Raw genomic sequence first — 72,089 nt, 5'->3', positions numbered from 1 at the left:
AATCGAAGAGTAAAAAATAATCATGTTTTCGAGCAGATGATGAACTCAAGATAATCATGTTTTCGACCAAAGATGAACTCAAGATAGAGTGGTTTATGATTTTTTATTTACAATTCAAATAGGACTCTTCGATGTCGTCCAATTTATCTCACATCACTTTCAGCGGCTCTTTGGATATGAATGCAGAAGAAATTTATTACATTTCGCTAACGTAATATTTTAAAAGTGTGACACAGTTCAAATGGCGCTAGAAGCAGTAGGAGATTGGTGCAAAAATCAAACGTGTTTATTTGCTTTGGATATTATGGTGTAACTATGGCATTTTTGTGACACTTTCCTATGTTTATCGAAGCTTATTGGCGAGTATTGTTTATTCCATATTAAAAGTGTAGATTTACGGTAAAGTGTTATAATATGCCCCCCCCTCTTAAGAAAACATTGAGATATTTCTAAATATACAAACATATTTTCTTCGAGAATGTATGTATTTCTTTGCAATACGTTCGAGGAACATAATTTCCAAGGATTTCGGTAGAAGTAATGAGAATTGATTGACACAAACACATTTTCCAAAACGACCACATTCTCATTTTTTTCGCTTGCCGTTGTCATAATGCCCTAGCAACCGTATAATATGCCCCACAACAATGATGCTATATGCCTCTTGAAATGTCGGTATGAAAGAAAAGCAGTTAATAAAGATATTCTTTGCATCAGAAATCAATTAATTAAAATAGGAAACCGAGGATACTGTTGAATTGAAGGTGGGGCATTATGTCCGTAGAGTGACTGTTATGAAAAAAATCGTATATCAAAGAAATGGCTTTGTTTCTCTCGATTTTTATACTGTAAATAGAGACGTTAGCACTGCTGAAAGTTAATTACTAAGCAGCACCCGACCATTAGACGTTTTACATGGTTCAAATGCTTGGTTAGTCGAAGCAAAACCTTACATAAAAAAGCTGGCTAATGATATTTTCAGTTTTTTCATATTTTCCTGCAAATGACAACTGCCAAACTTGCATAGCAGTTGAAGAAAGCGAAAAGTCCTACTGTTAATAGATCGTTAAAATTTTAGTTCCTTTCTATTTCTTTGGTTTGGATGCGGAAATGGGAAAGCGAGCGGGTAATAAGTAAAAACACTAAATTCCAGTATTTTTTTTGGTTTATATGGGAGCTGGTAATCTTGAGTTTATTTTTGCCACCACTGTGTATTATGGTTTACAACAAGTTTTTGCGTTCCATGGTTTAAATTTTTGGTGGTTGTTCAAAGTGAAAACTATGATTTTTCACGAAAAAATTCGCCATTTTGTAGCTGTTAAACCTTCCCAAAGTAACAAACAATGAAAAGGAAAACGTTGGGGTCTGGTTTTTTATATGTAGAAAGTGTGTGCAAAATTTGAAAAAAAAATTGGTGCAGTAGTTTTTAAATGACGATGGACACGGACTTTCAAAACCTGCTTTCGAGGAAAACGCGTTTAAAGGTTTTTGTCTATAAAATCAATGGAAACAATTAATTACTCCAGGGAGCCCGTAGGGTTTAACATTTTCAAAAAATCATATATTTTATTTTATAATATATTATAACGAAACATTTCAAGAATGTTTGTCAAGTTTTGAAGTCAATCGAAGTAGAAATCTTGGGCCTGTGAACCGAGCTCTTGCTTCTTCGTGGAAAGAGATAGCCATAGATAAAGATCCTTAACTTCCAGAATTTCGTTACAATAGGCTTGAAAATTTAACAGAAAATTCTTCAAATGGTTCACTATAAGAAAATATAATAATAAATGATTTTTCAAAAGTGTTAGACCCTACCGCCCCTTAAATGAGCCATGCCGGATTTTTGTTGTTGCGATGATATCCGTCTCTCTTTGATGGCACTGATTCAATCGTGTGAAGAGTTGCTGGTGAGCATTCTTTGATACGATAAAAGCCATCCTTGGTTGTAGCATTTATTCTCTAAACTTTTACTTTTCCACCAGACCCAAATAGGTTGTATTTACCTTCGTCTGTAAAAATGACGTTGTTTCAGTACGGCATGTCATCATTTCTATGGACCTTTGAGAAAGTCAGACGTTTCACTATATTACATTTATATATGAACGGTTTCTTCTGGAAATAGGGACCATGCACGAGGGCGTGGTTTAGTGGCCCGGTGGCGACAGCGCATGAGGCGGCGAGTGGCAAAAATAATCCTACCATAGTAAAACTTGTAATCTGAGTTTGAAAATATTTTCTAGCGTTTTTACTCTGCGTATTTTTTCCGGAGCCAGAAATTATTTGCATGCGGTGCGAACGATTGTTCAACATCGTGCAATAAAATTCTAATCTCAGACCTTTAGTAAAAATTGCTTCTGTATAATTACTTTTTAAACTTTTACTCAAAGAAAATACCCCAATAGAGAGTTCAAATACTTCGTTAAATGAAGTAAGTTGATCTCGAAGTTCTTCGTACTTTCGCTGTTTTGCCTTTCTCATATAGAAAGGTTGTGCAATCACTTGAAAATCGACTAGTAAAAATTGGCCAAGTGCCATATGCCATTCGAAAATGACTTAATCGATGTTGACCAACTTAGATTCAAGTGAAAGGTCTCGTGGTTCTACACGGTATTCCTGAATTTCATTCAGATCCGACTTTGAGTTCCGGAATGATAAGGTAAAGTGTGTTAAAATTTGTGTACTGTCACTTAAAAAGTTGAAACGAAAAGAGTAAAAAGTTTTCTAAATTGGTCTCGAAAGTATTCCAATCGGTAGCCATTATCAGTAGGCAGCCAAACAAACTGATTCCGGCTATCCTGGTTCCCGGTTTTCGAATAACGACGGCAGATAATAGTCATTCATGACAGTATATTTTAACTATATGTTCCAGGAAATAAACCCTACAAGATATATTCCTATCCGTGTCAGCCTCCTAAATGTCCCTGACTCAACTTTATTTTTCGACATATCCATGTAACGCGAAGTGCGTGAAATCCCGGATCGCCTACGCTCTATGGAAATCCCAAAAATATTTTCAAGTAAGTTCAGGCATATTGACTCTGAGAAAATGTTTTACACGGACGGATCGCGAATCGAAGAAGCGACAGGGTTTGGTATGTTCAACAATAATGTTTCGGCCTCATTCAGGCTTCAAGAACCTGCATCTGTTTATATAGCAGAGTTAGCAACCGTTTCATTTTGAGTTTGAGTGTAATCGTCACATTATCTCCAAACCATTATTTTCTTTTCACAGATAGCCTGAGTGCAATTGAAGCCTTTCGCTCAAACGCTGCTGGCAAAAATGAACCTTTTTTCTTGGGCAAAATAAAACAGTACCTGAACGACATATTGAACAATAATTATCAAATCACTATAGTCTGGGTCCCGGCTCATTGCTCCATTCCAGGCAATGAAAGAGCCGATATTTTAGCCAAGTGTGGTGCTATTGAGGGTGATATTTATGAGAGACCGATTGCTTTCAACGAATTCTATAGCTCGTCTCGCCAAAGAACACTTGTCAGCTGGCAAGCTTCTTGGGATAGAGATGATCTAGGTCGGTGCACAGTGATGCCTCTACATACAAAAGTTGGCAAAAACCATAAATACGTCGATAAACGTCAGCTGGATGATTTTTTATTAATAATTTGAGGTCTCTGAATTTATTTTATTGTAATCGCTGCAATGAAAAGTTCTGCCCCAGCCGCCATTTTTTATCAGACATTGTTCCATACGACTGCTATTTGCTCCAATCCATGGCGCATAACTTGTCAGGTAAGTTTCAAAAACTACAACACCACCAAAAATTGGATCGCTTCATTTGTTGAATCTGAGTTAAAGGAATTTTTTAAACATGGTATCCGAGTCTTACAAGAAAGATGAGAGAAAGTGGTACATAACGATGGACTACACTTTGGAAAACGGTACTGCAATGATACTCTCACTAAAAATCATGAAACTTAGAAGAAGAAAAAACCGCTACTAATTTATTCCAACGCCTGATATATTAGAAACAGATTTATATAACGATATTTATGTAGGTGTTTTATGTTATAAATATTCTGATTTCATTTAAATTTTACTTGCCCCGGCTTTATTTACAAAACTATAGCCCTTGTCTTTGTGATTTTTATTGTCGACCCCACAAATAATTAGAAATAACCTTTAAGGTGCAGATATGTGCAGCATCGCATAGTGGTTCTTGAAAAGTAGGGAAAAACGTAAAGAACAGTAAAGAACAGGGAAAAAATGCAATAAAATCAAATACTATTGAACAGTGACAGCCCGTTCATATCTATATAAAATCAGAATCAGAACAAATTGGCTCAAATGGCACGTTCAGAGGACTGGATGTGAGTAGGGTTTTCATTCATATGATGTCCAGACTCATGTCCAATCACTACATGTTAGACGCACATCTCCTTCGAATTGGACTCTCCGAGACTAATCATTGTGCTTGTGGTGAAGGTTATCGGAATATTGATCATGTCGTTTCGACATGCGTGGAGTATCGTGATGTCAGATCTCAACTAATAAATTCCTTGCGTACCCAAGGTAGATTATCCAATGTTCCAGTTCGAGACATTCTTGCTTGTCGTGACCTTCCATACATGAAACTTCTTTATCATTTCATAAAGACAATTGGAGTTTCAGTTTAATAAATGACCCTTTCAAGACTTAGTTCTGATTCCAGCTGCGTCCATGAGTTCAACCAATAGCTCGAAATAGTTTATGAAATTATCAACAAAATGTCTGAAAATAACAGCTTATTTTATAATATATAGAAGTTAATCGTTTGGTTCAAATAATAATATAGATTTCATAATTAATGACAAATTACCTAATATGTTATTTAAGTAATGAGAGGATATGTTTTAATTGATTTAAATCGTTGTGACTATTTTAGAATTATATTAGGATAAGAATTTTATGTAAAAGTGATGCTACGGTGAAGAAAAACTTATGTAAACTGCCTTAAGAAAAAAATAGTCATATTCTCAAAAAAGGATCTCACTTTCTTTTCTCGGAGATGGCAGTCCGGTATTCCAAAGATTCAAATGAAAGATCTTATGTTCCTACAGTAAGTTAAGCAAAAAATTGACCGTTATGGCCTATAAAGTTTAGTGTTTTTTTGTTTTTTTTTAATAATATTTCCTTCTTTGCCTGTTGCTCAGTGTTGCTAATATAATGAGAACCCAGTGCATGCAGCACATTCTCGAACGAGTGCAAGGCGTATTCCATCTTACTCGCTTTATTCTTGCCACCGGGCTGGGTTGAAAGCTTGTTTGTGTTCTCTCTAGTCGAGTTTTGTGCTCCTGTTACCTCTGTTTATGAAATTCAAGTTAAGTATGGATATTTTGGAAACTGCTGCATGAATCATGATTTGTTATTGTTTTCTTTATTGTAATTATAATTGCTTCTAATCACAGCATGATCGAGCTTGATCAGATTTCATTTTAATCCTCCGCGCATAGAAAAAAAAAACGGTATAAGAGTACAAGTGGGAGCAAAATTGTGAGTGGGAGCAAGAGTACGAGTATTTATGAGGAACAGCGTAAATAAGAGTGTGCACGCCGACGAGTTGGCCAACGAAAGAATGAGCGGTGGAATATGCACGATAGGAGTGCTCGGTGTTTCATCGTCACTCACAGAAGAGCACTGCAAAAACAAAATAAAGGATGGAAATAACCACGAGGAGCACACTCACACGGGAGTTTTAGATGTATTGATGACACAAATGTGAGAATTATACGCATAATATGAGCGAGCTTAGCAACACTGCTGTTGCTTTGTGGCTGCGGGAGTCATCCCAAGGGGGTCCGACCCCCTTGCGGATGGCCCAAACAGACTTTTTCAAGTCACTGTATACTTTATGTTTCGCACAAAAAAAAAGCAATACAATTGAACATTTTTCCAGAAACTCCAGCACCATTCCAATCGTTATGGCAAGAAAGGTAATTCCACATCGACGAAGCTTAGCCGTCTATAGTTCACCGTTGCATCAATTCAATAGATTGACGGATAAGGCGAAGAAAGCTCTTCGGATAATAACGAGTGACGCTGATCCCAGGAACATTCTTTCAGCAAATTGATCATTTTCTGATTACAGATGTTGGTGATGACTGGACAAATTGACCCAACTTTTGCCCCTATACTAGCCAGTTTCTTTAAGCGGTCGAAAGAATCTGGAGCGATGACTTTGGCAAATATTGCCCGCTCTATTTTGCCCCAGGTCATAATAATTAGAACACATCTGCTACCGGTGTTGGAGTCTGGAGCTTGCCGACGACCTTTTCTTTGTTTCGCAAATTGAGGGCCTGTCTAATTCGCTGACGTTGCTGGAATTGGTTCATTCGACTGTGGTGTAATCTATGACATAAGTAATTGAAGGTTAGAGTTGAAATTTTTCGAGGGCAGAAACTTAACGGTGATCCTGACCTGTGCGTGCATTTCGAGAGGAAGTTTGCGTAACCATCACAGGAATGTTATTAGTCAGAAAAACTTGGCAAAAAAAGTTGCATACAAATAGATTTCTTACCGAAATGACATTCACACCTTGTTCGATTTTCTTCTATAAATATAATTATTGAAGAAAACCGGGTGCTCATTGAGCATGTCATTGCACATAAATAGTAAGTAAAATGTGAGACTACAATGCATGTTTTTTTTTTTCTACAATATACCGATGCTGTCAGTCAATGACATTGGCAAGCCTTGACAGACTCGGTTGCAATAAACGAGAGGAGAAAATTTATTTAGCAGATTTTGCATGATTGTTACACCTTTGACAAACCAGCGTATCCAAGTGGGCCGTGCCGTGATAGGATGCTTCAACACGGTCTTGCCGTGATTGAGGGAGTGTTGCACGTGTTATTAATGGCCATGGAAGGGCAACACAATCCTTCTTTATCTTCACCTGACAGCCGTCAACCGCAACCGGTAAAGTTTAACAACACGAGAAGCAAATTGAATGAAATTGGTAAGAATAGGAGACAACTACCACTTTTCCGTCGCACAGCAGTTTTATAGTTTTTATTGTTCGATGTGACAATTGCCGGTCTTTCATGCGGGGAATTCACTTTCTACGCGATAATATTTTGCATAAGGTGTTGGGAATTTCGCGGTTGAAGTGAAACTATGATTGGTTTGAGTACAATAATCACTGAGGGGGAGTTTTGCTTTTTCTTTTTATTGCATTAGAGATTGCATTTCCTTTGATTACCCACTTCGATTGATTTGATGCCGATATACGGATATATTATATTACTTTAACATATTGTTAATAATGTAAATGAATATAATGTGTTGAAATCGGTGCTACAATATTTGAGAAATCGACGAGAGTTCCATATTCGGTTTGAACTCGACTTCCGGAACCAGAAGTCATGTCATCACAGTCATCATCCGAGAGTCAAATTGAAGTACTTTTCAATATCATTTGAGAGAACAGTGAGCAGGGCAGATAAAAGTCTGTGTTATGTACTCAAATAACTACAAGGATCAGCCCCATGGGATTGTTCGAGCCATTGATGTGGAACAAGACAACCAAAATTTCTAATGATCTACAATAAAAAAGTTCAATCAATCGTCACACATTTGAATCCGCAATTGCACGAGAGTCTGCTTAGATTGATCTTGATTAGGAACCAACACCGAACATCGTTTGTTTTATAACCGACGAAATTACACCAATATCCCAAGTATCCCAAATATCCAATATCTGTGAACATACTTGTGATTTCGATATTTAAGCTTCTCTTCGCCAAGCTTGTGTTCAAGTTTTGTATGCAAGCAGTTATTTTTATAGCGTTAAGGGCTGAGGCCAGTAGGTCGCGTATAACCACGTGGCTCGCTCTGCTTATTACGTTTTCCTCTCGATGTAGCCGAGTGGCCAAGAAAGTCTTGATATTTTCGGTAACAAGTTTGACTACATCACATAAGATCCAATAATGCTACCGCTTGTTTGGCAGCCTTGCTGAGCCGATTTTATTTCTCTCTCATGTTTCGTTACGTTACCAAGATACAAGAGCCGAAAAAAATGGTGCCGCCATAGAAATGGACTAACCTTTACAAAAATAACATTCACTTAATTTTTATCGCGACAACATATATGTTTTTATGCACTAATCGCATCTAAACTAAATTATCTAGACATTGTCAGTATTGATTTTTGAGCCATGCTTTTGAAGGCGAGATAACAGCTCGGCTGAAAAGTTCGTATCGTTTAATAGAAAGACACATTTTTTTTGCCAAAACTCGTTTTTATTATTCAACATAATTGCCATCAGAGGCGATACAGCGATTATAACGATCTTCCAACTTTTCGATACCATTTTTGTAGTACGATTTGTCCTTTGCCTCAAAATAGGCCTCAGTTTCAGCGATTACCTCTTCATTGCTTCTAAATGTTTTACCAGCGAGCATTCTCTTGAGGTATGAGAACAGGAAAAAGTCACTGGGGGCCAAATCTGGAGAATACGGTGTATGAGGGAGCAATTCGAAGCCCAATTCGTTCAATTTCAGCATGGTTTTCATCGACTTGTGACACGGTGCATTGTCTTGATGAAACAAAACTTTTTTCTTCTTCAAATGAGGCCGTTTTTTTGAAATTTCGTCCTTCAAACGCTCTAAGAACGCTATATAATAGTCACTGTTGATGGTTTTTACCTTTTCAAGGTAATCGATGAAAATTATACCATGCGAATCCCAAAATACAGACGCCATAACCTTACCGGCCGATTGTTGAGTCTTTCCACGCTTTGGGTTCGGTTCATCGCGTGCAGTCCACTCAGCTGACTGTCGATTGGACTCCGGAGTGAAGTGATGGAGCCATGTTTCGTCCATTGTTATATATCGACGAAAAAAATCGGTTTTATTTCTATATAACAGCTCCAAACACTGCTCAGAATCATCAATTCGTTGTTGTTTTTGATCGATTGTGAGCTCACGCGACACCCATTTTGCACAAAGCTTTCTCATATCCAAATATTCGTGAATAATATGTCCAACACGTTCCTTTGATATCTTTAGGGTGTCAGCTATCTCGATCAACTTCACCTTACGGTCATTGAAAATCATTTTGTGGATTTTTTTTTCACGTTTTCATCGGTAACAGCCTCTTTTGGACGTCCACTGCGTTCATCGTTTTCGGTGCTCATATGACCAGTACGAAATTTTGCAAATCACTTACGAATTGTTGCTTCGCCCGGTGCAGAGTCTGGATAACACTCATCAAGCCATTTTTTGGTATCGGCGGCACTTTTTTTCATCAAAAAGTAGTGTTTCATCAACACACGAAATTCCTTTTTTTCCATTTTTAATGTGGAACACATTTTTGTTTTCTATATAGCGGTGCAAACTAGAAACTCAAGAAAAATACACGTAGAAATGTGGTCAGGTTTTGAACAATTACAGCTCAGTCAATTTTATATAAGTTATTAATATTATATCACCATTTGATTGGAAATATTTCTACGTATTGATTTGAATGTTCATAGCCATGTATTATTAATTTTATATCATTGAAATCCTGATTAATAGCTAGCAGTGTCCTATTTTGGCTGCAAAAAATCTCCGGCATACCGGATTTCCCTGCCATAGTCGACGGTTTTGAAGGAGTAAGCGATATATCAAAGGGAAAGCAGCGCTCTGATTGGTCAATCGAAGCAAAAGCAAAGCTGTTGGAAGCAGTGATGTCAACCCTACGGATTTACCCGTAGATCTATGGATTGTTGTCTTTTCTACGGATCTACGGATGAATCATATGAAATCTACGGTTTGAGCATTATTTCACCAGGAATCTCCTGATCGAGCATTATTTCTCTTGATATGAAAGGAAAATAATTAAATATTCTTATATCGCCTGCATTTGTTTTTTTGCTTGTCCAATTGAAATTGTAATCATGCATCTATTAGCCATCGATCCGTCATTATTAAAAGCCTGCCTTTGTGGATTAGAGCTTAAAACTTGAGGTTTATGTAAATGTACTAATATAAGTACACTTGAAACCAAATCTACGGATTTAACTTCAACGAAAAGTGGCATCACTGGTTGGAAGCACGCGAATCTACAAATAGAAGCGAAATTATAGCTAACGTTTCAGTCTTACCCACTTAGAAAAAAACGTTCAACGGTGGTCCTTCATTGGTCCAATACGTTGGATCATTGGTCCAATGAAAGTCCAATCAATCGTTCAACGGGAGGCAAACACGGGACCTTCGTTTGCCGATTTTGAAACAGACCGTTGAACCGAATGCCATTTTTTCGTTCAACAAACCCGGCAGACAGAGGTCCATTGTTGAGCCATTTTTAACATGAGGAGTTGGAGCCCCGTTTGACTAGTTTTACTGTAGAATTTCTTAAGTTTTCTCCACTTATTTGTTTAAACTAACAATACATACCTGCACAATACTTCTACTTCACGTAGAATAACAACAAATTTTCTTTCTATGGAAAGGTAACACTTAATTTTCACACTATTTTTGCAAGAGAAAAAACAACAACAAACCGTTCCAGCAAATTGAACGAATATTTCGTGCAATATATCGTTCAACAAGCGCTCAAAAATCAACAAAATTGAACGGTCTGCTGAGAGGGTATGCGTAGCTTGTTAGAGCCCGGTGGATTTTGTCGACCCGCATCGGACCGATTGAGCACGATATGGGGCCGATCGTAGCGCTTCGATCGGCCCGTCATCGGACAATCCTGCACCATTTGCATCAATCGCGTTGACCTAAGAAAGCTTTATGTTTACATTACGTATCGCTATAGGAACAGAGCGAAGGAACATCAAACAAGGCATTTTCGAACCGACGTCTCCCCGATAGGGTTTGAAATACAATATTTTGTTTTGATCATAGAGGCTTTAACCTTTAGGTCATTCGCCTCTTAGGGCCTGAAAAACTCTGGCCCTATGTTCGGAGTTGGAAATCCAACCCCGACATATCCCATCCCCTCAGTATCAGACATCCGCTCTCTGTTTTGGTATTTCTTCACTCTTTTGTTCTACCGATACACTATGTAAGCTCGAAACGCAATCAAAAGCTTTCGTGCACGATGCGTCCGATGTTCGAATTTACTGGGTAGGAGGTAGGTTGTTGCTACACAGCAAGACAAAAAGTGCCATAAACGATTTGAAGCTTTTATTGGTATGCTCTGATCTTGTGTCATGCAAGATTGGATGAAATCCCATGTTATGTCGTTTCGCCTGAGAAATCGACAACTACCCCAGGGTAAATTTTGAGTGCATAAGACTAATTTATAATTTATATAAGATGAACTCGATTGATAATGAGATATATTTTATCGCTTCAACCGAAATCGCAAAATGGTAATAATGGTAGAGAAACGCTATAAAAATAATTGCTTGCATACCAAACTTGAACACAAGCTTGGTGAAGAGAAGCTTAAATATCGATATCCGTATCGCAAGCATGTACAAACATTTAATTGTATACATTTGGGCTATTGATGTAATTTCGTCGGCTACGAAACAAATACAAATAACGATAAATAGAGTCTATATTCTGGGTTCGCGTTTTCGGTGTTAATTCCTAATAAGGATCAATCTAAGCAGACTCTTGTGCATTTGCGGATTCAAAAGTGTGACGATTAATTGAAAATGTCAGTCATTGGAAATTTTGGTTTCCTTGTTCCACATCAACGGCTCGAACAACCCCATGGGGCTGATTCTTGTAGTTTTTTCACAATAACAAAAGTAGCTTCACTCAAAATGCAATATCTCACAAACTAATAATCAGACAGCTGTCAAATTTATACACGTATCTTTTGAAGGTTGGTACTAACTGAAAATGGTATGGATTTAATTCTAGTGGCGCCCTCTCATAGGAACGATACGAACTTTTCAGCCGATTGTTTTTCAATGAACAAGTTGAAAGAATCTTAAGCACAATCTGGGGTAGTTGTCAATTTCTCAGGCGAAACGACATAACATGGAATTTCATCCGAGCTTGCATGACACAAGATCAGAGCATACCAATTAAAGCTTCTAATCGTTTTATGGCACTTTTCAGGGTGGCAAGTAAATTGACGATTTCAATTTCCCGGTTTTTCCCCGGTTTTCCCGGTGCGCGAGACAAAAAATTCCCGGTTTTTAGAACAGGCTCAAATCGCCTATATGCAGTATATTTTTGAATATTTCTAGAAATCCCATATCCAAAAGAACATCGGGAGTTGAGAAATAAAGTATTTCTTGGGTATCTCGATTTAGAAATAGGAAATATTCATTATGCCAAGTGCACATAACAATGGGAAGAAGTCGTTTCTGGCTTTCTCATATAGATAAGTTATGCAATCACTGCGAAAACCGATTTCGAAACCAAAGCCCGGAGGGCTGAGTGTCATATACCATTCGAATCAGTTCGTAAAGATCAGAAATTGTGTATGTATGTAACGTTTTTGAGCGATCAATTTTCTCAGAGATGGCTGAACCGATTTTCTTGTGGTCCCATACGAATTTCATCCGGATCCGACTTCCGGTTGTGAAAAGGGTGAACAGGTGGAGATCTGCAGAGTGAAAATATAAGCTCTAATCTTGATTAGACACTAATTTCTTCGGTTCGACAGCCTCCTTGTATCGATTATATGATTTTGAGTGCTGTTTTGTTAATTACGCTCCCAGCATTCAATATAGCATTATCAACGAAACGCTGAGCCACAAGACTTTCAAAACATTTTTGTTTAAGTATGAGTATTTGCCTAATAGGAGATTTAAAATTTGAACAATCCTTGGAACGACGTTCAAAAACCTTATCCACAATTTGTCCAAATATTTATCTTTAGAACCAACAGTACCACCCACCTCAATGTATTCCATCTTTATTTCGTCTGTTACTTTGCTACTAATGTTATTCGTATGTACTAGCTCTTCAAGATAAAAACTGAATCTTTTTGACTATTTCAAATTAATTCAGGGTAACAGTATGATTAAAACAAGAAACATAGCTGGCCAGCAGATATGATAAAAGTGATATATGTTCAACACATTTTATTCAGGCTTCATGCTCTCTTCAATAATTCTATTTAGTGCAGCTTTTACCCCAAATTCGATTACCCCAAATTATTCTACCGAAAGAATTAGTTCTATTGAACCGTTCATCATTTTTTTTGCATAAATATCTGTTTATTAATCTTATTTTTGTGTATTACATCAACAATTTACAGTACAAGTGTTTTGACCTTTTGGCCTTTCATCTTTGTTGTTCATACGATTCGTTATTAATATTAGGTGTTTTAGTTACTCTTGTTTTACATACTAATGTTTAATCATAATATTTATTTTAATTATTTATAAAATATCTACCTACTTATAACTATCCCTAACCTAATACGTACAAATTTTGAATTATTTGTATTTCAGAGATAGAGCACCTCTCTTCAAATTTCGTGCAGTATTGTTCGAATTTTTGTTCTAGTATATCCAGCGAGGCCATTTCATGTACTTCACTAGTCCTTGTCCAAGGGGGTAGATTTAGAATCATCTTTAAGATCTTACTTTGAATGCGCTGAAGCCTAAGTTTGTGTGTTCGTGCACAGCCCCGCCAAACAGGGACTGCGTATTCAATATTGAACCGTTCTTTCGTTCTTCTTTTTTATATATCATTTATTTTATCCCTTTTTTAACCTTTTTGGTTTCGTTCTTCTGAGACTTTGTATGTTTCTTCGCAAATAATATGAGAGCCACAGATTACAGATTCAAAAATAGTGAGTACTTTTGGCATGTATTTCTACCAACAAGCATTCTCTTTCTGTACGCTATCAAAGGTCACGAATGTGTGTAACTTCTACCAGATTCCTCAAATCAGAAAACATTCCGAAAAACGCAACTAGCTTGTATACATCCTCTAAATATTCGATTTTTTTTTCATTTCTATATAAAGAACTATCATTCTTGAATAAAGAACTCAAATTCACTCACTCTTCGAGGAGAAATAACTTGTTGAACTGTTCGTGAACGGATTGCTCATCTCTAGTGTGTTCCAATACTATATTAGCTTAGTATAGTCTAAAAAAGTATACCAAAGGTTAAAAATGAACAAGAAACAATTCTCCTTCCGATTTCATCTAACAACATATACGATATTCTTTCAAAGTTGAATTTTGGTGAAACAGAAAAAAAACCTTCTAAAATTCTTAAAATGGACTCTTGTCGCTCTGGAAAAACAACAACAATCTATGCCTCTAGTGACTGAGATGACCTAAGTTTGATTCTTCGTCGACATCAACACCCGCGTTCTTGTGAATATTACTATGAAATCCATAGGTAATGATGTTTAATATAAATTAAACATTAAACATTCACTGAACAAATCAAACCACCTTCTAAACCTTTCAAAGGTTTTTCACAAACTCTCAGTTCGTAAAGATCAGAAATTGTGTATGTATGTAACGTTTTTGAGCGATCAATTTTCTCAGAGATGGCTGAACCGATTTTCTTGTGGTCCCATACGAATTTCATCCGGATCCGACTTCCGGTTGTGAAAAGGGTGAACAGGTGGAGATCTGCAGAGTGAAAATATAAGCTCTAATCTTGATTAGAAACTGTTTCTTCGGTTCGACAGCCTCCTTGTATCGATTATATGATTTTGAGTGCTGTTTTGTTAATACGCTCCCAGCATTCAATATAGCATTATCAACGAAACGCTGAGCCACAAGACTTTCAAAACATTTTTGTTTAAGTATGAGTATTTGCCTAATAGGAGATTTAAAATTTGAACAATCCTTGGAACGACGTTCAAAAACCTTATCCACAATTTGTCCAAATATTTATCTTTAGAACCAACAGTACCACCCACCTCAATGTATTCCATCTTTATTTCGTCTGTTACTTTGCTACTAATGTTATTCGTATGTACTAGCTCTTCAAGATAAAAACTGAATCTTTTTGACTATTTCAAATTAATTCAGGGTAACAGTATGATTAAAACAAGAAACATAGCTGGCCAGCAGATATGATAAAAGTGATATATGTTCAACACATTTTATTAAGGCTTCATGCTCTCTTCAATAATTCTATTTAGTGCAGCTTTTACCCCAAATTCGATTACCCCAAATTATTCTACCGAAAGAATTAGTTCTATTGAACCGTTCATCATTTTTTTTGCATAAATATCTGTTTATTAATCTTATTTTTGTGTATTACATCAACAATTTACAGTACAAGTGTTTTGACCTTTTGGCCTTTCATCTTTGTTGTTCATACGATTCGTTATTAATATTAGGTGTTTTAGTTACTCTTGTTTTACATACTAATGTTTAATCATAATATTTATTTTAATTATTTATAAAATATCTACCTACTTATAACTATCCCTAACCTAATACGTACAAATTTTGAATTATTTGTATTTCAGAGATAGAGCACCTCTCTTCAAATTTCGTGCAGTATTGTTCGAATTTTTGTTCTAGTATATCCAGCGAGGCCATTTCATGTACTTCACTAGTCCTTGTCCAAGGGGGTAGATTTAGAATCATCTTTAAGATCTTACTTTGAATGCGCTGAAGCCTAAGTTTGTGTGTTCGTGCACAGCCCCGCCAAACAGGGACTGCGTATTCAATATTGAACCGTTCTTTCGTTCTTCTTTTTTATATATCATTTATTTTATCCCTTTTTTAACCTTTTTGGTTTCGTTCTTCTGAGACTTTGTATGTTTCTTCGCAAATAATATGAGAGCCACAGATTACAGATTCAAAAATAGTGAGTACTTTTGGCATGTATTTCTACCAACAAGCATTCTCTTTCTGTACGCTATCAAAGGTCACGAATGTGTGTAACTTCTACCAGATTCCTCAAATCAGAAAACATTCCGAAAAACGCAACTAGCTTGTATACATCCTCTAAATATTCGATTTTTTTTTCATTTCTATATAAAGAACTATCATTCTTGAATAAAGAACTCAAATTCACTCACTCTTCGAGGAGAAATAACTTGTTGAACTGTTCGTGAACGGATTGCTCATCTCTAGTGTGTTCCAATACTATATTAGCTTAGTATAGTCTAAAAAAGTATACCAAAGGTTAAAAATGAACAAGAAACAATTCTCCTTCCGATTTCATCTAACAACATATACGATATTCTTTCAAAGTTGAATTTTGGTGAAACAGAAAAAAAACCTTCTAAAATTCTTAAAATGGACTCTTGTCGCTCTGGAAAAACAACAACAATCTATGCCTCTAGTGACTGAGATGACCTAAGTTTGATTCTTCGTCGACATCAACACCCGCGTTCTTGTGAATATTACTATGAAATCCATAGGTAATGATGTTTAATATAAATTAAACATTAAACATTCACTGAACAAATCAAACCACCTTCTAAACCTTTCAAAGGTTTTTCACAAACTCTCAGAAACCGATTTCAGATCTCATAGAATGAAATCAAATACGCATTGCAAACGGTGGACAAGGTCAAAGTCGACAGCTTTTCAAATTTTGTGAGTCCTATTGAAATCAATACCAAGATTACAACACAAGTATTGTGTCAAAATGACATTACTGAGGCAAATTATGATGAAATTAGGACAATCATTAGCCCACTCAAAAACATGAAGGCTCCTAAGAATTTTTCATAATTTTATTAAACATGTTACCTGATATTTCTTTTGCAACCATATTATGCAAACTTAATCTGAAATTTAATAGAAATCTAGCAAAAGCATCTGTTCGATGTGCTGTTGTTGATAACAATTAAGAAATGCTTTCTGATTTAAAAATTGCGGCAAACCCCTTAGAATTGTTGAACGAAACATGGGATGTTGGTTCCATCTCCAATGGATTGTGTAAAATAAAACCTGTGTGGGACAATACGATGTTTCAAAAGTTTTACTTAACTTCTCACTTAAACACAAAATGAAGTATTGCCTCCTATTTTTCATTTGTTTAATCAGGAAAATCATGATGTACTACGATTAGGGCTAGTAAATTTTTTCCCGGTTTTACACTAAAATTCCCGACTTTTTCCCGGGTTTTCCCGGTGAAACAAAATTCCCGACTTTTTCCCGGTTTTCCCGTTTTTCCCGGTCGCTTGCCACCCTGACTTTTTGTCTTGCTGTCTAGCAACAACCTACCTCTAGCATGCTACGCGTAGGACTGAAACGTGAAATTTTTTGTCAACATTTATATACAGTGGCTACAATATTTTAGTGATACAGTTTATAACTTTACATCTATGGTATTATCTGCTTAGTCTATATTTAATTTTTTTATTTCTTATTGTTTCAGTCCCAAATTGTTAGTGACTTTTATTTCATGTTCGGATTTATATCCTTAAAATTGTATATTTTTATCTACTTAACCTAAACTAACCTAAACTAACTCTAGCTGTAAACGGTCTAATAATATCATGTTCAGAAGTTGAACATTCAGTTTTGAGTTTATTGTGTGTGTTTTCAAATTTCTGCTCGATTGTTTCTTGTTCAGCAATTGTATGACGCCAAACGACAGTTCCCACTGCGATATAACTGTAGACCAGGGCGAGTGATTCAGCTTGAGCCAATCGAGAGCGTTAGTTGCTTCAATTTTGTTGCTTTTGGCTTTCATGCCACTCAAATAGTCGTTCTCCTATCTCTCTCTCGTTTGCGTTCAGACTGTTAAATGTAGTTTATTCTACTGTATAGCTTATCACCAGGATTACCTTTATCTTTCGAGATGAAGTATGTCACTTACTACAATTAAATTGTGAGTTGACTAAAATGTGATATTATCACAATGTTGCATTACATACCTTTGATTCGCTTGAAAATACTTCAACGATTACGTCAGCATAAATGTTCAATTGCTCAGCGGTAGTTTTCTTCCTACTTTCAATATGCTGTCTGGCGACTGTATCCGTAACAAATTTCTTACTGGCTTCCGACAATTCCAATGCACACTCAGCTGTTTGAAGGATCTTGGATCCAGTTACTGTTTTCTGCAGAAGATGTTTTAGTAACTTTGCAGTAAAATAATAATTGTAAGTCTACTGGAAATGAACAAAAATGGTAATTATAAACAATACTTAATTTAAACTTTTTCGTACTATTTCAGAAGCAGATTCTTCGTAGTAATGGCTTTCATGCCTGTTCACGTTACTGTTTTTATCTTGATATATTATTTTCAATGAATTTGATTTATCTTGCGGCCGAATTTCCTGATCATTTGTAAATAAAACATCTGTCTCTTGATCGATGTGAGCATTTGCTTCCTCCTCGTCCTCTTGATTTTCTTCTTCTTCTGGACGCTCACTTGTCTTGTGATCGGAAATTATGGCTCCTTTAAAGTCGGAGTAAACTTCAAGTTTCTCTTCACTATTTGATCGTTCGTTAGATTGGAGATTTTAATTTTTACTTACAATAATCGCTCCATCCTGATTTTAGAATAAAAGTGCAAGAAAATTAGGCTTAGTACGAAACAAAATACAATGGTATCCATTCCCAAATCAAATTATTATTCCAATTTACTTGGGCAGAAGAAATAGCATCAAAAATTTCCGTTTTAGTCCAACTAATTAGGGTGGTTATATCCACTCCGCACTATGAACATAAAAAGATCAATTAAGACTTGTTAAAATTACCTCTCAATACTTGAAACGCACTAGCCGGAATCGGGAGAACCTGAAGTAAATCATCAGCGGAAGCCATGTTTGCACTTATATTTGATCGAGTATCATACGCGCCAACTATGATTTTTTTCACACAAGATGCAACTTTGAATATTATTGCGATGACGTATGAAATGTACACGTGTATCGTATACAGATCATAAAGCTGTTAAATGGCATATATTTCATTGTAATGAATCCCATACGACAGCAATGAAATTGTCAAAGATTGAAAATTGACACAATCATAAGATTTGACTTATGATATTCTTAAGTGCAGTATCCTCAGTGTATTATTGTAAGTAGAACCTTAAGAACTGGTTGGAACAATTCTAGTGCTAATTGGTCAAGTACTCCCTTCACACTTACGTTTCCATCTGTACTTAATCTTTTCCTTTTTTCTGATTATGTACGTATAGTGGAAAAGCTACAAAGCTTTTATTTCCAAAAAAGCTCACAAAAATGTTAATCCACTTACACACGTAAGCAAATGCTACTTCGCTGCCAAAGCTTCAATTTTGCTAAATTATTCAAAATGAATCTCGATAATCACGTAAGAAAAGGAAAAAAATAACACGCTTCTTTTGCTTGTCACAAGCGGCGTGGAAGCGTTAGATTATCGCCTTAAGGTAGGCAATGATAGCGTTTGCAATAACGAGTGTAAAGGCAGCATGCAGCCACTTTTTCTACTATGTAAACACAGAGAGCTAAGATTTTAGGTTAAAATTTACGTTGCAGGTTTGAGTTCACGGTTGAATTTGTGGACTGTCAATAGAGAGTGGGTACACAGAAAGTAAAAACTACCTATTATTTGACTTCTTTTTGCTTAATTTTGAGTTCTTTTGAATCTTTTATTTCATTTGCTCCTTCCATTGTTATCAAAATACAAAAAGAGCAAAACCACTCAACAGCGAGAGTTTCGTTCAAAAAACTAAAATTAAGTGAACCGTATCAACCTGAAATTGATTCAATACGACTCAACTGTAGAGTAACTACAACTTACCATTGAGAAGATATAACTCATTCTTAAGTATTTTTTGAACGTGCTTTACGGAAACTACCTTACTACTTTACCTTAAATTAGATTATTGAACGGAACCCCTAAATTGGGTGGAATGTACTTAAATGAAGCAGTTTTGCGGTTCCGTGCATAGATCGATGGTAACCAACTTCTTATAGCCGAAATTGGAAGAAGTTGATCTTGACAACATCTGGTTCCAACAAGCCGGGGCTAAGTGCCACACAGCAAGTGCAACAGTTGAATTATTGCGAGAAAAGTTTATAGATTCGATTATTTTAGGAAATTACTAGAATATTGCCCTCTTAGAAGTTGCGATTTATCACTATTAGACTTTCTATTGTGCGGTTATTTGAAGGTATTGGTTTTTAGCAATAAATCAGGCTTTTTTCAATCTTTAAAAGTCAATATTTAACGTTATTCATTTTTATTTATTATATTAATTAATGTGTAGTTGTTTTCAGCTCTATTTAGACCAGCGATTCCCACACGTTTTTTTGCCGATGGCCCATTTAGGTAATATATATTATTTATTCCACTGGCCACCTAGTTGGAAAAATGAAAATTTTGGATGGATGGATTAACATTTTGTTTTTTTTGCAGTTTTTTTGTAAACTGGAGAGAAATGTTGAAAAGACTAGTTTTATGTCCAATCATACAAGGTTAAAATGACATATTGGTTCAAGACCCTACCGAGCGAACATTGGGTACCGGGAAATCTTCTGAGATGCGTTCCATCACTTCCAGAGTAGTTCAATTGGCAGACCGATTTAACCGGATCAAAGAGTGTTGCGAATTATGAGCTTTCTTTGAGTATGGCTTGAGTATATGTGGCCAAAACTGGGTATTTTTCCTAGTTTTTACCTTTTTTATATATTTAAGAAATAGGTATAGAATTCACTCAAACTGTAGAAAAAATTTCCGAGGCCCGGAGGCCCGAGTGTCATATACCAATCGATTCAGCTCGACGAACTGAGCAAATGTCCGTGTGTGTGTGTGTGTGCGTGTGTTTTTTTACAAGGTGAAATACCTTATGTACTTTCCCAGCTCACGCGCTCGGTTGTTGTCAAGCTACCGCTATTGTGAACCAGCGAGTGGAACTGGCTGAACCTTACCCACTAAAACACCTTGGACATCTTGCCTCGATCCCCCCGGAACTAAGCTAAGCTCAATACTTCGGGGGAGGCTGTGCTCATGCACTTCTTCGTTTGGGAGAAAATGAGCTCCTGCGTTTCTCTCTTTATCCATCTCGATCCACCTTTGGCGCCTCGACGACCCAATGCCGCTACGTCGCGCCACACTACTCGCCTGATCCCCGACGATGGATCTAGCCTACACTGACGGAAAGTTTCCCCTTTTACGCCATGCGGGACACCCGAAGGAGTGCCGAGGTCGGCTCCGCGATTCCGGTTGGAGCATGGCGTCCGGTTCGCTGATGCCCCGACGACTCGAATCGGTGCTGTGGCGTCTACTCGACTAGTACCCGGTGATGGATCTAGCCTACACCGACAGAGAGTTTCCCGACGATGGAAGTTCTCCCGAAACCGACGTTTTCGATACCCGTCCACAGCCCGACCGTAAGAATGTCTGGGTCGATCCAATGATGCCGGTTGGAGGATGGCTTCCGGTTCACTGGTGCCCTGACTATCTTAACGGTGCTACGCCACGATCTACTCGTCTAATCCCCGATGAAACATCTAGACTACACCGACGGAGAGTTCCCTGGCGAAAGAGGCTCTCCCGACACCGAGTCCCCTGTTACATCACACGGGACACACGAGAGAGTGCCGAGGTCGGTCCGGCGATTCAAGTTGGAGCATAGCTTCTGATTCGCTGACGCCCCGACGACACAAGTCGGTGTTGTGGTGGCTATTCGACTAGTCCCCGTCGAAGGATCTAGCCTACCGCGACAGAGAGTTCCCCGACGCTGGGAGTTCTCTCGAAACCGACGTTTTCGATACCCGTATACGACCCGACGCTTACTCGCTGATCCCTTCTCCATATTCGCTGCAACTCCGAGAGTATCTGTGTTACCACTTTGTTTACTGCATTCCACGTGCCTTCTTCACGACACATTTCCTCAGATATATTATTCACCCTTAGGGCAGGCATTTCCCTACGTACTTCCGCAAACCGGGGACAATCGAATATCACATGTTCAGGTGTTTCTTCAACATACTCACACTCCGGAAAAAATGGAGACGCGGCGTGACCACACCGATGCAGATGCTTCCGGAAACAACCATGGCCAGATAGAAACTGCGTTAGGTAGAAGTTTACCTCTCCGTGTTGTCTATTCATCCACGGCGACAAATGTGGAATGAGCCGGTGAGTCCATCTACCTTTCTCCGTACTGTCCCACTCCTTCGCCATCGAATCGATTAGAAGCCACTTCGTCATCGAATCGATTCGAACCATCGTTCGCACGTTTCTGGTGGTTCTACGCTGATAACACTCGATCATTCCGGCGATAACGCTTGCTGCTTCCGACGATATTGTCCTGTAGGCGCTCGTGACTCGTATGACCCTAAGCCGGAATGCTCTATTCAGCTTTTCACGGTTCCTCTTCGTTTTCAATGCTGTTCCCCAGGCAGGAGCACCATACCGTAGTATTGACGAAGATACACTAGCTAACTGACGTGTTGTGCTGCTTTTCGGGCCACCGACATTTGGCATGATCCTCGTTATTGCATTTATCGCCTTTACGGACTTCTCGCAGGCATAGTCGACATGGCAGTTAAAGTTCAACCGGTTGTCGATCATTACTCCGAGAAGTTTCAGAGCTCGCTTAGTTGAAATCACATGTCCCCCTACATCTATCTCGATACGCTGGATCGACTTGCAGTTGCTCACCAACAACACTTCCGTTTTGTGGTGAGCTATTTGAAGCTTGACTCCGTTCATCCAGCCCTCAATCGTGCTTATCGTCTCTGTCACCGAGGCCTCTACTTCTTCGAGAGACTCGCCCATCACCGTTAACGATATGTCGTCCGCGAAGCCCACGATTTTTACTTTCCTGGGAAGTTGCTGTGTCAAGACCCCATTGTACATAGCGTTCCAGAGAGTCGGACCGAGAATGGATCCCTGAGAGACGCCCGCCGTCACTCGCACTGACCTCTGTCCTTCGTTCGAATCGTACACCAGGATTCTATTGTGGAAATAGCTCTTTAGGATTCGGCAAACATAATCTGGGACCCGCATTCGGTGTAGTGCTGTGGCGATGGCCTCCCAGCTGGCACTGTTGAAAGCATTCTTCACGTCCACTGTAACCACGGTGCAGTATCGGTCACCTCTTCGCTTCTGTTTGGACGCCTTCTCAGCGCTCTCAAACACTGTCCGGATTGCATCAATCGTTGACACTCCTTGACGAAAACCGAGCTGCATGTTCGACAATCCTCGTTCGCCTTCAGTGCATTTCATCAACCTGTTGATAATAATTCTTTCCAGGAGTTTCCCAAGTGTGTCCAGCAAGCAAATAGGCCTATACGAGGCAGGATTACCCGGTGGTTTACCTGGCTTCGGCAGCAACACCAGCGTCTGGATCTTCCACATGTCTGGGAAGTTGCCTTCGTTCAAGCACTTCTATAACACTATGTGTGTGTGTGTGTATGTGTGTGTGTGTGTGTGTGTGTGTGTGTGTGTGTGTGTGTGTGTGTGTGTGTGTGTGTGTGTGTGTGTGTGTGTGTGTGTGTGTGTGTGTGTGTGTGTGTGTGTGTGTGTGTGTGTGTGTGTGTGTGTGTGTGTGTGTGTGTGCGTGTGTGTGTGTTGTCAACTAAGAGGTCGAGATCTCAGAGATGGCTGGATCCGATTTTGATCAAACTAGTCGCAAATGAAAGGTCTCCCCGTCACCATGAACCTTATTGAATGGTTTTGAGATCGGATGTTTATTTTTTGAGTTATTCGAAGTTTTATGTTAACTTTTTCAGTTTTTCGACAGTATCTGTCACACTTGACCTTGAAAACAGAATATGTTTCCAGACTTAGATTTCGCACGGTAATACCTATCCAACAAGCCATAGATTGTTAAAATCCGTTCATTTTCAACGGAGATATCGACATTTTTGTGTAAGCGACTTTTTTCCCTATTCTAGCAGTAGGAGTTTTGAGTGCTGTATGACAAAGCATGGCTTGGGAGCAACGTGAAACACGATTTTTTGTACTTTTACATACAATTGTTTCTAAGTACCAAAAAGACTGTGTACAGCATTCTTTTTCATGACATTTTGCCTCGGACCGATTTTAGCACGGTTCGTTTTTGGCAACATAATCGTTCGAATATGGCATATGTAAAATTTTTTTTCGGAGATGACTCAACCGTTTTCTACAAACTCAGACTCATATGAAAAGTCGTATGCTCCCGAACAAGGTTCCTGAGTTATGTTTGGTTCCGACCTCTGGTTCCGGAACTACAGGATGATATGTGAAACGAAATTAAAATTGTGTAACTCATTTTTCTCGTAGATGGCTGAACCGATCTAAGATTCAAATGAAACCTAAGAATCATCTAAGATTCAAATGAAAAGTTTTCGGTTCGTTTCAACTTCCGGTTTTGGGGATACAGGGTGATTAGTGTAAAAATGGCTATTTCACATAAATTAATCAGGTTTATCGAGTTTGCAGCTTTGTACTCGTATAGTCGATAATCAAATAAACTTATTTCAGTTTTAGTGGTATTCAGTTTTCGATTAGGATTTCTCAAATATGTCTACACTGGTTTTCAAACATTTTGAAACAAATGTTAACTTAACTGTAAAATGACTTCGGCTACACCGATTCTCGAACACCGGGTCTAGTATCGAATCGTTTCTCAAAGCTCAATCGTTTTCTAAAAAAAATCCAAATCAACAAAGACAAAATTAATTATCTGTAGCTTGACACGCTCGACTCTAGAGTATGCATCTGTCTTTTGGTCACCTTTTTACCTTCGAGACATTCAACGCCTTGAATCAATCCAACGCAAATTCGTCCGTTTTGCAGTTTCGTCATTACAGAGTGATTAAAATCTCAAATTGCCGCTTAAAACGACAATCATTAAAATAATGTCATGGATATTGAAACACCGAAGAATATCCATGCAAAAAACACATGCTGATTGATAAAAAAGGGTATCATCTCACTGCTAGGTGGATTTTTTGTTTTTAAACTGCTGATTATCTTCATCATTCAGAGCAATTGCAATTACGGCCAATTCTTCGCTGGAAGAATGTGCCATTTTCGTGAGGAACAGAAAAACATCCAATGCAACGATTGTGTATGTTACCAATAGCAACGGCAGCGACACGGAAAGGGCACGGTATGGTGAGAATATTTCACAAATAAGTCCTGGCACGTTCCGGATACGTCACGGCCTATGGTGAATAGCGCTTTAATTTTCTTTCTTATAAATCACACAATGATTCACTGTTCACATCATATTCGCAACAAATAGGTTTATCAGAGTGTATCAATGATTTCTTGATAAATATTCTACAAGTCTATATAAATTTGGCATGGATACGTTTGCTCTGATCCTTTCTCAGATTTGTTGGATGAAGAAGCCTACTATGTGTGACTCACTGCCCACCTGTTGACCATTTCGAGTTTACTGCTCAATAAAAATAAGCTAGCGCCCACGGGTGGGCTGTAAAGACCAGTTTGAGAATTTGGATTAAGTCATACTCTCATATGATCTAAGGTTCCGGCGACTATGTTTTGTAAGATACTGCACTGCACAGTAGAGATGGTCGGGTTCGGGTATAGAAAAAGATACGTTTATCGGGTTCGGGTCGGGTACGGATGCCGATTTTTTCATTTTCAACCGGTCGAGTTCGGGTTAAAGAATTTGGTCGGGATTCGGGTTTTTTTCGGGTTCGAGTCGGGTACGGGTAAACATTTTTATTTTTTCATCGGGTACCAGTCGGGTTTAGGTTTGAATGCTTACCCGACCATCAAGCACAGTTCACAGTCAAACAAATTTTCCAACTTCGCCATACAGCGTAGGATTCTTCTTTTTCTTAGCTGTATCAAAACACGGAAACCACAAATGCTGTGAAGTTACCAAATCATTACATCAAATTTACAATGTTTGATTTTAAAGTGAGCCGTTTACATACATACCGGCATTCATTTTAATTCATTCAAAAGAGATCTGAAGACTATTCGACATAAGTTTCTACATACTTCTTCTGCTTCTATCTTGCATCAGAGGAACAAGCCAAGTTTCATTCCCTTTCTCAGGTCTCGTGGAGCTGGATTCAAGAGCGGAAAACTTTCACTTTCTAGTTAAGCTGGTTGGGGGGAAAAATAACCGGAAAATGACTGTCTGGGTGAGTAAACAAGTGAGCTCTCTTTTCACGAGTAAACTTAGACAACTGAAAGTGAATCAACGATGATGACGACGAACGACGACGACGACGACGACGCCGCCACCGCCGTAGACCCGGCGACTCAACCGCTGTCGGTGGCGGACTCGTCGTCACCATGTGACTGCAGTATATTACGAAAGCGCGTAATCGGCGCCGGAATGCGCGCTCTTGCGAATGATCGAAACCGACTGTACGAAGGATGCCAAAAAGAAAATTATTAAATTGTCGTAATCGTGCGTTATATTAGATCATCGCTTGCTGCTTTTTCTACCGTCGCCTTCGCTGTCAGTGTCAAAAGGGGGTCGCCATCGCCACCGGCTTGTGTTTTGTTGGGTGCGGAAAATCGTAGCAACCGATGACTGCCAGTGAGACGGAACACAGCCCGGATGAAAGTTGAATGTCGGTGGGGTCTATATTGCTTCCCCGTTTCAATGTGAACTAATTTACAAATTTGCAGTTCACACGATTTGTGGTGGTCTATTCAGGGCTTTGCTCCATCCGATATTAGGATGCCGTTCGAGGTATTTGATAAAATGCCTTGTTTTCTTCCATTTCGCCTGTTATACGGCAGTCAATGGGAAGGTAAGTAGGAAAATGCATATACTTATTCGCATACCACAAACGGCTGCAAATTGATAATTAGTGTAAATTCCCATGATACAGCAGCGATTCGTTTGTGCTCGTCACGTCATATGAAGCAGGATGGCTATTACAGCTCATTACTGTCGGCGTACTTCGGCTAAGGGCCAAAAGCCTTTCACAAAATCCTGTAATCGGTGTACTGTGGAAAATCGATTATTTTCCGGGAGTCACTTAATGTTTAATGAGACATCAGAGATTCATCAATTGTTTAGTTCGCGTAGTGCTGATTGTTGAATTATTTCTTCAAAATTTTTAAAAGTTCCGACGAATACGTAAAATTTATATTATTTAAAAAGAATATTTGCGTTGCTCAGCTCACAATAACCCTCCAAAGCATTGTTTCGGGACAGTGTCGGTGCTGTGGAGCTCATCGTAGCGTCACCTAAAATCGCCAAGTCCTATTGTTCTTGTGCAGCGACTAAAGCGCTTATTATAATGATTCGAAGTCAATTGTGGAATGTATGTGATATATAACCATTGGACCTACGACAAATGTCCCTTAATCCTACACCGTCGGTTGTAAGTAAAGGAACTGTGTTTCATAATATGAATTCAAGCTTGTGAATGTAAAGATGCGGTGTTTAGAACTAATAATCGGTGTTCTCTTGGTGATGAATTCGGCAAGTGAGCTGTCGGCATTTCAGGTTTACGAAATGCCTATTGAAAATTCCACCGAACTAAGCCATTCAATACTGAAAAGTACTCTTACAAACAGTTTTGTTCTCAATAAAGATGGCGGTGAAGTGCAACCGAAACTCGTCGAAACTTCGGTCACTGAACCGGACCGAGATGAGCAAAAATCTACAGTGACAAATGTCGTAACCACAACTGCTTCCACCAATTACAACATCGGCAAGCCGCACCAGAAACAAGTGGTCAGCATTCCAAAACACAGCTCGAGTTATCGCGATACCCCATTATCGGTTATGCCAACGGTTTCCACGCCAGCATCCACATCGACATCATCATCATCGTCGTCGTCGTCGTCGATCGTCTCTTCCGGATCATCTTTTAAAGAGTATGTAACCAGACGCTGAGTGCGCGATCATAACCAACAAGTGCTTTTCTATTGATTTTTCTTTCATTTCGAATTCATTACTGGAATTTATTTGTCAAGAGAGTTGTGGAACTTGGATTGTTTTGGTGTGATGATGATTTATTGTGTACAGTTTAACACTCCTAATACCAAGCCTAAAAAAGTTACGCGGAGCACCAAGCCTAAAAAAAAGTTGGAACGGTAACTTTGAGCTATCATAGCTCAGTTGTTACTTGATCAATTTCGATACATTTTTCACCCTCGAATTTTGTGAAGTTTGTAGATTATTTTAAGTATATCATTATTGATGATCTTTTAGGAAAAACTAATGAAAATCTGATTTTTCCCGTTCCAAGTTTTTTTTCAAGCTCAAAATGTGCCCTATCTGCATTCATGCGGCACCTGCATCGCGAATCGGATATTGAGAACTTTAACTTTACCGAGTCATAACTTTGTTGTTAATCAACCGATCTTCAAAATTTGTTCGCCATTGGAAAGGTAATACTTCAACAAATAAAATACACTAAAAAAACGAAAAATAGGGTTGTCTACCCAAAGTTATAATGAAAAGTGTAGATAGATGACCTAAGAAAAGGTGAGACTTTCTACAATGATCGTAAATATCTCGAAATTCAAAGCGAAACTATAGCGACTTATATATTTTTACACATTATTCGATTGCTAGTGATACCAGCTACAATTTTCGCTCAACTACCATTCCTGCACAATCAAATAAAAATATTAAAAAATCGATGTATTTAAAAATGTATATGAATTTTTCGTTTTTTTTGACATGTTTGTATATAACTCAAAAATTAAAGCGATGACATGTGCATTTTTTTGATTCAAAATAATGGAATCATTACCAGAAACAATGTATTGATGACCAAAATTATATATCCGTTCAAAGAATTTCAAGAAATTTGGTAAAAATACAGAGAATTTGTATTATTGGGAAAATTTTGTCAAACAACTTTTAAATTTTATGACATATTTTTTTATTATTTTAGATGGAAGTTTATTATGAACAAAATTTACAAAAAAAAACTGAAACTTGGATTTCACTGAAAATTTTAAAAATTTTAGTAGATAACCTAAAACTCTAAAAATAGTTATATTTTTGTATTGGACAAACGATCTAAACAATTTTTATGCACAACCCAAACGCAATTGATAACTACTAAAATTCTGGTTTTGTTGTAGGTTTGCCGTAGAATCTCAAAAAATAGGTAAAAGATCAGAAATTTTAAAATTTCCGAGTTAAATTGCATTGCACAGTGGTCCGGATCCACAATTTAGGGGGACAAAAACATTTGTGGCTTAACCTTATACTATAGAGCTATGATGTCTTCAAAACAAATGATCAGTGAAGATAAGCCATATGTCGATGTACATGGTATTAGGGTGGCTCTTATTATTAAGGTGATCCAAAACTTATTTTCCGGATGTGTTGAGATAGAGGACTGCATTATTCGGCAAAATTGTAGATAAACTTATATCGAGCAGCTTTGCTGAGGACACCATAGTAGTCTCTGCAACGGTTTTAGTGTTACAGCTATTTTTAAAGAGCAACTTAGGGTGTTCCTCAAAAAATCAGATTTTTTGCTCAAGCATTTATATTTTTCCCTTTTCGTATAGGTATCTTTGAACATCTTTTAGAGTTTGTTAAAACCAATTTTTTAATGACTGGCGTATTCAGGTAGCGTTTTTTGAACCGAAGTTATGAGCAAAACTAGTTCAAAAACAGGTTATTTTTAAACTGCTATATCATTGAGGCAAATGAAAATAAATCTGTTTCTTTCGTTTGATAGAAAATATTTTCGAGCATGTTTATAAAAAAGGCGGAGAAGATATTTAAAAAAAAAAATTTAAATTATGTTCATATATTGGGTTTTTTCTTTGAAAAATATTCGTATCATGTAAGTCATTCATTAGCTATATATGAAAATAAGGTATTTTTGTCTTCTAGAGTGTCAAATTAATTCAAGTACATATTCGAGAAGAAATCGTTATGCATTCTTCGGGGAATGCAGAATGGTGTCACTTTTGTAACATCTCTGAGGCCTCTCGGTGGTTGGAGGTTTTATCAACTGTGCATTTTGGCAACTGCAGATCGTTCAGCATCCTTTCGGGGTTGCAGGATGATTTATTTCTTTATGTTTTGTGCTGTTTTCCCACCTCACCCAATTCCCAATTCCCTTCCATGTTCCTTTTATCCTTTCCTTCCCACCAGGAAGTTGATGAGAAGCTACGGTAAGGCACGAATAACTAGGGGAACATGCCACTTGAGCCAATTAGTTCTGATAACATAGGTGCAGGGTTTCATTCCGTAAAAAGCATTAAAACTAAGAGGTTGTTTTTCGAGATGAAGACAACTGTAAGCTGCAAATAGATTGGTTGGTTGGTGCTAATCGCAAAGGCTGCTGCAAAGCCAATATTCGGGGCGATTCCAGTTTCATAAGTACCTGAAATAGTGGAACTCACTTCACTGAGAAAGATGGCCTAACCGATTTGAGAACTGTTTCGTTTTGTGGGTTACACTAGTTCATGCACTAGCTTTCATGTTTTTCAAAAATCAAACAAAACTGTTTGAAGAATACATTTTTTATATGAGAATAAGAGAGATACGAGAAAGACATCATTACACCACTAGGTGGATAAAAACAGGTTTTACTTCGATTTCTTCGCGTTTCGCCTTCGGCTCATTTGTGCTTAAAGCAGTTCAAATTGAACCGCCATCTCCGCCTAACAGTTCAATTTGAACCGCTAAGCAGGTTTTACTTAATTTCGTGTGATTTTTTGTGCTAAATTCAGAATTCTACTTTTTCTGAATTGTTTACTAAGCGATGTTGTTTAGGACAGCGGAAAATTTAAGATATATGTTTTTGTTCTTAATAGATTGTAAAACAAAAATCAAGCAATAATTTTTTTAGAATTGTAGTTGGTTTCTTTTGCCATGGGTTAGTATATGAAATTCATATAGTTTAACGTTCTATTTCTTATTGTACAAAGCCATTGAAATAATTTAAAATTTTCGTGTTGTCACAAAATTTATTTTATTAATAGAAACAAATTCTACGTCTCTTTGAAACAAATGAAATCAAAATGGATTCCAATATTTTCACTTTGATTTGCAGAAACGATGGAACGCAATATATATCAGAAATTTTGAAATTTCCTATCTTCTACCGACTTTTTTAGATTTCACGGAAAACATAAAACAAAAAAAACCTAAATTTAGTAGTTTTCAATTCCGTTTGGGTTGTGCATAAAAATTGTTTAGATCTTTTGTCCAATACAAAAACATAATTGTTTTTAGAGATTTTTAGAGTTTATATAAAAAAATAATTAAGATTTTCAGTGAAATCCAAGTTTCAGTTTTTTTGTAAATTTTGTTCATAATAAATTTCCAACTAAAATAATAAAAAAATATATGTCAAAAAATTCCAAAGTTTTGATCTGTTTTTTTTTGCAAAATTTTCTCAATAATAGAAATTTTCGGTATTTGTACCAAATTTCTTGAGATTCTTTGAACGGATATATAATTTTGATCATCAATACATTGTTTTTGGTAATGATTCCAATATTTTGAATCAAAAAAATGTACATGTCATCGCTTTAATTTTTGAGTTATATACAAACATGTCAAAAAAAAATGAAAAATTCATATATATTTATAAATTCATCGATTGTTTAATGTTTTCTTTTGATTGTGCAGGAATGGTAGTTGAGCGAAAGCGAAAATTGTAGCTGGTATCACTAGCAATCAAATGATGTATAAAAATATATAGGTCATCGCTTTGAATTTCGAGATATTTACGATCATTGTAAAAAGTCTCACCTTTTCTTAGGTCATCTATCTACAGTTTTCATTATAACTTTGGGTAGCCAACCCTATTGTTAGTTGCATTTTATTTGTTGAAGTAGTACCTTTTCAATGGTGAACAAATTTTGAAGATCGGTTGACTAACAACAAAGTTATGACTCGGTAAATTGGAAAGGAAAGAAAATTGGAAAGCAGATAGGGCATATTGGGCGCGTGAAAAAAACTTGGAACGGGAAAAATCAAATTTTCATTGGTTTTCCTTTACCAATCGTCTGCTACAAAGTTTTGGAATCAATCTACGAACTTCACAAAATTCGAATGTGTAAAATTTATTGAGATTCGTTGAAAAACAGCTGAGCTATGACAGCTCAAAGTTACCGTTCCAACTTTTTTTGAGGCTTGGTATTTGGAGTGTTAAAATAGTTTATTAACAAATGCAACTGATTCCATCATGTTTTCTGCAAATTACATAATAAGAGTCAGTAGAGATCAAAATGAGATGATCCCACAACCTTTCCTTATGCGGGTCCATTGTTTTACTAATCGAACTACAGTGAATTTGATGAAACATAAATTTCCTTATCCTTTGGACAAAAGAACAATGTATACGAAATCACGAATTCAATTTGCGTTCTGCTCGGATGAATACTGATATGTAAGATTTTGGTTGTTCGTTTTTCCGCTTCGATACTAAATAAAATATAAATCACTAAAAGGAGTTGCTTGTGAACTATGCGCGGTGACGACATCTATTGTAATTTTAGTGTGCCCATGTTTCGACATAATTCAAGATGTTTTCGCCTTTCTCTATATAAAGGTATTGGAATCGCTGGAAAAAGTGTTATTTACCAATCGACTCAGCTCGACGAGTTCGGAAAACATGTGTGTGTGTTAATGAATTTTTTTTACGCGCAATTTTCTCAAAGATGGCTTAACCGATTTCAACAAGCTAGTATTGGGCCATTGATCAAATTGAAAGATTAACACCATCGTCCAGGTAACATGCGCGCGGGGGGTTTTAGGAAATTTTCGATGGAATTTTTGAAAAATTTGCCAAAACCAAAAACATACAGACCTTTGAAAAGCTTTATCTATCTGCAGGGCAAAAATGGCTGAAAATTTCGGAGGATTTTCCGAGTCTTTTCAAAAATAGCTCAGAAAAATAGGTGTTTTTGTGATACACTGATGTGTTTTTTATGCGAGTTTACGTACCGCATAACTCTGAAAATTCGCATAAAAAACCGCATAACTCTGAAAATTCGCATAAAAAACCGCATAACTCTGAAAATTCGCATACAAAACCGCATAACTCTGAAAATTCGCATAAAAAACCGCATAACTCTGAAAATTCGCATAAAAAAACACCGCATAAAAAAGACCGCCTAAAAAAGACCTTAGTGTATTCACATTTATTACACAAATTCAAACTGAAACGGATTTTCTTCAGTTCATTGAAAAATTGATCTTGTTCGGTGAAAAAATAATAAACTTTATCAAACCAGCATCATTCTGTTTATAAACCGAATTAGCATAATTGCGAAATAATTTGTATATATTTGTAGTACTTCCAAATCGTCAAAATGTAACGACATTTTCCTTGAAAATAATGAAAAGCTTTTCCAAAAAAGTTTATTTGGAAAAAATTGGTCATGTCATCGCACTATTCACACACACTTTTTTCAGAGCTATTTTTGATAAGACTCGGAAAATCCTCCGAATTTTTCTGCCATTTTATCCCTGCAAATAGATAGAAACTTTTCATAGGTCTGTATGTTTTTGGTTTTGGGAAATTTTTCAAAATTTCCTACGATACGATGGCATTAAGTGGCTACGACTTCTGGTTCCGGAGATATGATGGTATAAGTGACGTTACCGATAATACGCATTGCTTTTTCACCGCGCAAATTTCTCGGAGATGCCTGAACCGATTTTAATAAACCTAGATCCGTTTGAAAGCTATTGTTAGACCATTGATCAATTTCGAAGATCAAATGACTGCGATTTGTGGTTCCGGAGATATGGTGGTATAAGCGACGTAATCGATAAAAAACGTTGTTTTTTACCGCTCTAATATATAAAAGTGTGCGAATATTTTAGGATTCCCTCTAATTTCGTAACGCGGTGGTGCTCAAAAATTTGAGCACTTCGAAAAAAGTTCCCATACAAAATTTGAGCTGAATCGGATATGGGTAAGGGGTGCTGTCCGCCGATTAAGGTTTGAAAATTTTCGCTCTTGAAAAATCGCCGAAAATCCGAAATCGAAAATTTTTTTTTATGCCGAACGTCGGGATGTAGTGTCATTTAAAAAAAATTTTTTTTTGAAAAATCGACTTTCTGGGTAAAGGAAAGTTGTCCCAAAATGTTGATTATTTCAATAAGTTTTTTTTGTTTAGATGACACTAAATCTCGACGTTTCATCAAATATTACACCCCCCCCCCTTTTTAAAGGCACTTGCTACATCCATCCCTCATATCATTATATCTAATATATACAAAATTTTTCTATGGTCTAAAAAAGTATCGATTCTCATCAAATTAGAAAAATTTTGTCATGCCCCCTCCCAGTTAAGGACACTTACTACGCTCCCTCCTCCATTGAAATATCCTTATGACCATTCTAGAAGAGCAAGAAGTATCTGTGCTAAGTTTGGTGACAATCCGTTCAGTAGTTCCAGAGTTATGGTGTTACAAACATACAAACTTACATCCATTTTCATATATATATAGATTTATTTTATGCGGCTCAAGATCCTAAAACTAAACATTAAATAATATTAGTAGCAAATAAAATCAAGATAAATTTTGTTTACTGGTAGCCCTTTTTCTCGGGGGAGAGTTGCTCTCGTTCCTATCCACCATAGGTTGAGGGGTCATAGGCTCGTGAGTCGCATCTTCTTCCATTTTACCGTCGTCGTTGCTGTTGTTTTTAGTGTTTTCGTAGTCATTGTTTTGGTGCGTCTCTTGAACATCCGTAGTATTGTCCGAACCGATGTTAGTTGAAGTGGGTTTGTGTTGTTTCACGATGATTGCAGTTGATGCTTTAGCTGGGGAAGCTTGTTCGGTTATTGCAATGTTTTTGTTTGTTGAACCAATAGTACTGAACTCGCTAGATACCCGTACTGAACGGTTACCTATGGTTGAAGATATCGTTTTCGCAGTTTCAGAGCAGGGCTTGCCGTAGTGAGCAGGTTGTTCACAAAACTGACATGTAATCAGCTGATTCTCATAGGTAACCAGCGGTTTTCAAGGATGCCTTCCGCTCTGACCACACCATTCCGGACACCGGGCAAAAAATTGCGCCATACTTCCCTTTCGATGGAAAGAATTTCTCCGTATTGCGACATATTTTCTCGAACGAAATGATCACTAGTCTGTTGGGGAAGGTCATGTACACGTACTTCTATAGCATCGTCTACCACATACACAGTAATTTAGTATTTAACATTGTCATACTCAACACTATGCGCCTCGTTGTTAACCGAAGCGAATGCAATGGCATCTCTTTCACGTTTAAACATAATGTACACAAAGTTACACGCCTTGTTGAACTGAATCTGAATTACATCATTAACAGCTAGATGCATTCGTTCTTTAAGTAAGATTTCAATTTCGCTTGCTGGTTTGAAATCAATACAAATTGATTTTTTTCTTATAGGCCAAGTTTCAGGCTTTTGTAAATCGTCTTTGCCCATTTCGTATACTCTATTGTTCACTGCACTGTATTGTCATTGTTTCTATCGTCTCGACCGTAAGCAATTTTCGACTGTGTCGGATGAGATGCGAACACAAACTGGTTTTCGAACTTTATCCACAACCCACACACTTAGATTTTTTTCCCGATTTGAACACCCGAGGGCTGGGTAAACATCTTCTTGGGTAAAATACTGCCAAACATATACACGCCGTAGAATGGATGCACTTCCATGTCATTTACAGTAGAGAACACAATTCAATTTTCCGCAGAAAATCAGTTTCCGACTACAACGAAAGTAATGGCTCAATAAAACATTGAATATTTAAAGGAATATATCATATCGGAGTCCAATAAATCTCATGCAGTAGATTAGCTTTGCGAGGATATTTATCCCTTAAGAATACTCTAGGGGATTTCTTGTCACGATTAATCGCCGAACATTGACCAAATTTGTTCTTTATATCACGAAACATATCGCTATATTCGGATTCAATTTTTATTTACTTCTAATACCACATATGAACACATGCACTTATTTACATCACTCAGTTTTGCACTGAAGAAAAATGGCTACTTGGATGAATCACCGAATTTCGGTTGTCTAAAAGTTGTTTACCGAGATATCGGTAAGTTGATATCATCAATTTACTGATTTCGGCAAAACGACCAATTGCTGGTAAACACGGTAATTTACAAAACCGAATATCAGTATAACATTTTAAATTGCCGAGAAATCAGAAATAATAAACCGAGAATTTTGGAAAAAGCATTGCCGTTCGTTTTAAGCATCTTTTTTCGCCGAGATCAAAATTAAGTTTTTGGTGTGCAATACAGGGTCCGGTACTCGAAGTGTAACCAATTAAAAAGGCCATAAATTCAGTTTGAAAAATTACTTTTACTTAATTCAAAGTACAAAATGTGTAAAAATAATACAAAATTCAGAATCAATTCACTTTTGCTCGATATGACCACCTTTTGCCTTGACTTGATGACTTGAGAGAGCGAAGGAGTTGCTTCGTTTGGCCGAAAGCGGTCAATTTCCGAACATTGTATTTTCTGACGAGAAAATTTTTCCAATTGAGCAATTCATAAACTCTCAAAACGATAGGGTTTACTTGACCGACCGTTCATACGAGAATTTGAGTCATCGATTGTCCACCAGGAGGCAGCACCTGCAGCAGATAATGGTTTGGGCCGCTGTAACCGCAGATAGGCGCTCTCCAATCGTTTTCATCGAGCCTGGCGTCAAGGTAAATGCGACATATTATCGGGAAAGTATTCTGGAGGTTGCTTTGAAGCCGTGGGCAGACAAACATCTCGGTGGCAGACCATGGACGTTTCAGCAGGACTCGGCACCGTCTCACAAAGCTCGAGTGAACCAAGAATGGCTGAAAAACAACGTTCCGAACTTCATCACGTCCACACAATGGCTCTCGAATTCACCAGATGCGAATCCAATGGATTATTCTCTTTGGACCATTTTGAAGAGCAAAGTCCGAACTAAAAGATACACCAGTCTCGAGGCGCTGAAAAAAGTTATTGTCCGCGAGTGGGCCAAAATACCTGCAAGTCACATTCGGCCAAACGAAGCAACTCCTTCGCTCTCTCAAGTCATCAAGTCAAGGCAAAAGGTGGTCATATCGAGCAAAAGTGAATTGATTCTGAATTTTGTATTATTTTTACACATTTTGTACTTTGAATTAAGTAAAAGTAATTTTCCAATCTGAATTTATGGCCTCTTTAATTGGTTACACTTCGAGTGCCGGACCCTGTATTAGCTTCTAAACGAGCATAAGTTTATTTACATCGGTTTAGCGGTGGTCTGAGAAAATAAAGCGCATATAAAAAAACTACGGTTTGTCGACTACGACACTGCTACAAATATATCTCTGGAACTGGAAGTGGTTATCATTTAATCTTTGAACTTAAACCACATCCCAACAGTAGCTTTTCAAGTTTGTTGAAACTTGAACGTATGGAAAAAGGGTTTTACGAGTTTATCTCTGGAGTCGACAGATTCAGCAAATGATATTCGAACTTGATCTACAACCTAATACACCCAAACCTCCGTTTACGTAAACATTTTTTACGTTACCTCTTCTAATGTAAACTTTTTTTACGAACCTACATCGTAAAAAGAGGTTTTTGCATACAAGGAAATTCATTTCCGGCTCATTTACATTCCATGGAAATTACTACAATATAGGTATTTTCGGAACGGGTTTGATGAGAACATGTTAGAAAACTATGTTTAAGGTGGTTCTGAATTCCAAGATGGCGACTTCCGGTATATTGATATTCCTTGAAAACCCCTTACAATATTCCTCAAAACCCCTACAATAACGGGTTTGATGAGTAAATGTCGGAAATCGATGTTTGAGGTGGCTTTGAATCCCAAGATGGCAACTTTCGGTATATTGGCATTCCTCAAAACCCCTTACAATATTTCTCAAAACCTCTAACGGGTTTGATGAGTAAATGTCGAAAACGATGTTTGAGGTGGTTCTGATATCTGCTTTAGTTCCTTATATGTGGAATTTCGCTTTATTTAGGGCACTTGTTCAGCAATTTCAACAGTCTTTATAATCTGATTTGACCGGTAGTTTAATATTTTTTTTAAATCCAGGTATAATTTTGATCTGTCGCAGGTATTATACTACTGCGTCATGAATGTAAGTTCCTGCTCAAGAAAACAGTGCCGAAAATATGCATATTGTGAAGGTATTCGAGCAGTTCGAGTAATAACGGCACATACTGTAAGGGTTTTCAAGGAATATCAATAAACCGGAAGCCGCCATCTTGGAATTCAGAACCATCTCAAACATCGTTTTCCAACCTATACTCAACAAACCCGTTCCGAAAATACCCATATTGTAAGGGTTTTCAAAGAAAATCAATAAACCGGAAGTCGCCATCTAGGAATTCGGAATTACCTTAAACATCGTTTTCTAACATGTACTCATCAAATCCGTTCCGAAAATACCCATATTCTGATGGTTTGTAACGAATATCGATGAACCGGAAGTCGCCATCTTGGAAATTGATGCGACTTGTAATAATTGTTGTTCCATAGTTATACATTATATTATGCATATCCCATAATATAAATACTTAGGGAAAACTTTTGTTACGTTGAAAATTCCAAATAACGTAAACTTTTTTTACGTTATAATTACGAAGTCCCGATTATTACGTAAATGGAGGATTGGGTGTAGTAGCCTTCAAACGAGCCTACGACTGTTACAATGAAACGATTAATTATGATTAAAAAAATATACTACTGATTCAAACAAAGGGAATTCTTGTTTCTTGGTTAGCTGTTATCAATCTTGGATCACTGACAGTAATTATATAAGTATGCGTCAGTTTAGCTGAAACAGCCAAGACAAGAAACAACAAGTGAAATATTGCACTTCTGTAATTAATGGGTGCTCCGTGCGACTCTCGTGAATCGTCCTGTTGGCACAACCAGAGAAAGAGAGCCAGTTTGGAAACATCTATTGAGCGTCGTTTTACGGGAAAATTTCCCACCAACAGTTTCATAAATCATCGCTGATATTTTATTTTCATTTTAGAAGTTTTCAAAATCGGAAATATATAAATTTTGACCGCCGGACCGGTATCACTTACTCTTGCCCGATTTTACACAAATATTGCGTAGGGACTTATTTTAAGGGGCATAATTTTTTTTAGCACTATCGCTTTACGAAATTAGAGATGACTCGTTTTTATTGAGCCCTTACTTATTTATTTATTTATGAAAAAATAGCAAAACTTGTTCATCAATGAATACCTTTTCTGAATATTGCTAAACTAGAAAAATACTTGGATGGACTTATAATACAACAGTGTTATAATTCAAGAAATTATCCTAGAAGTACTGTTGAGAAACATCTTAGAGCTAAGGCAGTGTGCCTTATTAAATGTATCGTTGAATATAAACAAAATAAAACTACAAGAAAACACGTTGTTTGTATGTTTAGGGGAAAGTGCTATGATATGCCTCTCTTAATGAAACTTTGAGATAATTTTAAATGTATTAATACAGGGTCCACCATCTAACATATTTTTTTTGAACTAGCGGTTATTTCGACATTGGTAACCTTAATGTCACTTCTGATTTGACAGAAACTTAGTTTTATCCTTCCACTGAATGAAAATGGTTGTGTATACGCTTGAGGAACGCGTGAAAATAGTGCCAACTGGGCTTGCAATCAGCTTGAAAAAGACGCCGATTTTTGCCAAAAAAAACTTATGTTCTCGGATGAGGCACATTTTCATCTCGGCGGGTATGTTAATAAGCAAAATTGTCGCATCTGAGGGACGGAAAACCCGCACGTTATCATGGAGAAGCCGATGCATCCTCAGAGAGTGACGTTTTGGTGCGGATTTTGGTCTGGCGGCATCATTGGGCCATTTTTCTTCGAAAATGAGGCAGAAGCCGTGGCGGTGGCTAATGGCGAGCGCTACCGCGCCATGATTAGCGATTGGTTCTTCCCGTTACTTGAAAAGGAAGATTTGGACACCATTTGATTCAGTGGTTTGCCACACAATAAAAGACGTGTTGCCTAATAACAATAATGCATTATGCCTCTTGAAATGTCCGTAAAGTGACTGATTTGAGAAAATTAGTGCATCAAAGAAATGGCGGATATAATGCTTATTTATTCGAAGCAAAAATTAATATCGAGAAGCTGCCAAATAATATTTTCAGCTTTTTTTTTCATATTGTCCAGCAAACGATAACTGCCAAACTTGCAGTAATTACTTTACCCTATATTTAATTAAGCAATAAACACTCGCATAGTATCTGAGGTTCACGCACTTGAGACAAATCTCCTGATCAATTTGATGCATTATTTAGATGTATCAGAGTACCCCTTAACGTGTAAAGTTAGAAAAAAACGCACTTTTTTAAATAAATAGAATTTGAGGGGTACACACTATATAACAAAAAATTTGTATGCATTACTCGACTGCATTCACAACCTGTTCTGTTATTTCATTTGACAGGTGTATTTTCAGTTTCGCACCGTGTAGTGCACTATGCGCACACCTCACGCCTACTATGATTGCTATTTATTCATTACTTTTAAAAATATCGACTGACCGTTTCTAGATGATTCCCAATTTTTTCTGGAAAATTGTTCGTTCAAATTGAACAAATGTATGGAATCTATCTTGATATTTATTAAACACTGCTGTTCACTGTTGTCCAGTCAGCACAGTTGTACCTCTGGTACCTAAATTGATAACAAACGGTTACTCAAGTGCGGCACTTCAACTCCGACTAGCAAGCGGAAGCTCTCTTCTACATTTACATCAAATTAATTGCTGATAAAAATACATGCACCTACAAACTGTGGTACGACGGTATGTAGCGTACAAGTGGCACCGCTTGAATGTAGAAAAAAAAAGAAAAACACAAATGACAGCCAGGCTGGGTTTCCAGGAAGAGAAGATTTTAGGCGCAGATTATGCGGAAGAGCTTCTCTACCCCGCCACGATTACACGATTTCCAGTGCTTGCTTTAATCGCTGCATGGTTGGCCATCGCATCGTCGTACCGCCGCGGTGGTGATTCAAATGCGTGTATGCGCGCAAAATTACCACATACCGGACATCACCGGCAGTGCCTACTACTTGTGCATGTGCTACGGTCTCTAGCTGGTTGGATTTGCGATGCGACGAGCAAACTTGGAAACGGGGCGCAACACGAGTTGGCTTGGCTCGGTAAAACGTGTTACGATACACTTTCACTCTTATCTCAGATGGCAATTAAAACTCAAATTGAATTACATGATGAGCGGTTCGTCGCCGGAGCGATAAAAATAAAACTGTACGATATTTGGTGTTGTTTTCATTTGTTTCTATTTTTACTGCCCCTGCTCAAACGGCTGCTGATCGTTTATTTATTTTTTTATTGAATTCATTTGCAGAGATACCACCAAGAAGGATACCAACAACGGAAGCGATTTTATGCAGCAGCATCCCATCCCTGGTGGCTATAAAAAACGACAGCTCCAGCATGGAAGACATCCGGCAACGAATGGAACCAATGATTGGAGGTTTTACATTTGTTTCTCATAGCTATTTCGAGTATTTTCAAGTTATTCGACGAGCGCGTTTGATCATGCCGATGAATCCCATTTAATTTCCACAAATTATTGATAGAAGCTATACCAAAACCATGCTTTAGAGCATTTCTATCGTATTGGAAAGCTAAAAATGAGACTTATCAAAGCTCGAGCATGTACAATCCTTCATAATTTGAACACTACCTCATTTTAACCATAAATTAAGTAAACCTAGATTTCCCACTGTACGGTGACACTGACAGCGCTTCAAGTGAGAAACGGGTGTACTTTTTTCCATTAGCTACTGTGTTTGTGTTAAATGCGCATTCTACACCAGACGGAGCTTTTGGTGTCACAGGTTGCTCAACTACACTACTATTACACTAGGGAATCTAGGTTTTTTTTATGTTTTAACTCTTGGCTTACCATGATGAACAGCTGGAAGAAACCAACGATTTATTTGTGTTATGACACATTTTAAGGTATGACCTTTTTGAAGCGCATGAGTAACAAACGTACTCCATTTAGGTTACCGGAGAAAACAATTCCACCTTTCCTTCTTGATAAAATTGATCGTTCAGCAACAAGGTTCCTAAAATACGCACTTCAGTATACGCACTTTTGTAGCACGTTGTAATTATGTTTTTGTGAAACACGTAGTTCATAGTTTTGTTCTTTTCAATTTATTTAGTTACTTTACTCTCTTTATAGAAATGAATGTATAGGAAATTTTTAGTTTTATTCAGCTGAGGCAGATGTGCTTGCTTCAAATCGAGCTGCATTTGCTCCTTTTTTTTAATAACTATTTATTGGAATATGAGTTAAAATTAGATTATTAAGATTTAAATTGGGTGTTCAGCCACAAGTGGCGACTTTTCAGCCCTATTATATACATGATTAGGTTATTACCATGAAGACATCATTTGTTTCCGCAATTCTGTGATATTTGTGCAGGGAAAGGTGTAAACCTACTTGTATGTATTGTGTAATGGGGAAACGGAACTTATATACTAACTTACTAACTAATACAGAGAGCGAATCGATTCAATTGAAGATTGCATCGATTTTTGTCGGAATTTGCTTATAATATTATGTGACATTACATCTAATGGTTCTATATTTGTGAGTCTGTGTAACTCATTTGTACTAAACCAGGGAGGACGCTTCAAAATCATTTTCGGAATTTTATTCTGAATCCTTTGAAATTTGACCAAATTGGTACTGCATAAAGCATGGCTGGTCTGAAAATTTGTTTATAAATTAACAACTTGTTTTTTAGACAGACCTTAGTATTTCTGTTCATAAGAGGATATAAACATTTAATATTTTTATTACACTTTGCCTGGATTCCTTCAATGTGATCCTTGAAAGTGAGTTTTTTGTCGTACGTTAAACCGAAGTATTTAGCTTGATCAGACCATGTCAATTCCAAGCCATTCAACTTGAGAATGTGATTATTGTTTGGTTTAAGAAAGAAAGCTCTTGGCTTATGAGGAAAGATAATTAATTGCGTTTTTGCTGCATTTGTTTTAATTTTCCATTTTGACAGATAATCACTGAAAATATTTCAACTTCTTCGTAGGCGACTGCAGATCACTCTTAGATTTCTACCTGTGACTAACAGACTTGTGTCGTCACAGAATAGCGATTTCTGACAACCAACGGGTAGATTTGGAAGATCAGAAGTGAAAATATTATACAAGATTGGAGCTACGCTCGAACCCTGCAGAACACTGGCTCGTACGGGTAGCAATTAAGATTTACAATTCTGATAGCTAACCTGAAGAGTACGATCAATTAAATATTTTTGAATCATTTTGATCAAATAAATAGGAAACTGGAAATCAGACATTTTTACTATTAAACCTTTGTTTTCTATGTCTAGAAGAGCAACTCCAGTGGATAACCCAGAAGATTTATTTGCTTTTATCATGTTCGTTACTCTGACAAGTTGATGAGTAGTTGAATGTTCATGACGAAATCCAAACTGCTCTGGTAAACAAATTGAATTCTCATTTATATGAGACATCGTTCTCAACAAGATAATTTTTTTCAAAAAGTTTACTGATAGAAGAAAGTAAGCTAATTGGTCGATAACTTGATGATTCTGCTGGGTTTTTATCAGGTTCGAGGATAGGAATTACTTTAGCGTTTTTCCATCTTTTTGGGAAGTAAGCTAATGAAAAACACTTGTTGAAAATTTTAACCAGGAGTCTCAAGGCAACATCGGGAAGATTTTTAATAAGAATATTAAAACTTCCATCATTACCAGGAGCCTTCATGTTTTTGAGTTTCCTAATAATTGATTTAATTTCGTCAAAATTCGTCTCAATAATGTCATCGTGTGATAACACTTGGGTTGAAATATGCTCATATTTCAGTGAGACTTCATTTTCAATAGGACTCACAACGTTCAAATTAAAATTGTGGACACTCTCGAACTGCTGAGCTAGTTTTTGAGCTTTTTCACCATTTGTAAGAAGTATTTGATTTCCTTCCTTGAGAGCAGGAATTGGTTTCTGAGGTTTCTTAAGAACCTTAGAAAGTTTCCAGAAAGGTTTAGAATATGGTTTAATTTGTTCAACTTCTTTAGCGAAATTTTCATTTCGCAAAAGAGTAAATCTATGTTTAATTTCTTTTTGTAAATCTTTAACTATGTTTTTCATAGCAGGATCACGAGAACGTTGATATTGTCGTCGACGAACATTCTTCAACCGAATGAGCAGTTGAAGATTGTCATCGATGATAGGAGAATTTAATTTAGTTTGAGCTTTGGGAACTGAAAGATTTCTAGCTTTGATAATGTAATGATTCAAATTATCAATTGCTGTGTCGATGTCCGCAGAATTTTCTAAAATAGTTTCATGATCCACATGATTTTCAATGTGAGATCTGTAATCCAACCAATTAGCTCTATGATAGTTGAATATAGAACTAATTGGATTAATTATAGCTTCGTTGGAAAATCTGAATGTTACAGGAAGATGATCTGAGTCAAAGTCAGCATGTGTAATCGGTTCACTACAAATGTGACTTTGATCTGTTAGAACCAGATCAATTGTAGACGGGTTTTTCACGGAAGAGAAACAAGTAGGATTACTGGGATGAAGAACTGTAAAGTAACCAACAAAGAGATTATGAAGTATTTTACCATTACTGTTATTTTGCCTACAATTCTACTGGACATGCTTAGCATTTAAGTCCCCTATTACGAGAAATTTCGGTCGATATCTTGTGAGTTTTTGCAAATCGCCTTTAAAGAAATTCAATTGTTCGCCGGTGCATTGAAATGGCAAATATGCTCCAGCGATGAAATAAATTCCATGAATGGTTTCAACTTCGATTCTCAAGCTTTCAATAACTTTAGTATTGAAAGAAGGTAAAATTCGATGTTTAATTTGCCGTTGGACAAAAATTGCAACTCCACCACCCATTCCAGTAAACCTGTCAAATCAATGAACCACATAATGTGGATTACTTTTCAATTTGACATTTGGTTTAAGAAAAGTTTCTGTCACAATGGCAATATGAATTTTGTGAACTTCGAGAAAATTATAAAATTCATCTTCACTCGATTTCAAAGATCGAGCATTCCAATTTAAAATATTCAAATAATTATTTAACATCACTGTTAAATTTTAAATCCAATATAATTTTACTTGCAAATTGCCATCCGATTTGAAATGCGTCAAAAAGTGATTAAGTCAAATTCATTCGGATGATCATTTGAAAAATTTGATCTTGTAGGTAGATCATTTTATTTTCCGTTATATCGCCTAAATCGACTTCGTTTAAAGAAGCGAATGGCATTGAAGGAATATTAGTAGGTAGATGTCTATCTGTTACACTAGTGTAACTGCCATTAAAATAAGATGATTTGGCCGATCTACCTATTAATAAATTGTGTTCGTTAGAAGATGAACTGAAAGGCGTTCCTGTGTTTTGATTATTTACATTAGAAGAATTAAGCGGTATTTGTCTACCTGTTACCAAAACGTAACTGTCATTAGAAGAAGATAATGACGAGGTCGATCTACCCTTCAATAAATTGTTTTCGTTAGAAGACGAATTGGAAGGCGTATCTGTTTTTTGTTTTAAATTCGAAGAAATAAGTGCCTTAAAAGAATTAGGCGTGGCATTTGTAACGGTTTTTGATTTTCAGGTATGTTCTGTAAATTTAAAGTCGTTGATTTGACTTGTTGTCTAAGCGAACGAGCGTTTAAATTTTTTTCCCTGACAGGACATTTCAAATAATTGGATTTAAGATTTTTCGAATGCGATTTACCACAATTCAAGCACTGTATATCCATATGACAATTTTTGGTTCCATGGCCGAAGCCTTGGCAACGACGACATTGCGTTAAGTTTGCAATACGATTATGCCGTTTATAATGTTCCCAATGAATTTTAATTTGGGAAATGAAACGTACTTTTTCTAAAGTTTTCAAATTGTTTACATCACTTCGATTGAAGTGTATTAGGTAAAGTTCATGGGAAATTCCAGAGCGTGGTTTAGAAGAACCATTCGCTTCCATCCGTTCTTATGTGAGGCGATTACAAAGAATGACCTCTGCATTTTTATATACATAGATGAGAGATCCTTCTACAATTGATATAGTTCTAGATCAATCAGTGTCACATTTCATTAATTAAACTGATTTCAGGATGGTAAAATAAGCAATGATTGATTCAACTAGTTATATATTCCTCCACCTTAGAACTAATCGGCTAGGATATAGATTTCATATTGGAAGCAATGTGAAACATGAAATTGCTTTGGGAAATATCGATACAGCCATATATTGTTTAAATCATTACATTATAAAATTTAGAAGTGTATCAGTAGCAAAATCTCAAACTAAATTCAATTTTCCTTCATCTACATCAATATCAACGTTCTTGTGATCCTACTAGGGAATAGTTGAAGACCTCTAAAAGAAAATTGAACATAAATTCACTGAACAAATCAAACCATATTCTAAGATTCTATACTGGTCCTCAGAAACAAGTTTCAGCTCTCAAGAAAGGAAATCAAACACTCCCTGCAAAGGGTGGATAAGATGAAAGTCGACAATTTTTCCAGTCCGATTGAAATCTCACACAAATATGAGCATAACACAAGTATTGTCTCAAGATGACAATAATTAGCAAACTTGAAAAAAATGAAGGCTCCTAAGAATTTTGAATAATTTTTTCCGATGTGATCTTGATACTTTGCCAAGTGTGTTGAATATTCATCTATCTATCTATCTATCTATATATATATATATATATATATATATATATATATATATATATATATATATATATATATATATATATATATATATATATATATATATATATATATATATATATATATATATATATATATATACATATATATATATATATATATATATATATATATATATATATATATATATATATATATATGTATATAAATGCAGTGATCATTCTTTGTAATCGCATCAAGTAAGAACGGATGGACGGATTCACATGATTCTTTTTTGTTTGATCAGTTTTTACCCCCACCGGGTTCGTACATCAAAAAAATTAGGAAAACTTGCCGGAAAAGTGGGAAAAATCAATAAAATTATTTTGTATGAACAATGGAATTTTCCGTTGAAAAAGTCGTCTATGCTTGCTAGATCTACTTGATGTTTGGCGCGCAACGAGTTGCATAAGTGCTTGGCAGTCGAAGGAAAGAATACTAGATCGTTGAAAAAATTGTTTGGCGCGCAACGAGATATTTTGTGTGGAGATTTCACATGCATACATGATGGATGTGATTCGTCATTTCGAACCTCGTGCTTAAATGGGTATTAAAATTATTGCTTACTAATGTCGTCTTCGCTTGAAAAAACTGAAACTGACCCAAGGTAGATTCATCAAACAAACACTTTGCACGAAACTGTGTTGATTTCGATTTTCAGTTCAACAACGTTGACTCGATTTTCAGTTCAACAACGTTGAAACTAGGTTCAAAACTGACTTCAAAAAACGGTTTGACAGCAGTTAGAGAGGAAACTGGGTTAGGTTTGGCATCAAGTGAAAACGACATAAATGACTCAATGACTGTTCTAGAAAACCGTTGTAGGCAGGAGAAGAAGTTTTGATATCATTTACCAGTTGATGAATTGTGTTAAATGGAGTCAGATGAATAGTATTGGTCATTGCGGGGGCAAGATTAGCAAATCAGAAATTTTTTCAATGAATCAATGAAAAGATTGTGCTGTAGAAGCGCTAAGATCAAACTAAGAGATTTTCCTTGCATTTTTCTTTCTAATGATTTAGATTAGATTAAGCGCACAAAGGTTATTAGATATCAATGTTCAAGATGATTACCATAATGAATTGAGACTGTTATTTCATGTTGCATATTCTGTGAAGAATGTTCAAACTGGTAAGATCAATATCAAATTACAATTTAAGCGGCGTCTCCAAGCAATCAAAAGTTCCACAGTACCTGAAAATATCCACTTTATTAGAGCTCTAAAATACGCAAGGTACTTTTTGATAACTTGAACGTACAGAACAGATTCTGAGAAAAATTTCTCGCTGCTTAAAAGCTGTACACACCAAATTATTTTTTTACGGATGTCGGTACAGTTTTACTGACTTTTAAACAGCTGAATATTCGGTAATCCGTTCAGTAAAAGTTTTATTTGCTGAATGATCGGTACAGTTCCACTGAGCTTTGATCTGTCATAATTCTAATGACTTCTTCATCATTCAATGTCGACGTTCGGCGAAATTTACAAAACAATTCTAAAAATATGTAAACGTGTTGACCCGTAAAGTATTACTGTTTTTTGGTCAATTGTATTAGAGATCTGGGAAAGGAAGGAGCAATTTAGTTTTCAAAATATATTTCCATCCGAATAATTTATTTATTTGCGTGTGATGAATGAATTGAATTACATTTGCTCTCCAGAAAAAATTTTTTCAAATAAAATTATCAGATATCTTTCGGATGCAATTCAGTAGAATATGGGATCACCCTTCATATTTTTAGAGTGCTGAAATAAAAAAGTTTTAAAAGCGCTTTTTGAATATATTCACTAAATGAAAAATTATGTATAGTGATGGTCACAGAAATTCTTCATTATTTTTTATTAATTTTCCGAATATTGGTAGAACTTTCACTGAGTTCGTCAAGAGAAATGACATTTCAGAGTTCACAGACCGTGTCGGTAAATAATAAATAACCGTAACTTTTACATAGGAGTTGGATAAATTTTACGTATCTTTCAGTAAAAATAATATTTTGCAGATCGTTTCAGTAAAAATAATGTTTTGCAGAATTATTACCGAAGACTAAAATAGAAATTTTTTGTGTATAAGAAACTACTTCAAAGTTTGTTCTGTCGGGTGAACATTCACATATGAGTAATTCCATAAAACGGACTGTTCAGAATAGAAATCTGTGCATTTGTTCAATTTTCGCTTAACAGAAGTATTTCATATTTTCACATTAATCTTTTGTGATGTTTCTTCTTTTGGAACTAAAGCGAGTGTGTGTCGAATTCGGTTGATTGTAGGTTGAGTAATCAGAAAAATAATGGAGAGAAACGTTGTCCACTTAGTCTTTTGACAATTCGTCTGACGAGACGATGTTCGACGGGTCAGCTAGTTCTTAATGAATCCAACGGAAGTATCCAAATTAAGCTTATTATTCGAAATGAGCTTCCATTGTGCTGTTCTTGATAACAGCTAAGAAAGTTTTGATGCTTTCTGATTGATTTAAAACTGCTGTTAAACCCTTAAAAATCATTTGACGAGACATGGGGATGTTAGCCCAATTTCCAATGGATTGCTCAATATAGAACCTGTATGGGACAATAAGTTGTTTAAATACTTTGACTGGAAATTTTGCTCAAATTCAAAATTTGGTATTGTTTCCTACTTTTATCTTGTTGAATAAAAAAATCATGATGCTAACAATTGTTACTCATATTTGGGCTAGTAATATTTTTCCCGGTTTTTTACTAAAATTCCCGGCTTTTTCCCGATTTTCCCAGTCACTTGCCATCCTGGAAGATGGAGTTTATAGAAGAAAATACATTTTTTCGTGGATCTGTAGAATACTCTGAAATAATAAACACATTAAGAATCAAAGAAAACTTCGGTCGGTCCAATTTGTAAAAATTCTTCAATATATACAAAGTAAAACTTTTCGGGGACCTAAAAAGCAGTGCTTCTTTGCTCTAATCATCTTGCGATATTCTTTTTCGGATTTTTGTGTTTTGATCTCAGATCCTCACCGGTTCTATTTCTAATCGCTTTTTCGTTTATCCAAGCAACAACAACGTTAGAAAAAGCTTCAATTCTGACGTAATAGCTCTGGACAAAATCAGTTCTAGTCACATTACGCGAATATTTTATAATTTGCTGAACGGGAGATTCTTGAATATTTTCATGAATGCTAACGAGTATTAAATCTTCACCAAATCACCGCGGTACAGTTTTACTGCGTCAAAAACTGACATGATTTAACCGATTTAACGAATTTAGTCATCAAATTTTGCTTCAATGAAATTTTGCTACTGGCGAGAAAAGCAACGCATACTAAGATGGAATCGATATGCGAGTTTCTTTGCACTCGTCCAGGACCGGTGAGAGAGGTGGGTACGGTGGGTAGCACTACCCACCCGAAAATTCCAAAGGTGGGTAATTACCCACCTGAAATTTCGAACAAAAAACAATGGAAATATTAGCATTATTCATAATAATAAGAATATTTTTATTGTAATTCGGAATAATAAATAAAATCAAAATGCTAGTTCTCAAGGTAGAGCAAGGATGCGATGCAATACCGCAGAAAGGTGAGACGTGACAAGGGTCATTTGAGCAATCAGAAATCTTTTAGTAACTTAACTTTTCCCTTCCGGCAAAGGAGCCGAGCTTAAGCATCTCATCAATGTGAAGCACTCGGGTCTCTGAGATACCGGGAAATACCGATAATGGTCTTTTACTCTTTACATTCCGAACCGGCAAATGAAAAATGCAGTAGCAAGTAGAAAGTAACAACTTTTGGTAGCTTTGCCGAAATAGTAAATAGTAGAAGACCTTCATCGGAATTTTCCGGCAGATGTTTAAGGTCGACTCCTCTTGTAAAAAGTGAAAGTTAAGTTACTAAAAGATTTCTGCATGATAAAATGAACCTTGTCACATCTCACCTTCTATATCTTCACATGAAGAAAATCACTTAAAATCTTTTGACGTAGGACTATGTTTTTTTTTATTCAATAATATACTATAATTTTAAGACACAGTGCTTAAGCTCTAAGATGCCAAGGGTATTTTCTAATCTTAATTAACGACTAACTAACTAACTGACGGCTTAATTTTTTCCGGTTGACTGCTTCATTTAGCCACGTTCAAAATCCGAATACCACAAACCTTCATTTTTAATGGATCCTAGTAGGGAAAACACTTCTCAAGCTATAGCTGGGCTTGCGCGTTTTTCCCTTTAAAATGCAATGTTTCAGCAACACACGGAACTTGTTATTTGTATTTTTTATAAATGAATTAGATTTAGTGTTCGTGGTGCTATTGATGTTAAATGTTCTTTGAAGGTTGGTACTTTGAATTGAAAAAAATATTGGCAGTGATTTTTAAACCAGGGTCAACCTTAGATGCGAAATTTTGTTTTAAAATTTAGTTCCGAAAACATCTAATTTACGCGTTTCATGAAAAGTTTTATAGAATCAATATTCTATTTAAAAAAAAAACGACTGCACTTTTTAAAGATAAATATCATTTCCATTAGAATAGAGAAATTCTTCGAAATAGTGGGTCGTTCTCCGCAGTATGAAAAATTACCCACCTGGGTTTAACATGTTTCACCGGCCCTGCACTCGTCGATAAAATTACTCGCATGATATTCCTTAGCAAATTCCCATTAATTGCAATATTTCATTACAGAAACATCCAATAATACTAATTCGTATCGAAAAAAATTGAATTATTTGATAAACATATTTTCATCTATTTCTCAGTTTGCTTATTGTAAATATGGGATTAGTATGCCAATATAGGCAGCTAAATTCGTGACTACTTGTTGTATATATTTCAGAACAATATATCAAAAAAAAACAACCAAGAATCAAATTTCTCTTCGAATAAAAACATTTTTTTCAACTGTTTCCTAAATTTTCAGCTTCACCAAACAGTCGAACGCATATAAGACGGGAAAACAGTTCGTTCCATCACCAGAGCTGGTGCAAGCCTACTCCGCATCAGATCACCATAATCGGAATACACACCCGATCGATGCGTCATATCCGTCCAACGCCGTAGATAATGATTCCAGGTGGTTCGGAGCAAACCATCCCGCGTCCTATCCTGCAGGATTCAACTCTGGAATGAGAACGGAAAAACCTCCTGTTCAGGATTGGCCAATCAAGACGGAATACAACAAAAATGGAAAGTTCCTGTGGTTACCCAATAGGCAATTCACTTTCGGGGATGGAGAAAGACCTGATTCGGATAGCCCGATAAGTAGACCCAATTCGAAACTATCTCCCGCGAAAGGCCAGTGGAAGTGGATCCCGCTGGAGGAGGAAAGTGATCTTACGAAACAAGGGCAATCCATTCCGGAGGGAAACGGTCAAACTGCACATCTTGAAAGTAAAATAGTAGTTGGTCATCATTTACCCAAATTCCCATTCCGTGATCATCCTTACTCGTTCGACAGTGGTGTTCGAGGCCAAGTTTCTCCTTTTAGTGGAGGAAGCAGTAGCGGCAGTTCATCTGATGGGCCGGAAAGTATCTCTGCACAGTCAGGACTGGCTACATTTCCCGGAGGCATTAACAGTGGCAAAGGGGACGACTCTCTTAAGCAGTAATTAGCATTAATTATGCATACGTTCGCTACTAGCCGGTTAATGAATTTAATGAGGTTGTAATTGGTTTCTCGTTTACCCACAGCATTTCACCATGGAAAAAGATTATCCACGTACTGACGGCGGCCATTCCGATCGGGCTCATTATCTCGGCGTTGACCCCCAATGTTGTTTATATCAACCCCAACATGACACAGTGAGTATGCCTTTAGTCTCTAAGCTTATCCGCCGATGGTTTCAGGTTTCGTTTCGAAACATATACCGGGGCTAATCCTTAAACACCTCGTCCTCGCCTTCTCCGATAAATCAAATAATCTAACTCCAAGCGAGACTTACGTGAAAGTCAAGTTCACGGAGGCGAAACTGCCCAGAGATTTGGATCAATTTTTCGCGAAACCGTTTATCATCACGCTGGTTGGGTATTACCTAAGTAAGTGCCCTCCGTGTAGTGATCGAAAACAAAAATATATACCATGCAAACCTTCAGCGGCAAGGAAAAAAAACACACACGTCAAACTGTGATGGGAAAAGTTAAATACACGACTTTCCATCAACACTAAACTTTGGGCATCGTCCGCTCAAGCCGTTTATTGTATGATTTGCATCGAACATCGGTCGGCTATTTACGCTATGGGAGCAGCTTCAGACATTGAGGCGATTATCGGTATTATTACGTTATAGCCCACATACCAAAGAAGGTGGGTTGTGCCGGTCAGTGGCAGCATGCGCTGGACAACTGAGCGATAGGCCTGCAACCAACACACGTGTGGATCAATCGATCTAGTAGGCCGAAACCCTAGGGGCGTTAGGCGGGCGGTTCGGAAAGGATCACACATATGAGCACTCGTCACCATGTCTACGGTTCATTCATCTTTCGTTTTGGTTTGTACCATGGAATGAAGGTAGTACAAAACTACGGGGCTTACAACCACGAGCTAGTATTTGTTTAGCTACATTCGACTAACCACGTTTTCACTTTCAACTGTGATGCGTAATAATAATTTTATGAGAAATTTTTTTTGTAGCTTTAGAGTGGGTTTTTATGCTCCTTACGACAGCCTTACATTCCTAAACGAGACGGCGCGCGTGTGTGGGATATTGCGGTCGGTATTTCCTTTTCAACTGTCAGACCTACCGGTCGGATGACAAATTTGAAATAAATTTAATAAGTCTTGATCGACAGTGTTATGACTTGTTTTGAATTAATGAAAAATGCATGTGTTTTGTATATGCATCGCCAAATTTTGAGCTAGCTTTGTTTGTAACGCGTATTCAGCAGTTCAGGAATTTACAATAGAAAAGGTGGCAACTCAACTTCGACTTGCTCCGATTTTGATCAAACATTGCACACATATGTTGTATGGCAAGACATTTATATTGTCCAGAAAAGGAAGGCTAATTCGAATTAAGACTGATTTTTAGAATAGCTGAATTATTTTTTGCTAACACGTTTTTCAAATAGGATACTATCAATTCCCTGAAAATTGTACCCAAGGAAAAGAAAAGAAAATCGTTTATATTTTCACATATTTTACTAACAGATGTTTGGTATGTTTGGGCATAAATCAGCATGACCTTTTGAACCAAATTCAGATTATTATTATTATTATGTTGCTTTATTTACTCTCGGTTTTAACCTTACGGTCATTCGCCGAGGTGCCAAATTCAGAATAATTTATCATTTTTTTTAGTAACGTCGCTCTAAATGACGACTTGACATTGTAAGCACACCTCTTCCTGTAGTTCCGTAAACGGAAGTCAGATCAGGAAAACAAAATCAGTACCAGCCTTTGAAATCATAAGACCTTTCATTAGAGCACAATTTCATAAAAACCGGTGCAACCGTCGCTAAGGAAATTAAGTGAGTTTCGTTTTTTGGCTTTTTACCACTAGGAAACTGCGAACAGGTATATCAGAAATTGGTTCATTTGGCCAGCAACTAGCATAACCTACAAATTAGAAAAGTTTTGAGCCGGTTGTCCGTTTTTTGTTTGCGTCACTCTACATAACGGGTTTGACACACTTCATACTTGTACTGTACTGTTTGTGAAGATCGAGAGAAGTGAGTGGCATTAAAGCTTGTTTCAGATGGAATTGGAATAAAGACGATTGCCTGTATTTCAGTTTTTTATTATTGAATTCAAGATCTTTTTTTATACAAATGTAACGTTTTCTTCATACTTTTAAGAAAAAATACGGATAAAATTATTCGTCACGGTTTCGAAGGAATTCTCGAATTTTTCCTGTAACACGGCTCATTAGGCGGCGCACACCTTCTTCGTCCATTGTTTTAGCTATCTTATTCCTCCAAGTCGTCATATGATTGAATCTTTGACAACCTTTCCCTTTGCCTTGAGTTTCCTTTTCATTATTGCCCAGTATTTCTCAATAGGGTGGAACGGGGGGCAGTTGGATGGGTTAAGGTTTTTCGGAACAAACTGGACCCCTTGCTTTGCATACCATTCTTGAACGACTTTGCTGTAATGACAGCTTGCCAAATCTGGTCAAAACATTACGGGATGGTCGTGGGATCGAATGAACGGCAAAATTCGTTTTTGGAGACACTCTTTTTGGTAGAGTTCCGGTGTCATTGTCTTATTTGTAACGAAAACATTCGTTTTTTTTGCCACAGCTGCAAATACCCTGCAAAATCATAAATTTTCTTGCTAATTTGTCGGCAAAAACAAATTTAAATTTGGCTGGAACATCCCCCAGAGGCGAAGCATTCGTTCTTAGAGATGAGATAATTTCGTTGGGGCAAATGAATTTGGCTATGATTTGTAATGATAGGGTGAATGTGGACTTTGTGGAAGATTCCGTTGTCTAATTTGGGTGCTTTTATCAATAATACGACCTCCTGATGATTCGTGGCGATTGATGCGGTGACGTAGGAGATGATTTCGGCAGTTGTGTGTGTGATCAAGTGTTCCCTGGCTAGATCTTCTGACAGGATTTTTAGTTCTCTTTCGGTTAATATTTGAATGTTCAAAACTCCTAGCTTAGCTAAAACTATTCTTTCTATAATTTGTTGTAGTTTTGATTGCAAGTATTCAAGATTCATTAGAATATTTATGGTATGAGATTCAGAGGATTTTGCATTAAACAGTTTAAGTGCGTCTCTATTTTTAAAGATAGTCTCTTTTATCTGAAGTGTTAATTCTCTATTGATTTTTACCTTAAGGTTATTATTGGTGACAAGGTTGTTTATGGAAGAATTTATTAGTTTTAGATCGTCAGCGTCTGGGCTGCCAGCGATGAATTTCCATATAGTTCCTAATCTATCCCATCGTTTCTGCCTGTTTGTTATGGATATTTTCCTAAGAGTTTGATCTATCTCCTCAAATTGTTGTATAATGAGTGGTGTAAATTGATTAGCAGTTAGTTCCTTGTATGCATATTTCAAATCATTTATATGCGTTTTGATAGCCGTTACATTAAAGTGGTGAATATAATAGTAATTACTAGTCTGTATTCGTCCAATGTCGTGGTCAAGTATTATGATTGGTTGGTTGTCCAGTTTTGTTAGGTGTATCGTATGTCCCCATGATGGTTGAATTATTAGTAATTTGTAAATGAAGGTCAATTTGAGTCTGAGAATGATAGAATCTATCCGTCTGGTTGTTGGTTATATTTTGCGAATTTTTATATCGTCTTTGTGAACACGTCTGCCGTCAGCTGTCTTCACTGTACTGTTATTTACTTGTTGTATTTTAATTTTTTTGTAGCGAGGAGTCGTTTTAACTCTACGTCTAGTTTTTTCGTATGCGTCAGTACCGTTTTCAATGGTTTTGTGTCTCTTTTTCCGGTTGTGGTATTTCATGTCTTTTTTCTGTTTTGTGAGTAAATTTTTGTGGACAGTCTCAATTATATGGGAACTTTGGGAGTTTGGTATGACTATTTCGTATGGAGTGTATTTGGTGGAAGAGTGGACTGTATGATTATATTTGACTATGGAAATGTTCATTATTTCTGCGGGACTTTTTCCTGGATTTTCGGATTTCGTGATTCGATAAATTTCCAACAATGTTGAATGGAAACGTTCTACTGTACCATTCATTTCGCTTCGACCTGTAGCCACAATATATGGTGTGATTTTGTTGGTATTGTAAAAATTCACCAGTTCTCCGGTCATAAATGACTTTTCTTGGTCCATGACAAATGTTTCGGGAAACCTGAACTTTGACAAAACCTCCTTCACAGCTGGGATAAGGTCGACTGCGGCTCTGGACTCAATTAAGTGAGCCTCTGCGTACTTTGAAAATTTATCGATATATGTTAATCCGATCGTATTTATTTTCGTGACAGGTTTGACAATTTTTCACGAAATCATGCAGTTTTTGAGAAAGTTTTGGAAGTAAAACTTCCTCAAAATTTGCCATTTGTTTTCCTCGGCGCCTCGATGCGCACGACAGTGCTCCTTGTAGATGACGTCCCACTGTTCATTTTCGTCTCTGATATCTAGTAATTGTTTTTGTGTAAAGCGGATTTTTAACAACCTTTTACTTCCGAAATGTTCTTTGTATACTTCTTGTAGCTTTCCCATTATTTCTTCGATTGTTAAAAGTCCGTTTAGTTTACTTACGTCGAAATTATTCTTGAGGACCTGTAATAGTGATTGATCATTAATTTCTTGGATACAAACGTGTGCTCTAGTATATTTGTCAAAGGGGTGTTCGGTGGTAACTTTGTTCGGGCCTTGTTTTAAAATAACCTGGTGTCTAAATACATTTATTGGGGCTTCCGATGATTTTATATAAAAATCGTCACTGGTGTCCGCTGAATGTTGAGTACCGGTCAGAGAGCATGCTATTCGACTCAGGGCATCTGCAACTACATTGCTTTTACATGGCTTATACTCTATGGAATAGTAATGTTCTTCCAGGTATGCTTTCCAGCGTTTTAATTTAGCGTTGGTGTTTTTTGCTGATAGTGAGAACGTTAAGGGCTGATGGTGTGTTAAAATTTTGAATTTCGCTCCGTATAAGTAATTTCGAAACGTCTGTAAAGCCCAGAATATTACTAACATTTCTTTTCCCGGGACAGAGATCCCTTCTTCTGATTTGGAAAGAGTTCTAGAAGCAAAATGGATAGGTTTATCCTTGCCTGTCTCGCCTTGTGACAGAACGGCTCCGATGGCATAGTCCGATGCGTCTGTCGTGAGTAAGAATTGTTTACTATAATCAGGGTAAATCAGTATATCGGAAGAAGACAAGATACTCTTCATTTTCCAGAAGCCAAATCTAGAGTGACAAAATATTTTTGACCTTTAAGTTGGTCTCTGACATAATTGATTTCTGGCATTGGGTATCTATCGGAGATTGTTTTCTCGTTCAATTTTCGATAGTCCACTACCATTCTAAATTTTTTCTCTCCGGAGGCGTCGGATTTTTTTGGCACAATCCAAACTGGTGATGTCCAGGCTGAACGTGATGGCCTTATTATTCCGTCGCGAAGGAGTTTATCTACTTGTTTATTTACCTCTTCGGCATATGCTGCAGGATATCGATAAACTTTCTGGTGGATAGGCATTTCATCCACTGTGTCTATAGCACATTCGACGACTATGCTGCAGGTCAAATTGTCATCAGGTTTATGAAATACCTGATGGTGTCGCTCGAGCACCTCGAGTAGTTTAACTTTTTCATCATGCGCTAGATGAGAGGTCCTAAACATTTTTTCGTTAGGAATTGAGTGTAAAATGGGTTGGTGTACTACTGCGTTTGAAGAATTTGTTTTATTTTCTGTTGAGTATTTTAAGAGAGGATGGTTAAGTCTTCGTTTCCTTTAGATAATTGCAAAGTGTTGTTACCAAGGTCAATTTTTGCATTTAATGCAGTTAAAATGCCGGTTCCGATAATACCACGGAAAAACGGATGAAAATCGTGAAGTAAAAACTGTGCGTAATGATTGATTTTAGGGTTGAAAAAGTTGATATCTATTGCTGTATTAGCGTTAAATCTTCCGTTTGCACTTCCTATGTTTCTTGCTGAAAAATGATACGGTCTTGATAGTGAATAGTTTTTTGCTAAGAGTGGGTGGATTAAATTAATGTTGGCTCCCGTATCTACTAGAAAGGGAAACTCTCCGATGGTAGTTTTTAAGTTTATGTATGGCATAGTTGGTCTCACCAACTCGCTTGCCATTCAAAAAAATTAGCTTGCTGTTCGGGTTTTGTTTCTGTCTCTAGGTTAGACGATTCGAGTTCGACGTTCGTCTGATCATCGGAGTATTCGTAAGGGCTATATTCATGTTGCTGATCGTATGGGAAATATGTGTCACAGAAATTATCGTTGTTGAAAGAATATGAGCTCTCCAATGGGTGAGCTTGTCGTTTAGGGTTAAACGTCTGAGAGGATGGCGGAAACGGTCTCTTTTGTGGAAATATCGGTCTGCTTGGAAATAATGGTCTGTTTACTGGCCGATTACCATAATTGATATTGCGGCTTCGGATACTATGATCTACTTCCATTGGTTCGGGTTTTGGAAGTGACGGACCTGGCTGAGGAGGGAACATATGATTTCTTTGAAAATTAGTTGGGATTGTCCGAAAGGGTGAGTGAACAAGTGGAAATATTCTATTGGGTTGTTGAGTAAATGGTCCATAAGGTGAGTGAACAGGTGATCGTCGCGGTGGAACTGGGGGCGGTAGCTTCTGTGAATTAAAATCCCTCGGTTTTGGTAATGGATGATTAGAATATTGGTTTTTGAATGGTGCATTTCTCGCATCCATATTGTAATAGTCTATACAGAAGTGATACGCTTTGCTTAGTGTTTTCACGTCCGCTGTCTTCAGTAGTATACTTAAAGGTTTCTCTAGACCTCTTGTAAATGAGTCAAGAGATTTCTCTCTGAAATACGCTATGTGCGTTTCAGCATTGGTGCTAAGTACTGGATCTGTTTGAACCTGAACTACCATAGCTGCCAATAAATCATTAACTCGGCTGAAATAACTACTTGGACTCTCATGGCTACCTTTGCAAATTGTCGTTAGTTCGTAGTCAAGCCTCGGTTCAAAAGTCGGTTTTCACAGTGATTGCATAGCCTTTCTATATAAGAAAGAAAAAACTGTAAAAATTCACAATTAATTGTCGGATAATTCATTTCTAACTTTAATCAGACTGTGACCATTGACCTGTGAAATAAGTATACATGCATAACCGAAAAAGGTGGATTTTTATTTGTTGGAAAACCTATTCCTAACACTCGCCAATTCCATTGACGTAAGATAAGCAAGTCATTAATTTTGTTCCGCTAGATTGCCTCAGTAACCCAACATGAATTGTTTGGTATAAATTAAATTAGCGCGCAACAGCACCTAACAATCGTTCCAATATTCGGACCTTTCACAGTGCGACCCACTTATTATCGGATCGGATTGCACAATTCATACGAGCACATCCTCATCTAAAAAACTCCAGTAACACAGTGCACCTGATTTACCGAGCGAGATAAATTCCATTTGACTTACTGTTGCCACTCATTCTTTAAAAATTGATCGTTCCACCTATATAATAGTGGAAATCGAACTGACTTAAATTTAAATAACCACACAAAACGCAAGGAAACGACGATCGTGTGAAGTAATCGAATCTGTTACGCGATCTTATTGGGAAAGAGAATTGTAACCACATCAAGCGGAAAGGCCCGAATGGCTGAACGTAGGCCACCCAGTAGTGGTAGCAAAGTTCAACAGATAAATCGAACCAAAAAAAAAAACATATTGAGTCATGATGCGCTTCAGCATCTACAGCAACCAGCAAATATTGATCAAGTAGCGGAAAAAAGAGTCCAAATTGCGTTGTAGGAAAGTGAAATTACTTCTACAAGCGCGGATCGAAACGAGTATGCCGAATTTTTATGTAACCTGCCTCGGGATGTCCAACTTCCAAACCAATTGGATCCAACCGGTTTTTTTTTGGTTCGGTTCGCGTAAATTCGCTGTGGCCTGTAACCTGTTGCTGCGGCGGGCCACTTTTTAGCAAGTGTTTTTTTTCCTCATTTATTTTCATCTCACATTTCTTCCTTCTCAATTACAGAACACCGGCACAGATGCAGACTCCGACCCCTTTAGGTATCAATCCAAACCGGCAGCGATCGGACGGTGACGTTGAAACCCATCCGTTGTTTGGCTTACTGAATGCCATAACTGCTGGCCACGTGGTAGATCCCAGCAGGCCGTTCCTATCGTCGTCACGCATCACCGGAAGTGGATGCGAGGAGAAATCATTTTGTGAGCTAACCCGTTTCGGAATGAACCGCGATGCCGATGTCCTCTCGAAGATGCTTTGGAAGATTGCCAACGAGTAAGTAAGGCTTCCCGGTGCTGCTTGCATGATCTTCATCATCATCTCTCTCTCTCTCTCTCCTTCGATAGGACACCGGCCGATGATGTGCGCCGAAGTGGCCTGGAGGAGATTTTCCGTGCCGTCAAAGACAATGACGGCTCGAGATTTCAATGCAACAACACTTAGTCCTGTGTGCTGCGGTTTGTGGTTTCTTCGTTCATGAGCGTCGTGCGGATGTTTTTCTTTATTTCTCCTGTTGGATGCAGACGCGCGAACCAAATTGACTTTCATCGATTATTATAATTATTATAACTATATCGTGTGAAGAACCATTAACAATAACGCGAAGATGGATGCGATGGACGCGTCTGCAGCCTGCACTTGTGTGCAAGTGAAGAAATAAGTGAAGTTACATAACCAGATAATTATTAATCTCTGATATTATGTAAATTTAAATTTCTCTTCAAATAAAAGTACCAACTACCAATTACAAGCCTCGTTCTACTGGTGCGGTACCCACGGTCGTTATCGGATGACTCTCGACTCGGCTTGAAGTGGCCACTAGCGCGGAGCGAAGCGACACTTAATCATTTATGACAGTGAAAAAACACTGAAGAGTCGTTCGAGTCCCTGTGGCTGCATTTCGAACCTGTGCTGATCTGATTTTTTTTTGCTGCTGCTTCCAACGTCTCACGCATGTCTTATCTCAAATGATACCTGCTTGCCTCCGGTTTCCTCCGGCTTTTGCGGTGTTTGCGCAGTTATGTCCAACTGTTCAACATAACCTTTCATGTGTAATACGCAACGTGTTGAACACGAGATTATCGCATGATGTTCGACGACGACGGTCAGCCGGGGTGGTCAAACGGGTCACATTCCGTCTGTTTTTTTTGTTGAGTTGTGTTTTGCTATAAGCATCTATTGCGGCAGATTGGCACTTATCATGCGGCAAGCACCGGTGGCGGGATGAATTGTGTAGTTCATAGGTGGGTATTCGTTATTACCATATTTATTGGCCTTACTTTCACTGCGGTTTATTGATTGAGCCGTTCGGAAATTTATTGTCCAAGGAATTCAATAATAGCTATCTTAATCAGATGAGGTAACTCACTGGAGACAAGCGGTTCAGTGTGAATACACCGTAAAATTTTTTTTTCTGAAATTCTATTTAATGAATTGATCAATCATTATTTAAGGCCCGTTAGATGGTTTATCGTTCACGGAGAACTCTCCGATCATAAAATTGCGATTTGATTCAACCAATACGGTTTGTGCATTGCATATATTCAAGTAGTTTAAACATATCTTGTTTTGAATGCTGTCAAAAGCCGGAGGCAGCTGAAAGCAAAACAATAATCGCAATGTAAAATAAACAATATTTTTAGTTGAAATCTGTTCGCGTCGCTTCAAAATGTCAATGAAAACAACATCGATGGTTGAAGCGTTTAGGAAAATTGTGTTCATTCGTGTGTTTAGCGAACAGCGGTGTTGTGATAAAGCTAACCTTGCTAAGCATGAAAAAGATTTGGTGACAAATTAGAAAACGTTTACTGGTTTGGTGTTACAAATCATCAAACAATTCATACACATTTGTACTGCTGTACATAGATATTGAAATTAAAAAGATTGCTAATAACGAAATGTCCTCAATCAAATGTATATGCGTTTGTCTATACTTAATCGCTTTCGTTAAATCCATGTTAATGAAGGATCATCCCGTAATCTTTCAGGTATGCGCAAATATTTTAACATATTAATAACCTGCACACTAAGATTCAATTCCGTTGTTCGGTAATTTTTTTGACGAAAACTTTCGGTAATCAATAGAAACTACCGATATTTCGGAACATGAACTTCATTTTACAAAAATTATGCAAATTTTTACCGGACGACCAGTTTTACGTAAGTTTTCATTACAGAATTCTGTAAGATATACAATTCATACGGTAAATCTGAATAGTCATCGAGTACGGTAAAAACCATACCGTCCGTATGGTAAAATAATCTTCCAACAACCGAACTTCTGTAAATACTGATTGTCGTGAAACTAACTGTCAAACAGTTATTAAAATTTTCTGTAAGTGTCTTTTTATTTACCAATTGAAAAATATTTTGAAGAGTTCGTCGAATGGAATGAGGTACAAGTTTTTAAAACATTAGAACTACTCAAAGCATTTTATTTACTTATAGGCAGAAACCAATTTCATATCACTATGTCCACTTGCTGCCAATACATTTCGTTAGAGTTATTTCTGGTGGACTTGACAGGTTGTGCAGTGCTCCGAAATGCGCTCATAATTCCGGTCAACCGGGAAGTGAAGTTACATTTTTTCTAGATATTTTTTCTATATTTTTTCGTGGATATATAGTGCACCGTAGTCACAACTGGTTCGAACTTTCTTCACTCGTTTCTAAGAAAAATATCCAAATCCGAAAAACCAATACCAATGATCAATAACGACGCTAGATACGACCAAAGGCTGTGCTACTAAGGGAAAGGAAGGAATGTTAGTCCGATACTCGTTGTTTCTAGAGACCGCGGGTACCACTGTATCCCCACGAGTATCACGGGGTAGAAGATTTGTTAGTTGGGAGGGAAAGAGATCCGGATATGTTTTGGTAAACAATATGATCTCAACAAAACCTGATTTGCGATATTCAGGAGAAATATAATGAACAAGAAAAATATAAAATATCTCCAAGGAACGATCTCACCAGTATCCCTTTTCTCCTGCTCGCTCTGCTGTCAGCAACGCGAGATGAAACACGACCACTGAAAGAATACAATAAAAACACTCGCGAATGGGTTCACTACAGACCAACTCTAGACCTTCAGTCTGAATCACATTTTAACATATTGATCAAGCGAATGGGCTTGAGATGACGGAGTACGAAGGTTTACTTAACGGCCTTCAGCCTCAACCAAATTTGGTTGTCACCACGTTCACAACACACCTCTGTATCACAATAGCGGTTGGACTGTGTGCATTAATGCATTTTGCTTTCCCACTTTCTGCCTGGAAAGTGCAGGGCAAGCCACTAAGCATTCGAATTATGCAACACTCCGGAAAGATTCTAAGTCCCAAAGAATGTTCGGATGTTCGATTTACCGAATCAAACTACCGGTGCAGACTAGCAATTTTATTGCGCGCGACGAAAAGACGATGTGTATCGTTTCAATCTGGTTTATTACTCTCTCGAATGTAGGATTCTTAAGTCCTTTTATTGGCCTGATCTATTGTTCTCTAAAGTACATATATACTGGCCTTGATTTGCTATCAAATCATTGTATCTCGCTTACGCATGTGATGAAATTGTCGTACTATTTTAGCTTATTAGATTTTACAAATTTTAGATTGCTTTCAAATTAATTAGGGTAAGTAGTGTATTGTGATCTAGGTTTTACAATAAATTCAATAAATTCAATTACATATCAATAAATTTAAATTCAATTTTAAATACTAGAATTCAAAAGAGTTATTTGTTTTTGCGCTAACATTTCCGGCCACCTTAAAATAGGTGTGCTATTTTAACAAGTGTTTTTTATTGATGATCCGTCATTGTGTTCGATGCACAGATTGGTTATGAAGTCATCGATGAGATGATGAACATTATTTGTTTTAGCTGCCGAAAATGAAGCAGAAAATGTTGATTAGTTTACCCGTTCTGGGGTGTTGTTGATGTCAAGCACGGAGTCATCGGTAGGAGAACAATTTTAGTTACTGGCCGGACGATGTTGTTGGCTGTTGAAGTTTTCAAAGAGACAACTCTCACGATGCCGTCCTGATTTGGATGAATTTCGATGATGCGACCAAGCGGCCACTGCGCTGGGGGAAGGTTGTCGTCCTTGATAATAACTAAACGGCCAACTTCGATGTTAACGGGTTGTTTGATGCCCTTCTTGGAGCGTGCTTGCAGCTGCTGCAAATACTCGGTGCTCCAACGTTTCCAAATCGCCTGGAGTCGTTTCTGCATCAACTGCCAGCGGTTGAGTCTGTTGTCCGGATGATGTTTATAATCAACTTCGGGAATAGTCTGCATGTTTGCTCCAACTAAGAAGTGGCCTGGTGTTAATGCCTCCAAATCCGACGGGTCGTTAGACATCTCAACAATAGGCCGCGAATTGAGGCACATTTCTACTTGTGCGAGGAGTGTTAGCATTTCTTCCTGGGTGGCCGTAGTACCACGAACTTCCTTCAGAAGGTGATTCTTTGCAGATTCAACCGCCGCCTCCCACAAGCCGCCAAAGTGGGGAGCGCGCGGGGGTATGAATTTCCACACGATTTCTACATTAGCGCACCAGTCGAAAATTAATTTGCGGCTACTTTTGTCGGTCTTAAGTAGTTTGTAAAGATGGTTTAATTCGTTTGATGCGCCTTTAAAGTTCGTGGCATTGTCCGAGTGAAGCTCCCGAACCATGCCACGTCGAGCAATAAATCTTTTTAGAGCAGCAAGAAAGGCTGCTGCTGAGAGGTCGCTCACGAGCTCGAGATGTACAGCACGGGTTGAAAAGCAGACAAACACTGCAATGTATGCCTTTATCGCTCCAGCCCTTCGATAAGGTCCGCGAAGATATAATGGACCGCAATAATCGATTCCAGAAACCGCAAACGGTCGTGATGGAGTTACCCTGGAGCTTGGAAGATCAGCGGTTGTCTGCTGAACAAGAACTGGCTTGTGACGGAAGCAGGTGTGACATTGGTGGTATACTTGACGAAGTAGATCTCTGCCGGCGATCAACCAGAATTTTTGCTTAATTGTGCACATCATGAGTTGCGGCCCTGCATGTAGCAGATATGTATGATAATGAACAGCCAGAAGGTGTGCCAAACGCTGCTTACTAGATATGACGATCGGATGTTTCATTGCATCAGGAACACCAGAATGTCGAATTCGGCCTCCGACTCTGATAAGACCATCACTGGACATTATTGGCTTGATCCACTTCATGGCAGAATTATTTCCAACTGGTTTACCTAATCGTAGAGCATTTAATTCCGATGAAAAGGTTTCGCGCTGAGAAAGTCGACAAATCGTAAGTTCGGCATCTTGCAAATCATCAGTTGTCAGGTAAGTATGTGTATCACGTGATACTGTCGAAGAAGCCGCACATGCACCATCCGGTTGAGTGTTGGAAGCCGAAATATGCAATGCTCTCATATAGCGAAGAATGTAAGCTACGGTTCTGCGTAGAACGGTGTAGGAAGAGTAACGGTTAAACAGTTGTTCGCCAAATGAGCATTCAGGAGGTGCTACAGACAGTAAGCATGCTTTACGTTCAACAGCGAACGTCCCAGATATATCTGCTTCAACATGTTGCTTCGGCCAGTGATCTTTGGTGAGTTTGATCCACGTGGGACCCGTCCACCATCGCTTCTGGTTAAGTAGCTCGTAGGGAGTGAGACCACGAGAAAGCTCGTCAGCCGGGTTTTCCTTGCCAGGCACATGATTCCAAGGATACCCGGTGGTTGATTCTTGTATTTTGGACACTCGATTTCCAACAAAAGTTTTCCAACAGGAGGGCGCTGCTTTAAGCCACTGAAGCACCGTCATGGAATCTACCCAGAAAAACACATCCGCATTAACTTTAAGAGAACAAAATACCTTTTTAAACAGCTGCGTGGCGAGGAGAGCCGCACAAAGTTCGAGTCGGGCAATGCTGTGGCGAGTCTTCAACGGCGCCACCTTCGATTTGGCTGCCAAAAGGTGGACGTATACATTTTGTTGACTGTCTTCAGAGCGCAGGTAGACACAGGCGCCGTATGCCTTCTCGGAAGCGTCCGAAAAAAAAATGCAATTGGATATTTGTTGCTCCAGCCACCGAGATGAAACGAGGCACTCGAATGTCACTGATGATGTTCAAAGTAGCATGAAATTCTTTCCATTCGCGTTGAATCTTCTCAGGAAGTGGTTCATCCCAGGCATATGATTTACCATCATTCGAAGATAACGCCCACAAGCGTTGCATAAACTGCTTGGCGGTTGAAATTACAGGACCTATTAGACCCAGTGGGTCATACATTTGAGCGATGTATGAAAGTACGTTTCTTCTTGTAAGTATGGCTGCGGGCGGTTGGAGTTGAGTTTTGAACCGAAGGATGTCTGAGTTTGGTTCCCACACTAGCCCAAGCGTTGTTACCGACTGGTCGTCGGAAAGGTCATAAAATGGTTTAATTCCTAAATCAGCCTCAGGAATTTCCGCCAATACCTCACAAGATTTGGAAGCCCATTTCCGTAGTGGCATTCCAGCGGACTCAATTCTCGACGTAGTTGAATGGCCTTTTGAAGATTGTCTGAACCGCTGATCAAGTCGTCGACATAGAAGTCCTCTTGCACTACGTCTTTAGCCATAGGAAACCTTCCTCCTTCATCTTTAGCGAGTTGGATGAGAGTGCGCGTCGCAAGGAATGGCGCAGATGCAGTCCCATGAGTGACTGTTCGTAGTTCGTATGTTGTAATCGGATCTAAAGGGTGCCTCCGCCATAGAATTCGCTGTAGGGCACGATCGTCTTGATGAATTTCTATTTGGCGGTACATTTTCTCAATGTCCGCCACAAGCGCAATCGGTCTAATACGAAAGCGCAACACAATAGACAAGAGGTCCTGCTGCACAACGGGACCAACGAGGAGTAGATCGTTGAGTGAGTAGCCGGATGTAGTGCGGCACGAAGCGTCGAACACGACACGTGTTTTAGTCGTACTGCTAGTGGTTTTAAACACCGGGTGGTGTGGAAGATAACTATGAATAACAGTCTCGTTGATTGGATTGTCGATTTTGCACATATGGTTGAGTTGCAAATATTCGTCCATAAAATCGAGATACGCCGACTTCGTGGCTTCTTCTCGACTGAACCGTCGTTCTAGACTTAGGAAACGTTTTTCAGCTATACTTCTAGATTCGCCAAGGTAAATTTTTGGATTATCCGTGCGTGGAAGTCGAACTACGTACCGTCCGCTACGATTCCGTGAAGTTGTTGTCTCGAACAGCCTTTCACACATGAGTTCTTCCGCCGAATAGCGACGATCAAGTTCCACCGTCTCCAATTGCCAAAAGCGCTCCAGGACGGATTCTAAGTTGCATCGTGGGTGATTTTTTAAGAGCTTGAGAACTTTTTTAAACAATAAAACGCATAAAATTTGCAAAATCTCATCGGTTCTTTATTTTAAACGTTAGATTGGTACATGACATTTACTTTTTGAAGATAATTTCATTTAAATGTTGACCGCGGCTGCGTCTTAGGTGGTCCATTCGGAAAGTCCAATTTTGGGCAACTTTTTCGAGCATTTCGGCCGGAATAGCCCGAATTTCTTCGGAAATGTTGTCTTCCAAAGCTGGAATAGTTACTGGCTTATTTCTGTAGACTTTAGACTTGACGTAGCCCCACAAAAAATAGTCTAAAGGCGTCAAATCGCATGATCTTGGTGGCCAACTTACCGGTCCATTTCTTGAGATGAATTGTTCTCCGAAGTTTTCCCTCAAAATGGCCATAGAATCGCGAGCTGTGTGGCATGTAGCGCCATCTTGTTGAAACCACATGTCAACCAAGTTCAGTTCTTCCATTTTTGGCAACAAAAAGTTTGTTAGCATCGAACGATAGCGATCGCCATTCACTGTAACGTTGCGTCCAACAGCATCTTTGAAAAAATACGGTCCAATGATTCCACCAGCGTACAAACCACACCAAACAGTGCATTTTTCGGGATGCATGGGCAGTTCTTGAACGGCTTCTGGTTGCTCTTCACTCCAAATGCGGCAATTTTGCTTATTTACGTAGCCATTCAACCAGAAATGAGCCTCATCGCTGAACAAAATTTGTCGATAAAAAAGCGGATTTTCTGCCAACTTTTCTAGGGCCCATTCACTGATTTGCAAGCGTTGCTCGTTAGTAAGTCTATTCATGATGAAATGTCAGAGCATACTGAGCAAATAATAATGCATGAAAATCATAACCTCAAAAAATCTGAGCAAATACTAATGCATGAAAATCCTAACCTCAAAAAAATCACCTTTTAGTTGTATGACAAACTGGAGTAGATGGTGGAGTTGTACCATACCACCGTCCAATGACGGCCCAACCAAAAACTGTTTCAAATAAAACGGGAGATCCTTCGCCAAGGATGATTCTGCCATTCCTTAAGTATTCATGAAAGTGCTCGATGCCGAGAAGAATATCGATCCGACCGGAAATATTGAACGTAGGATCGGCTAAAGTAATATTTGATGGTATTTTCCACGACGATATATCAACATTAGTTGACGGAAGCTCCGCCGTCGGTTTCGGGAGAACTAAAAACTGCAATTCACTTGAATACTGATCATTCTTGGAACGTATAGTGCAAGCGACGGATTGCGTTACTGTTACTGTAGCCTCTCCAATGTCAGTAATGGGAATACTTGTTCGCTCTGGTCGTAAAAACAATCGATGAGCAAGTCTTTTGGAGATGAAATTCGATTGCGAACCGGAGTCAATCAATGCTCGGGCGAGATGGGGTTTTCCAAATTTATCCTCGACCCAAAGTGCCACCGTCGAAAGAAACACAGTGCTAGGTGAACTACGTTGTGCTGGCATGCTTACTTCTGCTAATGATGGCGGTTCGCTTCTTTGCCCACTTTCAACTGTAAGTGCTGCTGGTTGTTGAGAAGAACTGGCTTTCGATGCTTGATTCGAAACTGGTGTCTGATGAAGTAGTGTGTGATGTCGTTCGTGACAATGGCGATATGTATATTTCGAATCGCAATTTCGCGCTATGTGAGATGATTTAAAACAATTCCAACAAAGGCGTTTGTTAGATATTAATTCTCGACGTTGTCCGACGGGAAGTCCTTGGAATGTAGGGCACTGGAACAACAGATGTTTATCTGAGCACGATATACAGGTAGGAGAGTTTCCGTGAGAACTCGAAGCTGCTGTATTTGCTACTAACTTTGGAGTTTGGATCCTTCTGGTGATTGTGTTTGAGCCGGCCACATTGACCGACGCTGTTTGAGTACGATGAAATATTTCGGAGGACACAGTCTGTAGGATTCGTACTCGTTGATATAGAAATTCAACCATCGAATCATAGCCAACATTATCCAGTTTAGAAGCATATTCCTCCCATGCTCTAAGTGTCAACGAATCAATCTTGTACGACAGCATACACACTAGAGGTGTGTCCCAAGTTTCCACTGCTTCTCCGAGTTTAGCCAATGCTTTCACGTGACGTTGAAAATCGTCTACTAGGTTGTGTAGATCTTGGGAAGATTCTTTCCGAATTGGAGCGATGTCATGTAATGTCCGGAAAAATTGCTTCTTGAGAAAGCGCTTGTTATCATAGCGCTTCAGGAGTGCTTCCCAGGTAGTGATGTAATTCGATGATTCAATGTCAACCGTTTCATAAGGTTTACGAGCCTCACCTTCTAACGACTGGAGTAGAAACTGTAGTTTGGCTACAAGTGGAATTTCAGCTACGTCATGGACCATAGACTTGAAGGTGTCCCGAAATCCTAACCACCGAGACTAATCACCATCGAATTTTGGCAAATCTATTTTCGGCAGTCGCAAATGAAAACTTGACGGTTGCGGTACATTGGCGTGCGTAGCATTGATAGTGGAATTCAAATCCACTAGTCTCCTATTCATTAACCATCCCTTTGTTGCACAGTATCGAGATTCAAATTCTCTCCTTTCTTGTAAATGTTTCACTAAAGGAGCTTCTCCATTATCCATCTTTTCTATGTCCATTTGGATTTTTCCGAAATCGCGATACACTTGGTCTAATAAGTCCAACCAAACCGGTATTTGAGGAAAATCGCGGTCTTCCTCATAATTTTCTACAAATGCTTCAACTGTGTCCAGGGACGAAATGAGTGACTTCCGGACAGTAAATTTGTCCTTGAGTTTTTTGTCTTTAAGCTTCTTGGTGGCCATCTTCCGACGATGTCGATATTCTCTAGACAGTCAACGACACTCGATTCGCACACGCGACGACACGTGGGTGCGACGGCACGTGGTAACTCCTTCCCGGATCGATATGAACAATATCACGAAATTTGTCACAATCTGACACCTTGGGATCTTATTTGTTTTATAGCGCCAACAATGCGCATAACACAATAGCAAATCACACTTGTTGGCTTGGCTTGGGTACGCGCGCAAAATGGCTACTTCCAACAATACACCTTTATCTTCGTGACAACGTGGTCACAAGCACCTTTTGGCCTATGGATTGTCCTTCGTATCCGGCTCGAAGGACCAGATGATCAAGCGAATGGGCTTGAGATGACGGAATACGAAGGTTTACTTAACGGCCTTCAGCCTCAACCAAATTTGGTTGTCACCACGTTCACAACACACCTCTGTATCACAATAGCGGTTGGACTGTGTGCATTAATGCATTTTGCTTTCCCACTTTCTGCCTGGAAAGTGCAGGGCAAGCCACTAAGCATTCGAATTATGCAACACTCCGGAAAGATTCTAAGTCCCAAAGAATGTTCGGATGTTCGATTTACCGAATCAAACTACCGGTGCAGACTAGCAATTTTATTGCGCGCGACGAAAAGACGATGTGTATCGTTTCAATCTGGTTCATTACTCTCTCGAATGTAGGATTCTTAAGTCCTTTTATTGGCCTGATCTATTGTTCTCTAAAGTACATATATACTGGCCTTGATTTGCTATCAAATCATTGTATCTCGCTTACGCATGTGATGAAATTGTCGTATTATTTTAGCTTATTAGATTTTACAAATTTTAGATTGCTTTCAAATTAATTAGGGTAAGTAGTGTATTGTGATCTAGGTTTTACAATAAATTCAATAAATTCAATTACATATCAATAAATTTAAATTCAATTTTAAATACTAGAATTCAAATGAGTTATTTGTTTTTGCGCTAACACATATTAATAACCTGAACTGGAAAAGTAAGATTAAAAAATCGTCCGATCGATATCATTGCCAAAGAAGATCACGTGTGATATTTCCCAATAAAGATCACCACTGATCTGATATTTTTAAGATCAGTCGATCAATGAACTTCAAATCACATCGATCAAAATCGGTTGTATGATTCGCAATAAAAAGAATGCTAGATTAAGAGAAATGAGTACCAGATGATGGTTTCACGAAACAATAAGTCATAATCACATTGATTTTGTTAATTCGGCAGCACTCAATTCGCAAAGCGAAATCGACGACACGACCAGGCACTCCGAAGAAAAATCTGCATTAAAATTTTCCATTGACGATTCACCGACAGTTACCATAAATATAGCGACCCCTTGAGAATGATAAAAATAATCTTCTCGAGCAACACTGTTCAAGTTACTAAGAACAAGTTACCAAGGAGCCAAATAAACAAACAATTTGAGAACGTATAGCAGATACATGGAAGCGTAATAGGAATGAAATGTGAATCATTTTGTCTTTAAAATAGTTAAAAAATTGACCAGTGTTCCAAGAATAGATGTAATTGTTCCCAATGAAGGTTTCCTATCGCGAGTAATCTTTCATTACTCTCGAACTTGTCCCTTGTTGTGAGCGGTGATGGAGGCTCGAAGGCGGTAGTTGTGAATTGTTTGATAAGAAATTAAATTCATGGTTAAGGAATAAAACCAATTACAAAAGCAAAAATGCATGATATATTTGTGTGTTTACCTAATATCTCATTTTTTATGATGTACGATGTATATGAGATATACAATAACTACAATATCGTATTGCAGCATTTTGTTAAAAACCATCTGTTTGTCGTTGAAAAACAA

At 37.8% G+C, this 72,089-nt stretch overlaps 2 protein-coding genes and 1 long non-coding RNA gene across 3 annotated transcripts; 1 reads left to right on the top strand and 2 right to left on the bottom strand.

Moving 5' to 3' along the window:
* Nucleotides 1-15,310: 15,310 nt before the first annotated feature.
* LOC131431079 (uncharacterized) lies at nt 15,311-18,236 on the bottom strand. The gene is made up of 3 exons (XR_009229637.1): nt 18,013-18,236; nt 17,719-17,952; nt 15,311-17,659 (listed from the first exon to the last, which is right to left on the bottom strand). It is a non-coding gene; the product is annotated as an uncharacterized LOC131431079 (long non-coding RNA).
* An 8,612-nt stretch (nt 18,237-26,848) lies between these two features.
* On the top strand, nt 26,849-60,819 carry LOC131431631 (uncharacterized). The gene is made up of 6 exons (XM_058597457.1): nt 26,849-27,595; nt 41,072-41,200; nt 51,375-52,058; nt 52,145-52,255; nt 60,096-60,362; nt 60,434-60,819. Exons 1-6 carry the CDS (start codon nt 27,150-27,152, stop codon nt 60,528-60,530), a joined length of 1,734 nt encoding a protein of 577 aa, XP_058453440.1. The 5' UTR covers nt 26,849-27,149; the 3' UTR covers nt 60,531-60,819.
* A 3,182-nt stretch (nt 60,820-64,001) lies between these two features.
* LOC131432993 (uncharacterized) lies at nt 64,002-69,808 on the bottom strand. The gene is made up of 4 exons (XM_058599695.1): nt 68,395-69,808; nt 66,558-67,414; nt 66,166-66,486; nt 64,002-66,110 (listed from the first exon to the last, which is right to left on the bottom strand). The coding sequence occupies exons 1-4, from the start codon at nt 69,806-69,808 to the stop codon at nt 64,002-64,004; spliced, it is 4,701 nt and encodes a 1,566-aa protein (XP_058455678.1).
* Between the last annotated feature and the right edge of the window lie 2,281 nt (nt 69,809-72,089).

The sequence above is a fragment of the Malaya genurostris genome, chromosome 2, assembly GCF_030247185.1.
Source record: "Malaya genurostris strain Urasoe2022 chromosome 2, Malgen_1.1, whole genome shotgun sequence".
NCBI lineage: Eukaryota > Metazoa > Arthropoda > Insecta > Diptera > Culicidae > Malaya > Malaya genurostris.
Note: the sequence above shows the minus strand (reverse complement) of the source record. Positions and strands in the feature narration are given on the sequence as shown.

Excerpts from the sequence above, each read along its gene's own strand:
- LOC131432993 (XM_058599695.1), bottom strand. The coding sequence starts at position 69,808 with ATGGTCCATGACGTAGCTGAAATTCCACTTGTAGCCAAACTACAGTTT. Across the intron at positions 67,415-68,394 it reads CGTCATTGGACGGTGGTATG|AATCCGTCCTGGAGCGCTTT; the intron begins GTACAACTCCAC and ends GATGCAACTTAG. Across the intron at positions 66,111-66,165 it reads GAGTGCCTCGTTTCATCTCG|GCATACGGCGCCTGTGTCTA; the intron begins GTGGCTGGAGCA and ends GCTTCCGAGAAG.
- LOC131431631 (XM_058597457.1), top strand. The coding sequence starts at position 27,150 with ATGCGGTGTTTAGAACTAATAATCGGTGTTCTCTTGGTGATGAATTCG. Across the intron at positions 27,596-41,071 it reads TCCGGATCATCTTTTAAAGA|AGATACCACCAAGAAGGATA; the intron begins GTATGTAACCAG and ends ATTCATTTGCAG. Across the intron at positions 60,363-60,433 it reads CTTTGGAAGATTGCCAACGA|GACACCGGCCGATGATGTGC; the intron begins GTAAGTAAGGCT and ends CTCCTTCGATAG.